This window comes from Vipera berus (genome assembly GCF_964194415.1).
Source record: "Vipera berus genome assembly, contig: HAP1_SCAFFOLD_227, whole genome shotgun sequence".
In the NCBI taxonomy this organism is placed as follows: domain Eukaryota; kingdom Metazoa; phylum Chordata; class Lepidosauria; order Squamata; family Viperidae; genus Vipera; species Vipera berus.
In genome coordinates, this window is record NW_027673512.1 from 1 (window position 1) to 51000 (window position 51000).

General features: G+C 42.8%; 1 protein-coding gene across 1 annotated transcript; it reads left to right on the plus strand.

Annotated features, from left to right (window-relative positions):
• Positions 1-231: 231 nt before the first annotated feature.
• Positions 232-40628, plus strand: LOC308679344 (tensin-1-like; the record flags this gene model as incomplete). Its single annotated transcript, XM_081346954.1, has 7 exons — positions 232-344; positions 1644-1704; positions 3082-3157; positions 3455-3584; positions 5538-5603; positions 6203-6319; positions 38880-40628. Coding segments are annotated over 7 exons (2312 nt in total), but the record flags the coding sequence as incomplete, so codon positions are not given.
• Between the last annotated feature and the right edge of the window lie 10372 nt (positions 40629-51000).

Here is a 51000-nt window from a genome sequence, read left to right on the forward strand (position 1 = left end):
ACCTACCTACCTACCTACCTATCTATCTATCTATCTATCTATCTATCTATCTATCTATCTATCTATCTATCTATCTATCTATCTATCTATCTATCTATCTGAAAAACTCCCACGCAGAAGTTTTAGACTTGATGGCATCAATGGCCCCTTCAACTCTAGTGACTCACTGAATATAAATATTCCAAGAGACTCCAGTTAAATGCCCTGATACTATTTTGGTTTCTACTCTAGATATGTTCATTACTTCAGCGGTCTGCTGTCTGGCACCATCAAAATGAACAACAAGCCCCTCTTCTTGCATCATGTCATCATGCATGGGATACCCAACTTTGAATCTAAAGGAGGTAACTGACCTTTCCATCACACATTATACATAACATTCAATTATAGGTCTCCACTGAGTGGAAAGATACCATACGGGTCCTTTCAACTTTTTTTCCTTTACTGACTACCTGAGTGATTCCAAAGGAACAAGGTTATAAGCAGGGCTTTTTTTGTCATAGAATGCTCAGAACGGAGTTCCGGCACCTTTTTTGGATGGAACCTTGTAGGGTAAGCAAGGCAGGTTGTATGACATGTGTGAGTTCCGGCACCTTTTTCTTTTACAAAAAAAGCACTGCTTATAAGCATGCTAAAGTGACAGAATGAACTACACCATTTTCAAGGGTCAATGGGAGAAAGCTGTTCTTGAATGCTACATTTTCTATAGAAATAGAAAGCTACATAGGGAATGAGATTGTTCCCATTGATATTCTAGGGTTGTGTTTAAAGGGATTTCTTTTTTTTTCTGGGAGCAGCACTCCATATTTGTAGCTGAAAATGGTGAAGCCTCTTCTACTATTTCTACATTCTGGTTCCCCTTCCTATTCCACAGACTGCCTTCAGTCTTAGTTGCTATAAAGATGGCTTAGCTGTGTAAGTAAATCCAAAATAAATCCAAAACGGGATGAGCAAATAGATGTAAAATCTGTTTTATTGTTTGTGTTAAAAGACACGGTGATTACAATTTACTCAGCCCAAATGCAGCTCTTATATTCCTAATCTGGATGTTTGAGAAGAGCAAAGAATAGAGCTACCTTGGGTAACATCTCCACATAATGCAGTTATAGAGTGATTCATATCCTAACGATAAGCTTTCAGTAGTCTAAAAGGTACATGGTTAGATTCATCAAGATATCTGTCTCTCCATAACTTGATCTTGCTAGTCTGGATGTTGGGCATATAATTCTCAAGCCAAAAGCTATCTTAGTTTATTTAATTTTCTGTTTCCTGAGCTTTGGCACTTAACAGAGTGCTAGATCAGACCTGAATAGAGAAAGCATTAGACCAGTGATAGTCAGCCTCAGCAACTTGAAGATGTGTGAACTTCAACTCCCAGAATTCTCCCAGCCAATTTGTGTCTAAACACTGTAGTTAAACCGTGCCTCGAAATAAAGTATAAACCTGCTGTTTGACCACACTTTACTGTTTCCTACAACTGCTACCACTGACACAAAATCGGTGTTGTTTGTCACAGGGAGGGTATTGTCACTGGAAGCTTCTCCTCCAGTGAGACTGTTTGCCTTGGCCCCTTCATGTTCCCTTCTCTGTAACTAATCTGTAACAAAGGTCTCTTTTTCTCTGTCTGTTTTATGTTTTCCTAGGCTGCCGGCCCTTCCTCAAGATATATCAGGCAATGCAACCGGTCTACACATCAGGAATCTAGTAAATGGAGTTGACATTATTATTTTGATTTCCAGCACTCAGATTTCTTCTTGATCCTGATGCAAAGCAGAGTAGAAATTTCCATGAGCTTTGCGGTAGAGGTGGTATCCTGCAGACCTAGTTCCATGTGTTATTCTAAGTTTTGCTCTAGTGTCTATGGCTGGCACAAAGACTCATGCTGTTCCTGGGGGCTGGAATTTTTTAAATTTGTTGTTATTATTATTACAACTACAACCAAGGATATAAAGGGCCTCAGGAGACTTAGCAGCTCTGTATCAGCCTTTCCCACTCTTCTCTTCACAGCTTTCAGCTTAATTTTATTTATGCAATTTTGCTTACACTTGTATATTGCCTTTCCCCTAAAGAGTTACAGATAGTTACACAGAATTAGCCTTCATTTTATCATTTAAATTTTGAGATAGGTTGGGTTGGAAATGCATTATTGGCTCACAGTTATCCAGGGAGAAATAACTTCACTGATTAAAGTTTATTTTCCTCTTCTATCTACTTCAATTTAAAACAACCATTTATTAATCAGTTTGATGTATACATGCAATCAATCAATCTCCATCAAACCTTTATTGAAGAAAAATGTGAATAGGGAATCATCTTTATTGCTTTCCTTTCCATTCAAATCAGCAAATGTACCATTAAATCATAATGCCATCAATCACAGTGTACTTTGGCTGATATTGACCAACTAAAATTGAATTTATTCAATGAATTTGCTCAGTGAAGCTCTGGTACAATGAAAGAGGCAAGATACTGAATGAAATGAAGATTATGACAAACTTTTCTCCACGTGCATGTAAAAAAATTCTTGCTTTTGAGGTACTCATGTGCATAACAGAAAACTTTAAAGTGGAAATGCTGACCAGTTCCAGATATACCAGCTGTTCACAGTATATTCTGGAGCATGAAGAGTAGATACAACAAAATTTGATAAGGTCATTTCTGGAAAGTCATATGTTTGTGGAACATTACCCCATTGCCACAGGTAACTACTGGATCCATTTCTAATGCTGACCACAGCAGATCTAAGCAGTGTTTCGGGATCAGTAAAAATGATTTAGCAAATGTAGTACAACAAAAATAGAAACACTAAAATAGCAGAGTGGCTCCTTCTTTTAAGAAAAAAAATTCTCAAGACGTTCAAGGAGTTATGTATAGCAGTTATTTCTCCAATATGTTCTCCCAAACAGCCCCGTGAGGTAAATTGGGCTGAGGGAGAGTGATGGACCGATAAATTGAAACCTGGGTTCTGACATTTTATGACATCACCTTGATTGTTGCCTGGACATGGCAGATGCAAGGAATCTTAGCCATTGAGTTGCTTTGATTGTCTTCCACATTTTGCTTCTTTCTACTTCTTTATAGCAATGTGCAGGGAGATAGCCAGACGAGCATCTGTATCACCATAGAACCAGGACTTCTCTTAAAAGGAGATATTTTGGTAAGAGTCAAAACATGTACGCTTTCATTTTTATCACTGTGGGTCTTTAGGTCATAAAAGTTGGCACCCCATTTAAAGACTCCAGAATTGGAGGCTTAAGAGTGTCATAACCTACAGTCTGCATTCCATTTACTTAAGAAGAGTTCACTGTCTTTGTGGGGAAATGCAGAAAAATGATTGTTTTGCAGCTCAAGTATAGAATTCCTGTAAGTGGCTAAAATGATTCCTATTCTCAGTTAGACTCCCAGGTGATGGCATGTTTCATTTTGTTTCCTTTATGCCTTCTTTCACTGGCAGCTGAAATGCTATCACAAGGAATTCCGGAGCCCGACTCGGGATGTCATCTTTCGTGTGCAGTTCCATACATGTGCCATTCATGATTTGGCTATTGTCTTCAATAAAGAGGACCTGGATGATGCCTTTAAAGGTAAAGACAATTTTGTTCAAGAAAAGAGAGTGAGTGGGTGAAACATAGTAATAAAATGCATGACGCTTTTTATGGGGACCATTGTAATCAAGTTGTCGCTTTTCTAGGATAGTTCACTCTATGGCACCAGGGTGTGCTTGGGAGGAAAAAATCAGTATTTTTAGCTTATCTTCAGTTTAGAAGGCATTTCACTTTATTTAGCGAGCACTTCTGAGAAGTTCAGATACAAATTTATATGTACTGCAGTTGTAACCATTACATGGCATTCCATTGTTTTATACTGTCATCCCCAGATACTCTGCGTAGTTTTTAATTATGTTTGTTTGTTTGTTTGTTTGTTTGTTTCTTTGTTTATTTATTTATTTATTTATTTATTTATTTATTTATTTATTTATTTATTTATTTATTTATTATATTTGTATACCGCCCTTCTCCCGAAGGACTCAGGGCGGTGAACAGGGCAATACATGTTAAAAAACAAGAATACAAAAATTAAAAGAGATTAAACAAGATGCCCAAAAACTATAACAATAAGTTAAAATACATAAAAACAATAAAACCCAAACCCATCACCCATCAGGCCAGGCCGGCTTGTTTGAACAGGTAGGTCTTTAGATCGCGCCGGAAGGAGCGCAGGTCGGGCGCCATCCGGAGCTCAACCGGAAGATGGTTCCATAAATCCGGCGCGCCCACAGAGAATGCCCTCCCCCTGGGGGCCACCAGTCGACATTCTTTGACCAGTGGCACCCTGAGGAGGCCCTCTCTGTGGGAGCGCACTGGGCGGAGGGAAGTTGATGCCGGCCGCAGATGCTCCCTGAGGTATTCCGGACCCATGCCATGAAGGGCTTTGTAGGTCATTACCAACACCTTGAATCTCACCCGGAAGACAACTGGAAGCCAGTGCAGCTCGCGGAGCAGAGGTGTAACATGGGAGTATCGGAAGACTCCCAACACAACTCTCGTGGCTGCATTCTGTACCAGTTGGTTAATTTTAATTTAGATCATACCTGAAACTTACCAAAGTTGGCATTTAGGCCTATAATTTTTCCCCCTTTATTTGGCCATCTGTATCTTCTTTTTGTCTGCTGAACAAGACTTCAGTTGGTCATTTTTATATTGTATGTATCTATCTAGAAGTCTGCAAAAACAGTCTAGGAGGCTTTTAATTTTTTCCCCTCAAGTTTTTTACGGAGCACTGAAATATCAGACAGCAGATCTTACTCTAATTGTTCTGCCAGTAGTGGACAAAAATCAGTGCTTGAGGAAATAATGTCTCTATGGCCGTCAGCCATTCCAGGAGCAATGCTATCCAAAAGAAAATTCTTGACTTCACTTGAAAGGGGGGGGAGAGCGGGAGAGGGCTTCTATGCCTTGTTGCAATCTGCATGCTTGAAGAGGATAAGAGCCCCAGGGGGTTGTCTTCTTTCAGAAACAGAGAAAGGACAGAGACCAGGTGCAAAAAAACCAACCTTTTAGAACTGGAATTGGGTTGTCTCCATCCATGCTGAGGATGAGCCATCTTGTAATGGAATATAGAGGCAAACAAAATACTGAAGTTCTGAAATCCTCCCTGAAAGAATAGCCAAAGAGAGGGCTATAATTCTTTTTGGTATGAGAACCCTAAAGTCAATTTTCCTGTCAGGAAATGGACAATCTTCTGTTCACATTCTGCAATATCTCTTATGAAATGCAACAAGTCCTGCAGGCAGGGCTATTACCATAATATTATTATCAGCCCAAGTATAGTTATAAATTGACATTTAGAAGTGTGAACTAGAACAGTTGTCTTGCTTCATGCATCAAAACAAATGTGTGGTGATTTGAAAGTTTGGACAGACTGGTTTGGGCAAGTCATGATCCAGCCCAATGGAAACTTGTAACATTTTGAACGTATCTACTGAATACCATTTTGTCTTTTCTTTCTTTTCTTTTTTTTTTTTAAATAAAAATCAGATGAGCGGTTTCCTGAGTATGGGAAGGTGGAATTTGTATTCTCCTATGGTCCCGAGAAGATTCAAGGTATTACTTTTTTGTAATAGTGATTTGCTTTCTTCCTTTTACCCCTCTCCATTTATAGGCCTCAGAGATTGTACATTTGTTTTGTTAAACTTGCTGCCAGGACAGGTGGCCTTATTTTTCTCCTCTATCAGTACTGAAAGATTAAAAAACCAGAATAGAGTCAATATTAGCAGATAATTGCTGAGTTACCAGGGGCTGCTAGTCCTCACAAACAGATGGCCATTTCCCTTTGCCTGGTGAACTAATACTCCATTCATTACATTCCTGAATAACCACTGTTCTTATAGTAAACAAAGAGGCCCTTTTGTGTGTAATTGTTCACTGGTCTATATACTTCCTTACTCCTTGGGCAAGTTCTTTGACTATTGTCTCAATTCTAGATATGGTTCCTCCTTTCTTCAATAACTTAACTGGGCAATCTGACTTCATGATCTTGACTTTCTTATTCTGAGATGTATCTATGATAGATTAGACCTGCTACCCTTTTATCTTATTTCTTCTGATTTTTCTTCTTTGCTTTATCACGTTACTACTTTTTTCCCTCACTGCCCCCACACCAAAAGCTCTCTTCCTAAAATTATTCTATCCTTGCTTCTCAGGCATGGAACATTTAGAGAATGGCCCGAGTGTCTCTGTGGACTACAACACTTCAGATCCACTCATCCGCAGAGATTCCTATGAAAACTTCAATATACGTCGTGAAGACAGCATGGATGGTAGGTGATGCAGACTGCCGTCCTACGTAACTCAGCTTTCAGGCACAAACACCTTTATGCACCATCTAAATAGATACCAACTCCATGCAAGCAAGCAAGCATTTTTCTTTTGCCTTTACTTAAAAGACGTTCTGTGTCTTCTCAATCGCAATTGCATACACCAATTTATGCTTGGGGTTTTGTTTTTTTTTGCCATCTGTACTTGATAAGAGAGCTGCTTCCTCTGGATTACACAGAAAAAACTGCAGCAAAACATGAAACACTTTTCCTAATCATAGCACAGTTCAGTCAGTTTTTTAAACATGGATTTATAACATATAGGGCAGAGTTACGAGGGCCCTGTTCTCTTTTTCCTAAATAATATTCAAAAAAGAGGCCCCAAAGGCATTTTTAGAACTCTTTGTAAAAATTCTCTTAGCAAACAAATCAATTGGACAGAAATATGGAGGCAAATGCTAATATCCACAGCTCATGAAAACATACTTTGTGGGAGAGCATATTGCTTTGAGCTCTGAATCTAGAACAGGGGTGTCAAACTGCTGGCCTACAGGCTGGATGCGTCATGTGGAAGCCGTGCCCACCCCATTGCCACCAATGGCAAAACCGTCCCGATATGTTGCGCGACATCACGTGACATAGCGAGTTTAACTTGTCTGATCTAGAAGAATCCTTTTTGTTTTATTTCATTTACTCTTGGCTTCTTCTGTAAAAGAGTCCAATGGACTACTGCCCCCAACATGGTTTGTATTGCTAAAGGTCAATATTAACAGAGCCCAGTAAACAAAGCTCAACAGCCGCATTTCATTTGCCTTGATTTTTTTTTTCACTTGCTAAGTCATGATTGCTCCTGCCACTGCCCTCATCTACACTGCCCTCATCTACACCAGGGCAGCAGGTCTGGGAGCCAGTGCAGGAAAAGGAATGGTGGGAACAGATGTATTTTCTGGACAGCATGAAGGTCATAGGCTTCTGCCTGAGAAACAGATGGCATGAGTCAAATGTTTGTAGAGTGCCAGAGTAATGAGTACTATAGAATAAGTCACAGAAATTAAAGCCGGGATGTCTCGTAAAGTCTGTCACCTGAGTTCTCTGAATGAGCAATGGATCCTGAAAAAAACAAGATTCCTCATGTTCCTATGAGGCAGAGAAACTGAATTTCTGATCCTCAAGCTGAATGGAATTTAATGGCATTGTTTCCCTCACACACAGACACCCCCCCCCCCCCGCCCAGTCTTCTTAAGCAGGGTTTAAGAAAACTGGCATGGGATAATTTCTGGATTCCAGTCAGATAGCAGAAAATGGGAATTGCAGGCTTGGCTGTATAATGGATATTCATTATGAGATGTTGCTGCTAATGTTGCTGCAAAAGCAGATTTCCATTCTATCTACTTTTTTCAAACAAGATTTCTGTGTTTTAACTTGGATAGGTGTGAATGCCTGCTAAAACCAAGGGAAGATTTCAGTGAAAGGTGTTTTTTTAATATATATGTCTGAGTAAGCATCAAAGTCACTGCAAAGTAAGAAAATTTACCCCATCCCCCCAGTGATCTTTGGCACTAAGAAGATTTAGCCTCCGCTCAGTTCACCCAGAGAAAATCTCATTAGTTGTTTCCTTCAGGAACAAGAAACTGTATTATTATTATTATTGTCGGTCACACAGTTAGCCAGATGTTTAGATTGGATTTGGCATTTTTATCCAAGTCGTTCCCAAGGACCTGGGATAGGCAGATGTCGTTGTTTTATGTTGTTAAAGGTGTCATCGCAGGATGATAATTTGTTCCAAGTAAAGCTGCTTTTTTTGGCAGTTTACTGATGGTGATTGTGTCAATGCCTATGGTATTGGCACTCCAAACTTTTTGGAATTGCATCCAAGGCACTTGTTACTACTGGTACTATCATTGCTCTCTTTTGCCAAAATCTACTCCTATTTCTAGGTGTTTGTATTTTGTGATTTTCTCCAGTTCTTTCTCTTCTGCTGTCTGCGATATTTTGCTGTCCATTATCCAGACCAGGGGTGTCAAACTGCCGGCCTGCAGGCTGGGTGCATCATCTGGAAGCCATGCCCACCCGGCAATGGCAAAACCATCCCGATACGTTGTGTGACGCCACAAGTTTGACATGTCTGATCCAGACTATTTTGTCTTTCTTATTTACAATTGTTATTTTGGGGTGCTTTGTGGCAGATGCTTGTCTGTTTGAATTCTACATACCAGAGCAACTTAGCTTCTTCATTACAGACAGTAGTGATGACAGTAAGTGTCCTTGAAAGATTCCTCTCTTGATGTTAACCTCTCCCAGTATATCACCACTGACCAGCAACTGTATCTTCCGTTCCATTGAGGTGTGCACAAAGCTTCTAATGTTTCTACTGGTGTTTTAGGTGTTTGATTATCCAGTCATACGGCAAGGAGTGGAATACTTTCTTGTAATCAATCCAAGCTACATTCAAGTTGTTGTTCCTTGTCTTACTGTTTTCCAAAATCATCATGTCAATTAGGAACGGATTTTTTGTTCCTCTGCTGTTAGGGTGATTTCCTTTCTGCTCAGGTGGAAAGAGCTTGTTGTCGGGCCGAGCACGCCCGACATTCGGACGGGCCGCGGGGTGACTCACCAGACTGCCAGGCTCCCGCAGAGCACCCCGTCAGGCCCCGAAGCCTCCCGCCGGCGCCCGACATCTCCCGGAGGGCCAGGACGGCATTCGGCCCTCCCCAGCACTCCGGTAACCGGAGCAACCCACCAGGCCCCAAAGCCTCCCGCCGTCGCCCGTCGTCTCCTGGAGGGCCGGGCCAGCACACGGCCCTCCCCAGCGACCCGGTAACCGCCCGGAGCAACTTACCAGGCCGCAGGGTCGTTAGCAGGCATCCTCGCCTCCTCGCCATGCTGCCGGGTTCCGGAAACGGCTGGCCACGCCCACGCTACTCCGACGGATCGGGGAATGGGTCAGCGAGAAGAACGGCGCAGCAGCGGGCCGCCTGTCAGCTGGGGAGGCCGCGGACCAGCCAGCCGGGTTCCAGAGGCTGCTTACAGGCCGGGAAGGGGCCGTACGAAGAACTAGGCGGTGGCTGCCCAGCGCCCGAGCCGCAGGGCAAGAATGGGTGCCTGGGTGGGTCAGGGGGTGACGGAGACAACCGGTGGGCCGGGAAGGGGTTGAGCGAGCAGCTCGCGGCGATCTGGGGTGGTGGGGGGAAAGAAGAGTCTAGGCAGAGCTCTGGGGGAAAAGAGGGAGGTTTAGGCTGGGGGGTAACTTACCGGCTGCATTGGTGGTGGGACGGGAGCCAAAAGGAGGGAACCATGGGAGGCGGGGTTTAAGTAGGGTGGGGGCGTGGTGGTGTAATTAAGGGTGTGGTGGTGGGAGTTAGCCTTGCCGGTTATTTAACAGCGTTGACTGTGCTGTAAAGTCAACGCTGACTTCATTTGTCTTTGAGCGAATGTTTATGCGGATAATAAACACGGCTTAGAAGAACCAGCTCCCGTTCCGGTGTCAATCTTTGGGTGGCTCGTCGGACGGGGCCTGAAAGTAAGTCAGCGTTCCTTTTTCTTACTTTGCGGGGAGCTCTTTCCTCAGAGGTTTGCTATGGCAGAAGGCACGGAGGATGCTGCACCACTGGCTGAGGGGCAGGAGGAAGCTGGAGCTGCGGCTGGGCTCTTGGAGTCGGTGGAGGTGGGGGAGGAGGCATTGCCCTCGGTGCGGCGGAAGGAAAAACCCCCTCCACTCGAAGGCTCTGGTCCGGGGCCTCAGGAGGCTGCAGTGCGGGGTCGCAGCAGCGATCGGTGGACGTATTCTGATGGGGATCATCGAGGACTCGGCCAAGGCTTGATGACCCGGCCTAAAGGTGCGTCTACTGAGTGGAGGGAGCGGTGTTTCGTGGAGGACAGCGGTGAAGAATGGAGTTACTCCACCGTTCCGGGCAACCGTACTATGGAGGTTCTCAGAGAGCGGTTCGGGGAAGTGAGGGGTCGGGAGCCTGGGCTTTGGTCTGTTCCAGATGAGTCTGACCAGGGGCAGTGGTCCCTCCCAGGTGGCCTTGCTCGGCGGTCTAGCCCACCCCACTTTCGTATGGACAGCCCAAGGTACCAGGGATCAGCTCGCCAGCCTGAGGTTCCCAGAGGTCCCGGGGTTTCGGCTCCCACTACGGCGGTACCAAGCGGCACGACTCCCTGGGACAGCGTAACCGGAAGACCAAGACAGCAGCCGTTACGACCAGATGGGGGGGTTCCAGCCCAGGGGATGCCGCTGGGTCCTTGGGGTCAAGGGCTGGCGTGGGGTCCTCCGCCCCTGACCGTGGTCTATGATGGTCATCCAGACCGCCTGGCAATGTTTTTGGGGCAGGTGATTAATCACATGGACCAATACGGCCCGGCCTATACGTCCCAGTGGGCGATGGTAGTGGCTGTCACAGCGTGTCTACAAGGAGAGGCTGCGGCCTGGGCGGCTGACCTATACGGCGATCATGCCCGTGAGCTCGGGGACCTTGGTCTTTTCCTGGAGGCTTTACGGGCCCGTTTTGAGGATATCTCACGGGTGCTCCGTGCCGAGGCCGAAGTGTTGGATCTGCGCCAACAAGGAAGACCGGCAGTACGTTACGTTGGGGAGTTCCGGAAGGTGGCCGGGAGGCTACGGTCATGGCCTGAACGCCTTCTTGTGCACCACTTTAAGGCTGGACTGGATAGTGCTTTGCGACGAGCTTGTGTGGTAAGAGGGGTTCCGGCCCGTCTGCAGGACTGGTTCCGGGTGGCTATTGAGCTGGACATTGGCTTGCAGGATACTCGAGGAAGGTCTGAGGGGATGACCGGGGCCCGGCGGCCGGCCGAAAGGGTGAAGGTGGAGGAGCGGCCCGGCCTGCCGGTGGCCAAGGCCAACCCTGTACCACCACCACGTCCTGGTATTAGGTGTTTCCGATGTGACCAGCCGGGTCACTGGGCGGCTGAATGCCCGCTCCCGCCAGCCCGGATGGTTCCTCCAGCAACTTCGACACGGGCTTTGCCTGCTAGGAAGACCTCGGAGCGGTCCCGAACTGCTTATCAAGCCGCTGACAACAGCCGTCGGGACACGACACCTCCTTTGGCAACCGGGCCCGTAACTACCCAGACCGCGCCGACGGAAGACCTTGAGGATCTGGAGCTGGAGGATGATCCGATGGTAAGCGCTCCGGTGTGCCCTTTTGTGTTCCCCGTGGTGTTGGTGAGCCCCGTGTCTGGGCAAAGGCGGGCGGTTAGGGCTTTGGTCGATTCGGGGAGCACCCGGTGTCTAATCAACCGGAAAACAGTGGCTGCAGTGGGTATCCGGTTGCAACGACTGGTAACCCCTCTGCGTTTCCAACAAGTGGATGGGTCGCTCCTTGGGGGGGCTCCTATCACCCACGTCACCGAACCTGTCCGGCTGGAATTGGGGGCCCACTGGGAAGTTTTGCGTTTTGTTGTGGTGCCCTCTATGACTGAAGCTCTTATTCTGGGCCTTACGTGGCTTGATAAATGGGGTCCCACGATTTGGTGGGAGGGGGGTAGTCGTCATCTTCGGGTAGGTCTGGGGCCCGAGCCCCCTCTCCACCATTCCTTCCTGGGGCCGGAGGACACGGGGACGCGGGAGAAGGTTTGCGGGGTCACGGATGATTCGAAGGTGCATGTACCCCGGGACTACTCGGATTTAATGGACGTCTTCGATGAGCGGGAGTGCGATTCGTTACCACCCCATCGGCCGACGGATTGTGCTATTGAGTTCGAACCTGGGGCCAGACTACCTAAGCCCCGTATGTACGCCATGTCTCCAAAAGAGATGCAGGAGTTACGGCGGTACATAGATAAGAACTTGGAAAGAGGATTTATTCAACCAGCACGATCCCGGGTGGCGGCGCCAGTTCTTTTTCGTGAAAAGAAGGATGGGGGCTTGCGCTTGTGTGTGGACTACCGGGGGGTTAATGCGGTGTGCGTGGAGCACCTCTATCCCCTTCCTTTGATGAAGGACATGCTGGCCCATTTGGCGACAGGCCGGGTATTCACCAAGTTGGACCTCAGAGAAGCCTATTACCGGGTGAGGATCAAAGCCGGGGACGAATGGAAGACCGCGTTTAATTGTCCTCTTGGCAGTTTTCAGTTCCGAGTGATGCCATTTGGCCTACAGGGAGCTCCCGCTGTGTTCATGCAATTGATCAATCAGGTCCTGCATGAGTTCCTGTATCGGGGTGTTTTGGTATACTTGGACGACATCCTGATTTACTCGGACACATTGGAGGAGCATGTGCTTCTTGTGCGGCAGGTGTTGTCAAGACTGCTGGAAGCGCAGCTCTATGTTAAACTGTCCAAGTGTGAGTTCCATAAGGCCCAGCTAGACTACCTTGGGTATCGTATATCGGCGGCGGGGGTGGAGATGGACCCTAAAAAGGTACAAGCCATTCAACAGTGGCAGGCTCCGCAGACTCGGCGACAGTTGCAAAGTTTCCTTGGCTTTGCCAACTTTTATAGACAATTCATCCCACGTTTCGCAGCTATCGCCCTGCCGTTAACAGATCTACTGCGCACACGACAGTTGAAGACACGCCCGCGTCCGGGGTTGAAATTGGAGTGGTCCACCACGTGTCAGCGGGCGTTCGAGGAACTGAAGTCCCTCTTTGCTAAAGAGCCCGTTTTGAGACATCCCGACCCCAAGCTGGCTTATGTCGTACAGGCGGATGCGAGCGATGTTGCTCTTGGAGCCGTCCTCCTTCAGCGGAACAGTGCCGGGGTCCTGCAGCCGTGTGCTTATGCCTCTAAGAAACTGACTCCCACTGAACGGGCCTGGGCGGTGTGGGAGAAGGAGGCTTATGCGGTCCGTTGGGCTTTGGAAACCTGGCGACATCTTCTGGAGGGGGCCTCCCGTCCGTTCGAACTGTGGACGGACCATAAAAACCTGGAAGCCCTACAAACTCCTCGTCGCTTGTCGCCTAAACATGTCCGATGGGCCTTATACTTCCGTCGCTTCCGTTTTGTGCTGAAGTATGTGCCGGGGGGTCGGAACTTTCTGGCAGATGCCTTGTCACGCATGCCTCAGTTTGACAGCAAGAGGGAGGAGGTGGTGCAGGCACTCATCCCGACACTGGCAACTGAGGGGATTGGTTCGGAGAGTGCTAGACAGGTATCGGAGGAGAATTTGAACCAGGCCATCCAAAGGACCTTGCAGGAGGATGCCTGGTTGCGGAGTAATCCGGGACTATTAACTATGCGGGACGGTTTAGCGTGGCATGGAACACGACTGTATGTACCCGAAACCGTGCGGCCACGCGTTCTGCATGGGTGTCACGACGCCAAACAGGCGGGACATTTCGGGTTTGTGAAAACCTTACATCTGGCACGTCGTCAATTCTGGTGGCCTCGCATGAAGAGTGACATCGAGCAGTACGTACGGCGTTGCCATATTTGTGCCACTACAAAGCCCCAAGTTGGGAAGCCTTTGGGGTTGTTGCAACAGGTAGCTGACCCAACCCGGCCTTGGCAGGACATCGCCATGGACTTCGTTGTGGACCTCCCAGAGAGTAAGGGTCACACCGTTATCTGGACGATAGTTGACCTGTTTTCTAAACAGGCACACTTTGTCCCGTGTAAGGGGTTACCATCAGCCCGTCGCTTAGCTTGGTTGTTCCTCACGCAAGTATACCGACTGCATGGAGTGCCGCGGCGTGTGATTTCGGATAGAGGGGTGCAATTCACAGCCCGGTTTTGGAGAGAGTTCCTGCGTCATATCGGCTCGTCCCAGGGATTGAGTACCGCCTATCATCCCAGCACCAACGGGGCCGCAGAACGAGCCAACGCTGCTGTTGAACGCTATTTACGGAGCTATGTTTCTTTCCGGCAGACGGATTGGGTAGACCTGTTAGCACTTGCTGAAGTCGCATACAATAACGCAGTTCACAGTAGTACTGGCTTCTCTCCATATCGGGTGGTCACTGGTCACGAGTTCGTTCCCTTCAGTGAATGCCCTCAGGAAGAGGCGTCTCCGTGCTCACCGCTTGACTGGATGCGTCAAATCACGGCTGCCTGGGGGGCGGCGAAGGAAGCGTTGGATCGGTCCGCCGTGGCGACCAAAGCACAGGCGGACAAAAAACGAAAACCCTTTGCTACACCGCGGGTGGGGGACCTGGTTTACCTGTCCACCAAGTATTTACGGTTACAGGTCCCGTGCCGTAAGCTAGGACCCGAATACCTCGGGCCGTTCCGGGTGGTGCAGGTGGTAAACCCGGTAACGGTGCGGCTGCGGTTGCCTAAGTTTTTGGGTAAGGTCCACCCGGTGTTCCATAGTAGCCTGCTGAAACCTGCTCCAGCGGCTACCGCGGCAGCAGGGGAGGGGGGTCCCGGACCGGTTCACGCCGACCAATATGAGGTGCAGGAGGTCTTGGACTCCAGAGAGCGGAGGGGCGCCCTACAATATCTCCTTCGGTGGAAGGGGTACCCGGTGGAGGAGGCAACATGGGTGTCGCGGGAAGATGTCCATGCTCCACGTTTGATCCGGGCGTTCCACCGAGCCCACCCTGGCAGGCCGGGGGGTGGGGGTCATGGGGGTGTGTGCACAGTGAATGATGCTATAACCCTGTTTTCTACATCTGCAGGAGGACCCTTGGTAGGGGGGGCGGCATGTCGGGCCGAGCACGCCCGACATTCGGACGGGCCGCGGGGTGACTCACCAGACTGCCAGGCTCCCGCAGAGCACCCCGTCAGGCCCCGAAGCCTCCCGCCGGCGCCCGACATCTCCCGGAGGGCCAGGACGGCATTCGGCCCTCCCCAGCACTCCGGTAACCGGAGCAACCCACCAGGCCCCAAAGCCTCCCGCCGTCGCCCGTCGTCTCCTGGAGGGCCGGGCCAGCACACGGCCCTCCCCAGCGACCCGGTAACCGCCCGGAGCAACTTACCAGGCCGCAGGGTCGTTAGCAGGCATCCTCGCCTCCTCGCCATGCTGCCGGGTTCCGGAAACGGCTGGCCACGCCCACGCTACTCCGACGGATCGGGGAATGGGTCAGCGAGAAGAACGGCGCAGCAGCGGGCCGCCTGTCAGCTGGGGAGGCCGCGGACCAGCCAGCCGGGTTCCAGAGGCTGCTTACAGGCCGGGAAGGGGCCGTACGAAGAACTAGGCGGTGGCTGCCCAGCGCCCGAGCCGCAGGGCAAGAATGGGTGCCTGGGTGGGTCAGGGGGTGACGGAGACAACCGGTGGGCCGGGAAGGGGTTGAGCGAGCAGCTCGCGGCGATCTGGGGTGGTGGGGGGAAAGAAGAGTCTAGGCAGAGCTCTGGGGGAAAAGAGGGAGGTTTAGGCTGGGGGGTAACTTACCGGCTGCATTGGTGGTGGGACGGGAGCCAAAAGGAGGGAACCATGGGAGGCGGGGTTTAAGTAGGGTGGGGGCGTGGTGGTGTAATTAAGGGTGTGGTGGTGGGAGTTAGCCTTGCCGGTTATTTAACAGCGTTGACTGTGCTGTAAAGTCAACGCTGACTTCATTTGTCTTTGAGCGAATGTTTATGCGGATAATAAACACGGCTTAGAAGAACCAGCTCCCGTTCCGGTGTCAATCTTTGGGTGGCTCGTCGGACGGGGCCTGAAACTTGTTTTCAATGAATAGTTGTTGTAATGTATCAACTGTCACACCAGTTAGCAGTTTGTAAGTTATTGGTAAGAGGTAATTGGTCTGTAGTTGTCTGGTGCTGCCTTTTTTGTTGAACCTTTCATTATCAGATAGGTTTTCCCAGATGTTAACTAATATTCAATTTCACCTCCTTGCAGAATGTTGTTAAACTGTTTGGGAATGAATGGGCGTAGAAGAGTCAGATTTTTCAACCCAAAACTATCTTTATCTGGTGCTGACTAATTTTTAATCCTCCTTGCCCTTTTTTCCCAACCTTTCTCCTGTTATTACAAGTTTTTCCCATTTCAATTTCCCCTCTTTCTCCTCCTCCTTTATCCAAGCTGCATTCTTTGTATTTCTTTGGATTGACCCGTGGCTGTGCTCAGAATTGCACTGTTTCTTGTTTGCCAGGTGTTTGCTGGCTTCCTACAGTCTCTCCATTGCTGGGTTGGTAGAAACTTTATTGATTCAGCTGAAATTGGAAGATTCTATCTTTGGTGTGCAATTTGTATCTGCTGATTTTCTTTGCTACAGCAGTTATTTGCTGCTTTATTGTTTTCAATTCTTCCTCAAACTTCCTTGTTTCTAGGTTATATTTCTTCATCAAATATTTTTTTGTCTTTTTGTTCTTCAGTTTCTTTCATCTGTTCTAGCTTACTTACATCTGATCTTAAAATGCTGATCTTATTTTCCAGCCTGATTTTCCATTTTGGTGGGACACTGTTTGGCTTTTGTTGTTTGTTTATTTCACTGTTGATTTTGCATCCAAGATCTTCAGTTATAATTGCAGATGACTGTACATCAGCTAGTTTATATTTTGCAATGATCTGTTGCTTATCTTTGATAGTACAGTATTGGCATCTTTTAATACTTGTGCTAGCTGGGTATTTTAATGAGCTTTAGTGAGCTTATTCTGTTGTTTTTGTACTGTTCTGGATGCTCAGTTATTCTTAATTTCAATAGAAAAACCTTTCTAAGGAGAAAGCAGAGGAGAGGGTTCCTTGTTTGGGAATGCAAATAGCTCAATAGCAATGTTGAATTAATGTTGATTTCTATTCCTTTGCCCTGGATAGATCTTTGCAATTCTTCCAATTCTACTTCTGTGAATACTTTATTTTGTATAACAGACCAATGCTGAACTGCTAGCCTTGTTATGTTACTTTTGATTCTGAATTTTTTTCTAGAATTGGTGCATTCATTTCAGGTATTATCTTTACATTGAACTTGATTGGTAATTGCAAATCATTATTTCTTTGTTTTCAGTCTATGAGTGAGCAACTTTTCTTCTAGTAGTCTTGGAGCTGCTGTCGTTGTTGCTCAGCCAACAGTCCTGAGTTTTGTAGCACGTTTGTCACCAGATGTCTAGGAACTCAAGTACCTAGCATGATCCTTCTTTACTCAAGTGATGACTGATCTGGGATAGGTTTCTGTAAGTTATGTCTCACCATAGTATTTATGGGAGAGACACTTTTCATCTAGCTCCTCTGATTAGACATGTCAATTGAACTTCTGCCATAGCTCTCATCTTCGGAGCATGCAAGCCCCCAGTCATGTCAAGTAGGGCCTCACTGGGGGATGATGGTGTTGTTGATGATGATTTTAATAGCTAAGGCATCCAGTACCAGTTGGATACTGGTCTAGAGAAACAGGAGTGGCACTAAATCTCTGTAGCTATATGAAGGCATGCCATTACCTAAAATGACTAGAAGAGAAATCAGTTTCAGCATCTCTGTTGGCAAACAACAATCCACTCAAATACCATAAGAAAAAACAGAATATTTGAAAAGCAATCGAGATAAAGCACTTTGAATAAAAAGCACTTTGATTGTTATAATAAATGAGTATTAATAAACACGATAATGAAAGATTTAATGGTGGTATGAGTACTGCGAATGACACCATAATAACTAATTAACTGACCTGAAGAAATGAAAAACTAAGTGGCTAATATTGCCCTATTTAATTCAGGATGCATATTATCTCAGTTTTTATATTTTCTGTGTACCTTGAAATGGGAGTTGATTGCCCTTCCATTTGAATCTCAGAGATGATTTTCCTGGCAACTTGAGATACATATTATTTACACACAGATGTACATATACGCACCTGTTCTTTCAATGAAGATAATTAATCCTTTGCTTACCTTTCACTTCTACATACATATACATTCCTATTATCCTGTCCCTTTCATTCTCATGTAAAGTTGCAATTGCCTATAAATTAAAAGAAAAAGAGGAAATTAACATTTTTCATATGGGACTTCTTCCTTCCTTCCTTCCTTCTTTCCTTCCTTCTTTCCTTCCTTCTTTCCTTCCTTCTTCCTTCCTTCCTTCCTTCCTTCCTTTCCTTCCTTCCTTCCTTCCTTCCTTCCTTCCTTCCTTCCTTCCTTCCTTCCTTCCTTCCTTCCCTCCCTCCCTCCCTCCCTCCCTCCCTCCCTCCCTCAAACTGCTTTTGACCTTATTCATTCTGGGGTCCCTAAATCATTTTTCCTGTATTTTCTAATCTCATTGTGATATCATCTTATTCATGATGCCTAGCAGAAAATCAGAGAATTTTCCTAGAACATATTTCTGGTTCTTATAATATCAGCATTTATGGGAGTGTAACATGCCACTGTTTCCATCCTATTGATTCCTATTGTCATATGCCCCCACAATAAAGTTGATAACATTACTTCATAATTTATGTCATACAGTTTAGCTTTTTCATTGAGAATTGGAACTATACCTTCATTCCCCTGCATGAATTCATCACCTCTACTCCACAGAATCAGCCCAAAATAACATTCCTTCTTCTTAAATTTTCAGGAATGACTTATTATCCTTCTGTCTTCATACTGTGGAAAAAGAGTACTGTTACATTCATTTTTTCTTTATCCTTGTTTTTTCATCAAATTAAGAACAGTATTTAAGAGGATTGACAGTGCTTGTTTCTAAATGGCTATTTAAAAACAGTATATCCAAACAGTGTATTTGGACCCAGTTAAGCTTTGGAAAGAACAAAAGGGAATTCTTTAGGGACAATATTTAGCTGAAGATTTCCACAGATTTTTTTAAAAGGCCTTCAGCCCTTTGGAAAATCACATTCCATTTTCAAAAAGCATTGCCTTCAATTTATTACATACTTTATGTAGAAATATTCAGACATAGGGAAGAAGCAAACCTTGTTTTATTTGTTAGTGCTGAATAGCCCCCATAACTTTGCCCCATACAGAAATTATTCTATTCCTTGTAAGGTCACAAAGTTTCTTATACAAAGCATTTGATCCTATATGCAAAGAAGCATTAATAATAATGGATGGGTTGTGAAAATTCCTATGAGTCTGGGTTTAACCTTAGATATTTATGACTTCTCATAAGTTTCAGGATACAGAGACAGTATGGAGGCAATAACTGGATTTTCATTCATTATTTCGGAACTTTTCATTAATGATTGTTATCTTTATGTGACAGTTAAATAAAAAGCATTTCGGATGATCTGAGCCAAAAGTCTGTTCAAAGGACTGTGATTCATTTTCCTTTTTTGTTTGGTAGTAACACTGGAAACTTTCTACTTATTTTTTTAAAAAAAAGATATGAGCAAAAGTAGTAAGGATTTTGATTTGTTTTTAGTTTCTCTGGGTAGTGGTTAACTCCATTTCCTTCATTGGATGCTATTGTATGTATCTTTTGTAAAAAAACAAAGAATTGCATCATAATATTTGAAAATGTTCCAAATTGGAAATGATATTTATGTGCTTTTATTAGTTTGGAATAGGTGAATTTCTATGGAAATGCAAGCCACACCAGTCTCTATCCAAAGCAATTAACCTGAAGCTTCTTGTGATTCAGATATTATGTAATGTCTGAAATGTCTGCAACATTTCTCAGTGTGGCAAGGAGCCCTGGCTTTTAGTGAATCTCTCTCTCTCTGTATATTCTGTTTTGCAGAAGCTATTTGAAAATGAAGAAACACGGTCAGGCCAGGGGACTAAAACTAAAGGTTGATTATTTATTTATGGTTTTCTTGCCTTATTAGATCAGATAATTAAATATGATCCATCTGGTCCCTCAGGAATCAGAATGAGTGTGGCTGTTGGTTGTGAAGTACCTCTGAAGAAGTCAGAGTAAAAATGAATAAGTGGGAGCTTCTTTCACAAAATATGTTCATATGAAAGACACAAAGAGTGTGGCTTTCATAAAAGGAATGGCAAGGCTTTGGGCCATGGTGGTTTAATTCTCAAAGTACAGTATTCATCCAGACCTTGTACTTTAAGGAAAGCTGAAATGGGATAGATGTAAAAGTATATGTTTAATTTCCTGCTGCACACTGGAAGGTCAGAAACCCATACAGCTAATTTGTCTGTGGAATGTGAATCGGTAGGGTTTTCCTTAATGAAGCAAGAAGATTTGGAAAAAGAACAAAGGGATGAGCTTTGATGGAGGTTGATTATCAGAGACTGAATTACCTATTTCTGTTGCAGTGCAAATAATGACATTATCTATAACCAAAAATTGCTGTCTGGCTGTAAGCTACTTTCTTTCAGACTGGAAAATGTCAGCTTGCAGGTGGTATATTAGAAATGCTAGCAAAACCAACCCCCCTTTTTCTGGACTCAGAATGGATTTGCAGGGTCTTAAATGAACTTTTCCCAGCCTGGGACCCACCAGATGTGTTAGTTTATAACTACTGTCATTTCAGTGAATGAGATGATTGGGGATAATGGATTGTTATGCAACAGGTGGAGGTGCCAGATTTGAAAATACTGCCTTAAAGATAATATATCCAAGTTTTCCTGTGATGACTGTACCTGAGCCATTTTTTCATGCAAGATGTGGTCATGCGGTTAGAATGGGTTTTCACTCTCCTGGTATACTTCAAAACTTCTCAGGAGAATTCCCCAAAACAGATTTGGGTTTGCCCGAGAGATACATAAAGAGGAAAAGAAGCAAAATTATTGCATGAAAGACTGTTGCGACCACAGTGGATGTTTGTACTGCATTATCCTTTATTCTAGCTGCACACTGCAAAACAGCAATACTATTATCTTTAAAAACAGGCTGGAAAATAATAATTGACAATGAATGAAGAGATTTCTTAGTTAAAAGGTGTCCTTAAAACTATAAAAATGCACCTGTTCTGTAGCTTCACATTCCAAAACTTTGAATTTTACATATATATATATATATGTATATATAAAGGTAAAGGTAAAGGTTCCCCTGCACATGCGTGCTAGTCGTTTCCGACTCTAGGGGCCGGTGCTCTAGGGGCCGGTGCTCATCTCCGTTTCAAAGCCGAAGAGCCAGCGCTTGTCCGAGGACGTCTCCGTGGTCATGTGGCCGGCATGACTGGATGCCAAAGGCGCACGGAACGCTGTTACCTTCCCACCGGAGTGGTCCCTATTTTTCTACTTGCATTTTTACATGCTTTCGAACTGCTAGGTTGGCAGAAGCTGGGACGAGTAACAGGCGCTCACTCTGTTACGCGGCAGTCGGGATTTGACCCGCCAAACTGCCGACCTTCTGATCGACAAGCTCAGCGTCCTAACCCACTGAGCCACCGCGTCCCTATATATATGGATGTTTGGTCATTCGGGTTTTTTCCCAGAAGAAGGAAGCTGAAGCCACTAGCCTGATGATGACGGATGGGATTCCGTCGAAACGTTGCTCCTACACCTTTAGTTCTACGCGGGAAAAAACCCGAATGACCAAACATCCACATACAAACACCCGCGAAAACCTCAGAAAGTCTGGGGAAAAACTCCAGGATTGTTTCCTAGAGCTTGTCCCATTCCATCTGAGTCTGGGGAGGAAGGCTGAATCTGGTCCCGTATTTGTTTTAAGTGTTCCTTTTAACTTGATGCAATATCAGTTGTGAAACTGACAGACAGCACTGAATGAGGGAGGACTAAATGCTGTCAATAGAAACCATACTAGCCTATCAGACTACTAATACAGACTACTAATATAGAGGCTGGCAGCGATCCAGAAAATTGCCCCTTTCTCCTCTTCTTTCTTGGGGAGACCATTGCCAGTTAATGCCAAACAATTTGGGACTTCATAATTTCAACAAGTGATTAGCATTGAGCTTAGATATCACAAAGACTATAACATGTGACTATTAATATCATGAAGCTTATGGTGTATTCTTTAATCACAAATTCTAGAAAGCTACAGCCTGGCCTAGTGAATTAGCAGTGCTGTGGTATGCAAGATAAGAAGAGGAATGCACTAGAATTCGTTGTGTCAGAAGCTCTGAAACGTAGTTAGAGCCCAAGTTCTGTCCTTTATTATAAATGACAATGGAATTCTTCCTCCCCCATCAAAACATATTACCACAAACTAAGACTTGGTGCTAATTAAAATTACCATGGCTTTAATATATAGGGTCTACTCGCCATGGCCATTTAGCCATGGCCAACTCACCACTGCCAACTTGCCACGGTCAATTCACCCTTTGACAACTCACCACGGTCAACTTGCCATGGGACGGACAACTTTGGTGGAGCAGTGGGCTAATGCCTCCTTAAGTAACACCAGCTGCCTGCAATTATTGCAGGTTCACATCCCACCAGGCTCAAGGTTGACTCAGCCTTCCATCCTTCCGAGGTAGGTAAAATGAGGACCCAAATTGTTGGGGGCAATAAGCTGACTTTGTAATAATGCCGCTTGGGGGTGTGTGTATGAAAGCCCTAATAAGCAGGCATATACATAGAATGAAGGCTACTGCTAAGCTTGTAAGCCGCCCTGAGTCTTTGGAGAAGGGCGGGATAGAAATGGAATTAAAATAAAATAAATAAAAAATAAACTTTCTGTAGGACAAAAGTTATACTAATATTAAAGAAAGAGAGCATAAAATCATCAAGGAGAGGATGCAAAAGGAGGTATAGAATGAAATGTGAATGACAAAAATTGAAATATTTTTTAAACTATTTTAAATAATTAAATTGAATAGTTGAATTGCTCTGTGGCAAGTTGTCCCATGGGCAAGTTGGCCACTGCGAGTTGGCCCAGTCCGTTTAATAGAAAGGGCTGTTGTTCACAAAAGCTTAGGATCTGGGTAGTTTTCCACAGGACTTTTTAATTTTCCAATTGTAACCAAAAAAAGAAAAAAAGAAAAAGCAATTGAGCCAGTTAATATGAGGAACAGGTCCAGTAGTAGGTTGAGGCTATCTACAAAAAGGGAGCAAATTTATAACTGTTAGCCTGATTTATCAAGCAGCATTTGGGTCCCCCCCCCCAATTTATTATAACCTGACTTTAAATCTGGCCCTCGGGTGAGTAAATTGAGAAAGAAGCAGTGGGGGTGAGGGTGGAGGGACAGTGAGTCAAAACCTCCCCTCCACATTTCAAGAAGAATGCAAAGCCTTTTTGCAGATATAACTCCTTGGTCGGATCCTTGGACAAGTTGCAAGCTTGCTCCTCTGAAACACTGGATTAGCAGCTTGAAGAATGTATCTTTGCCTCAGTCGTGACAGGCTGCCAGAAGCAATCACTCCTGTTGCACTCTCATTATCAAGTAGTGTCATGCCAACAGGCATGCTTTCCAGGAGAGCTTGCTGCGAGGCAGACAACAGCATAATTTCTTGTGTCTGTAATGCCTTGAATGGGGTTTTGTTGGGGGGGGGGAAGGGGGTTTCACTAGGATCATGGACTAAAATGAGGTGGGAAGACGACTGTAAATCCATTTGTTCATGCTAACAAAAGAAAAACCCCAGCGCTTGTCATCTTTTATTTATCCTCAGCTGCCAGTTATGTGCAAATGGCTGCTGATATTTGTATCACTGAACAATCGCATGAAACATTATCCTGAATTTTAGTATTTTCTTGTTCTAGGTAGGTACTGTAGTTCAATTAAAGATGCCTCCTTTTTCGCTGATTTAATTCCCATGAACAATGAGGTATAGAACTGCTTATAGAGTGATGGAGAAAGATTGAGGAGTTGCTGGTTCAGATCTTCAGTCAGCTATGAAATTTACCAGGTGCCCTTGGAAGAGTCATTATTTCTCAATTTAACTGGCTTCCTTGGATTAAAAACAATGAAGGAGGAGGGGGTTATTCATGCCAGCTTGAGCTGCCCTTGAAAAAAAAAAGAAAGGAATGCATTGACTTATGTACTTGCATCCATTGTATATCCAATGTGATAGGCACTAAGCAACATGTTTACGTGTAGTCCTTGACTTAGAACCACAAAATTGGGGCTGGAACTTCCATTGCTGAATGAAGTGGCTGTTAAGTGAGTCATGCCCAATTTTATGACCTCTTTTTGCCGCGGTTATTAAATGAATCATCCTGATTGTTAAGCAAATCACATTGTTGTTAAACAAATCTGGTTTCTTCCATTGACTTTACTTGTTGGAAGCCAGCTGGGAAGGTCTCAAGTGTGACCCCAGGACGTTGCGGCGGTCATAAATGCATGCCTATTAGCAAAGGGCCCGAATTTTGATCATGGGAGCACAGGGTTGCTGTGACAGTTGTAAGCACAAGGACCAGTTTTTCAGTGCTGTCATAACTTTGAACGGTCACTAAACAAATGGCTGTAAGTCAAGGACTATCTCTGTTTAGTTTTTCCTTAAACTGTAAACTGAATGCACAGATCCATCCTCTGGTTTCTTGTTTGGCATTTATGCAAACAGCTTTAGCTCTTTTTTGCTCACGAGGTAGATCTTATGGTTTGTTTCAAGTACTTTTTTTGGAGATGGGTCTCAGCAATCTGCATAATGTGAGCATAATCCATATTGTTATTATGTCTTATTCTATGTGAGCTGTACCAGGTAGTTTCTTTTACAGTGCATGATGGATTCCTCACCATTATGTACATAAAGGGGTCAAGGTAGAGCAGACATGTCAAACTTGCGACATCACATAACGTCGTGCGATGTATCGGAGCTTTTTCCCCAATGCTAGCAATGGGGTGGGCGTGGCTTCATCATGACGCGTCTGGCCTGCAGGCCGACAGTTTGACACCCCTGAGGTAGTGTAACCAAGACCGCTTCCTTTGGGACTGTGCATGCTAATTACCCACAGTATAGTTGGTTTCTAGTGGTTTTGAGACGTTCTGCCCCTTTTGATAGCTATAGATGATGTTCGTTCTTGCCTGTTGTTCATATCTTTCTTCCTCTTGCTTTTGCCTGTTAAATGTTTTTGATGTTTAGCAAATAAATGTGCTGATGTTTAGCAAATAAGCATCAAGCTGTATGTTTACTAGCTGTGCTAAGTGGCATATATGCTTGATCTGAATGTGATAACAAGGATTGACTGGGAATGTGCTGGAAGCTAAACTGAAAATTATCTACAGTAATTTTCCAATATTTTCAAGGCCCCAGAGAGACACAGTAAAGCTTGGTAATTTTATCTGTAACGTAACCAGCCAAAAATTTAGAATTGCCCGAGGCACATAAAATTCAATGTAAAAAGCTGTTAACCCAGGAATACCTTATGTTCTATTGTCATGTGAAGATTGTGCTGTGCATTCTCAGATAATCTCTCACACATATTAAGAAACAATGGTGTATACCAGGTTTCTTGTACACTTATTGATTATTTATTAAACACATTTACATGATTTCCCAACTCACACATGGTGACTCTGAGCATCTTATAGCATTATAATTCTACAGTATAAAATTACCTGTAACCTGCTCCCCCCCCCTCGTGGCAACATCAAGCACAATCATACAATTTGATTGGCTCCATGTCAGTCTGCGGTCCCTACGCCTGCTGACAGAACCATGTCTTCAGGACCTTCCAGAAAAGTATCAAGATGTGGGTGAAACTTATATATGGGGGAATGATATTGCAGAGGGTGGGAGCCACTGTAGAAAAGGCCCTTCTGGTTCTCTCTAGATGCATTTCTCTGATTGATGGGACTCATAATGGAATTTCCCCGCTCTGGTACCTCCACACATTCATACTGATATTGCAATAGGCTGATATGTTATAGCATTGTTTTCCACCAGAATTGATGTCATCTTATCTTCTCTCATTAAGAAATAAATGAATGGAGAATTATTCCTTGGATGGCATACCTGTAACTCTCACAATTTTAAATGCTGTGAAACATGTTACTTGGCCCCAAGTGCCAATTCTGCAATCCCCACCCAAAATATATTACACATTAAATCTGTGTCTCAAAACACTCGTGAAGATTGTCTAAGATTATACAAGCAGAGATTGCACATTTTCCAGAATAAATTTGATTTCTAGAAATGCATATATAATAAAGAGTTCAAAAGATATTTCTAGAGGAGATTATTAATCCTTCTGGCCTTTCAGAATAAACAGAAATATCTCTTCTGTGTCCGTTGGAAACATCCTTGATGCATGAAAGTGTATGTATTGTAAGCATGTCCTTACTAATCAACATATTTGTGCTATGAACTCATACAATAATTGTTCCTGTCTATCCATCCATATTTTTTCAGGCAGGCCCTTTGCCCTCAGATATCTTCCATGCCTTCCTTGCTGAGTTCACACTGTTATTTACAGTCCAGTATGTTGATCTCTCCTCATTGTTGGTATCAGTTTTAATTCACTAAGTTAAAGTACTCACCTCCCTGTAAATGATGCCCCTTCACACCAGGGGAAGGAAGAGTGGTAAGCGGAGATATAACTGGTTTGTGAGTGAGGTCATGGCAGGTTGTGGCATGGAAAATACACACAACAGCTGCTTAAGACATATAAGTATCCTGCTGCTCTGGCTTACTCGTACACATTGGGATATAAATATTGGCTTTAGATAGGATTTCAAATGTTTTTGAGTATCACTGTGCTGTGCAGACATGCTTCATTCAAGTTCCCCCTTCCTTGGTTTAAATGTCCTTGTCTGTTAAATGGAAACCATGGTTATACTCTATGGTAAATGCCAGGATAAATCCCATAGGCCTATTGCTTTTCACATTTAGAAAATTGTTGTTAAGCATGTATATTGGAATGAGGATTAATCAAAATTCAGAAAAAGCCTCATCCAAGTGCAACTGTAGTCATGAGCTAGGACAATAGTTAGGGAAGGAAGAACCATGAAATAATATTGGTTCAGATTCCTTAATCTGAAATTGAACCGAACAGTCAAGCTCTGCAGAATTTATCCCAGGATCTCAATAGGAACCTTTTGACCAGCTTCACCCTTATAGCTTTTATGAGAACAAACTGTTGACTTGGAGCATTCCGTGTGCTGCAGTGATTACTCTTTTCTGCTTCATATGTGTGTAAATTGCTTACTGTAACAAGTATCACCAAGAGATCCCCTTAGTTTGCATTAGACAATAAATACAATAATGTTGCAACAATTGATCAAAGTTCTCAACCTTGGCAAAGAGCTCATCTGCTTGCTCTGGTTTTGAAATGTTCCACTTGCTATTCTCACCACAGAACCTCCCTCAGGGTCCATTTTATTGATCTGGATTCAAGGTGATCCAGCACACACACAAAAAGCGTTTTTCATGAAAAAGCAAATATTCCTATGCAGATCATCTAGATTCTAGGCTGCAGTGAAGAGGATACCTCAAGAAAGTCACCAAGGACAGCAACTCTGCTGCTCTTGTATTAGTGGCATAGGAAGTTGACTACTGGGGGGCAGGGGAGAGAAAGGGTGGGGGGGGGAGGAAAGCCCAACAGCTGGAATACTCCCAGAAGAGATTATCTTGACTGATCAAGAGAAAGAACCTAAGATGTAGATCATGATTTTTGGAAGTTTTAGAAGATTATAAGGATTACAGAATCTACAAAGGAGTATCACAAGAAAATAAGTTATCAGCCTTTGCGGTGACCTTTTGTGATCTTGGTTTTGCATACTGTAATTTATTAGGAATAAATCAGTATTATTGGCTGAGATACATGTAGAATTTCACATATACTAATTGCTGGCTGCCTCCTTATGGTTTACAATCTTTCTATGTTTACTATTTACTTCTTATTTTTACTTGTTTCATTATTAAATACATATTTCTGTCAAACACGATGCTCTGGAACCTCAGGAATAAGAGCACCATAATTGACTCATTAAGAAGCATACATTTTTATTTGTATATACCAAATTTTTTCTACGTGAATTCAAGAGAACAACTCGAATTTTGCTCTAGTTATAGCAGCTAGTGCAAAATCACTAAGTGATTTCCATGGTTGAGTGGAATTTAAACTTCCACGCTTCCCAACCTCAGCAAATCAAACGTTTAAAGAAACAGTAAAAAAAGGTTAAAAACAGATTTAGACAATATATGAAAGCTTAGACAAGTAATAAGATTTCTAATATCCAGTCTGTTGAAATAGAGAAGCTTGTAATATTATTCTAAATAATAAATTTGGAGAGCCTCTCTGGGGAGAGAATTTCAGCACAAGAAAGAAAATTGTAGCTACTATCATCAGTGAGTAGGAGGAGATGTTCTTTAATGTTAAACTGGATCAAGGCCCATTAAAGCTGTAAATGTTTTCAGCACTACTTTGAATTATACTTGAAAACAAATTGGAATTATTACAGTTCTCTTGACATAAATGCTCTCTATCTGCATTGCTAAGAATGAAGGAATTGTAGTGAAAGCAACTACTAAGCCATTTTAAAGAATCAGAGATTCAGCTTCTGTCTGTCTTCTGGCATCAATAATTTAGCAAAATTACCAAATTGGCCCAGAATTCAGACTGACACAGACAAAAATAATGTATGATTTAACCTATTTCCATTATTTAGTTCCATACAAATGCACTTCAAAGGAGTTTACCATCATTATTTTTTTTAAAAAATAATGATTTTAAATTATTTAAAATGCATACACAACAGAGGTCCTCTGATGCCATGGAACGGCTAAGAACTAATTTGGTCTGTTATAGTGAGGATAATCCTGTCCCATATTAAATGTCAAAAAGCAAAATAGTTAATTTTAAATTATGCGAGATCGAATTTTAAATTAGTATTATCCTCAAGGCTGACCATCCACTTGACCATCTGAATCAACTCAGAAATATATCTCTAATAGAAATACAAAGGAAGTTAACTGTATATAGATAATATATACTGCTCAAAAAAATAAAGGGAACACAAGATAAGACATCCTATTATTAAATACAGTACATTGTGTTGTTTAAGTGTTCCCTTTATTTTTTTGAGCAGTATATTTATTGATTGGTAAGTCCTAAACAGAAGCTTCTGTCATTTAAAAGCTATAGTATTCTGAATTTAATTCAGGACATCATGGACTTAAAACTTCAGTCTGATCTCTTCTGCCATAGAGGGAGAAAATAAATCTGGCCTCAGTTATTTAGGTCTAGTTAAAATAGACCTTCCTTGGCATGTATTTAAGGGACTTTATCTGTAAGACCTCATATTTATCCTGTTTGTTCAAGGTTTTATAGCTCTCTCATAAATAGCCTGCAGGACAGACAAGAGTGGGAGCTCCTATAAGTATCCTATTGATGCTGGAATACTGAAGAAATGGAAATGATTAAGGGACATTCATGGGGGAAGCATGTAAGATTGAATATCAACAGACCATTCCTAGCAGCAACTTCAGTCACTGTATATTTGTGACCATCTTGTGTTGCTAGGCTGGGCTGGTTATCCTGGGAAATTTATAAAATCTCATATGCATCATATTTAAGGAACAGTGGAGTTGGGGTGGGGGCAAAGAATAATGCTCATGGCTTATTTGTATATGCCACCTTGCTGAAATAATTTTAAGTAATGTATTACAGCGGGTGCTGTTCATATTTAGCCATTGATTTATGCCAAATACTTGATGGATAATTATATACAGCACCACTATGTAGACTCGATTACATCTCTCAGAGCGAATGGCCACACAGTATTTATTTTTAAAACTTACAAGTTTAACAAAAACTATAGGTCAGTTTTGCTAGTAAAGCAACCTATGATTTAGATCTGCTGAAAAGGCTCAATATGTTTTTTTGTGTTTTTTTTCCTTGAGATTCACTATCACTCCAGTGGTATTATAATTCTCTAAATGTTCAGTGAAGGATTTTGGAATGGCTGGAATTGTTGTTTTAATTCATCACAGGGCATGTACCTGCAGTTCTCCATTATCTACAGTAATTCTAATTTTAATGCACTTTGCAAAGTGACTTCATTCACTACAGCTCTACTCATTTTGATTTGAAGAAAGCTTGTCCATTCCAGGCATTATTAATTAATTAATTAATTAATTCTCCTCTTCTCCTTTTTTACCCTCTTTTGAATCTTTTATGCACACTACCCTCATTTTATTCCCCAAATATTCCCAACCATTCTAGAAAAGTTGCAGGGAGATGGGCATGATTATAATATATTATATTTAGTATCATGTATGTATGATGTCCTCTGAATTCCATTCCATAATTTGGACTTTCTCAACCTGGCAGCCCTTTGATGTGTTGGACTTCAGTTCCCATAATTCCCCAGATCTTTATGTGCAACCTCACATATCTTTCTTGATCTCTCTCTCACACACAAAATTCAGCTGCAAGATTCTGTAAACAGCTATACTTGCTTTTTATAATCTGTAATCTGTGTTTTATGATATCTTCATAAAGTGACAATGTATTGGCTCAATATTATTATGTATGAACTCTAGTGAACCCACTAGTTTAGAGGTAAATGTACTGCAAGAATAGTTTGTGAGCCTTAATAAAAATAATGGATGGGTGTGCTTTCTGAGTCCAATTCTATTGGCTGTATGACTGCCTTTCTGAATAATGAAATGGCTTTTAATTTAACCTTTACCAGTAAGAACACATGTAGTGGTGATAGTCTGATATTATTCTAAATTATTGAACAACTCTGCATATGGACTGGCAAATACTGAAGCACTGGTGTGAATAGTGCAAAGTTCACTGAGGCAGAAGATTATAACATTCCTTGATAGAATTTAGAGAATAGAAAATTACACAGTGTTGCATGTAAATGTAAACACTTAAATGAAATTTTGTACACTCCCGAATAGTAGTTTGCAAGGAGAATGGTAAGCTCTACCATTCAGAAAAGTTTTAATCAATGTGATATTTACTTCTTGGGGACAATAGAGCCCCTCTTTGAGGGAGATGGGCAGTTTAAAAATAACAAATATAAATATAGATAACTAATAGGCTTGGGACAATTTTTATCCTTCAACACAAAGAAGTTGAATGTAGATTGAAGTTAAAGATAAACTATCTTTCTTGTGCAGCCATTACCTCTTTGCACATTACCTGCATTCTTTATTGTTATTATTAGTATTGTTCGTGTCGTCATAATAAGTAGGACGTTTTTTGTTCACTTAAGAATTTTATGACAGACTATCTGATGTTCCCACAATAGTCCTTGATTGCTATCATATAGACGAAGTGGGAGGATCTCTGTTCATCTTCCAGCGTCTTCCAGAAAGAGAAGGGGAGACGAAAGAGAAATCTGTCTCACACAGGGACACGAGAGCCAATAATCTCATAGTGAAAAGACCACAAGAGTCAATACACTTTCAGACCACAAAAAAGCAGAAGGCGCAGAAGAGAGAGTGGTTGGCTGCTAATCTTTCTGCGTACTGTAGTGGCTTTGGTCTGCCTCGCCTGCTAAAGCTATCAACAATCCATATGAAACTCCCATTAGCAAGGGCTTTGTTTCCATCCTTATATTTGACTCCTTTACTCTTTCTGCCTCTTTCCCCCTTGTTCTTGCCTATAGGGAGATGGGAGCTGTCTCCTTGCCTTTCAGCAGATGACTAAACGAAGAGGAATCTACCTTCTTGGTTTACATCTCCTTTTGTTGGCATGGACACCCTCCTCTGTGGTTTAAGATGTCAAGGTGCAGGATCAGAGGTTGGCAGGGAAAATTCTAGATTGCCGCAATGCAGAAGCCTGAGGAAAAATACACAGCTCAGTCCCCGAAGTAATGTGTTATGAGAAAAAACTGCAAATATGATGTCTTCTCTGAAAATGGCATCCAATCTGGCTCAGGAATTCTGGGAGTTGAAGTCCACAGGTCATAAAGGGGCCATAGCTGCCCACCCCTGCTCTAGTTAGAATTTTGGTTTTATAGTTTCAATATATCTGTAGGACACCATACTGGGCAAGACTGGCACAACAACATCCCTTTGGTCATGTTTTGATTGCCATTAATGTGTATTCAAATTGACAATGCAGTAGAATGCAAATGAATACAAAATCTAGGAATGAGCTGATTCACAACTTAATGGGAAGGCTTTAAACGAAACAATCTCAATGTTCTTGCCCTCTCAAGAGATTTCTGATCTTTTGGGATGATCTGTGAAAAATTAATAGTTGAATGAATAGTTGAAGTAGAATTGAGCAAAGTGGCTCATGCTGTGGATTGGCCCCATGTTTCTGGATAATTTTTGGCACTGCTGAATTTTAGGTCCAAAAGAAAAGTGAGACGGTTTCTTTTCCTTGTTATACTGCAGAAATGTTGTCTTTCACTTCAAGAATACCTTCAAATGCAACCTAATATTGAGTTTGCTAGATTTTTTTTAACCCAAATCCTAAAGACTTCCTTGTTTTACAGCTGGCTGTTAACAGAAGCATCCAATAGCTCTGTCAGTCAGTAGGGTCCAAGGTTCAAGTTTTTGAAAAGCAGGTTTTAAACTCCACAGAAGTACTGCTCTCCTGTAGGCACTTCATAAAGAATTACACTCTGGACTTGTAAGTTACATATACTGTATGAGTTAAAGCATTCACATTGTTAGAGGAAGCTGGCATCCCCCTTACCTAGTGCATGGGAATGCACTAGAAGCTTGATAAGGAGGAGGCAAATATCACAAAGAATACCAGTGCCAGGAAATTAGAAGTGTTGTATTTTGCTTTGAACTTTTTTTTCCCCCCTGGGTGATCTAAATCCCTCAGATTAGCTAGAGGAGTCAGCTGTCCTTAATGTCATGTTTTAAACTGGATGTGACTTATTATTTTTATTCATTTTAAAGAAATAAATCCCTTCCTAAGTCTTTTTTGTTTAGCAGCTGGAAAATGCTGCTGTGGTTGTGGGAGGTCCCTCTGGAAGAAAGAGAAATGTTTTGGCGAGTAGGGAATGGAAAGGAATGATTTGGCCGGGCCTCTGATCTCCTCCCCTTAGGTTAAAGCTCTCTTTTCACCCTCCCTCTTGCTCCACTGTCATTCTGCCTCTTTTCTCCGCCTCTTTTCAACCACCGCCACACACACACACACACACCCCTGTTTTCTCTCGGTGACTAGAGGACTGTATGTGAGTGGCTGGGAGCTGAAGAAACTCCTTCTGCACTTCAGTCACTCAGCCTTTTCTGTGATGTCATCCTGAAATCACATAACTACGGGATGATAAGTGAACCCCTCGGGATCTGACTGGCTGAAATTACAGACAGGGTTTTATCCCACTCGTTTCCTACAAGCCAAGGGAAAAACAAGCCTCATTCCCATGCCTGAGAAAAGATGGAGTGACAGTCTGCTCCGGCCGAGCTCTTTTAGGAGCACCCTTGCACTTCAACTCTGAAGAATTAAACAAACAAGCCCAGTTTCTCTCCAGCTGCAGAGACTTCCCTAAGTGGTAAGTTTGTCTTGCCTGTGATGGGGTTTAGTTCTGGTCTTGGGGTGATCCATGCTCAAAAATAAAATAAAAAATAAAAAAATAGAAATGGGACCAATTTAGGCTTTTCCTGCTTGGAAAAGTGCTCCCCCTGGTCCTGTGACTGAGGTAAGGGAGGGGGGCTTGTTGAGGCGACCCACCTCCCAAACCAGAAGGCAATACGATTTTTAGGCGGGTACCGGAGGTCTCTAATACAGAGTACGAAGAACTGTCTCTACATGTCTGCTACATGTCTGGGTCCTTTATCCCAGTTTGCCATCAGAGTCTCTGAGGCAGGGAGGATGAGTACCCAGAGATGCTACTCTTCTTGCTATCTAAGAGAAGCTGTTTTGTGAAAAACCCCTGTTCTTTTTATAAATTTGCATGCGCACCCTCTCACGATGGGACTTGTAGACGTTAACCTTCACAAACTCAACCAAATTGTTTTTTATCATCTTTGTGTTGTGACTGGTGACTGAATTTCCGAGGAGAGCACAAGGGGAGAAGGGATGTAAAACTTTACCTAGATCGAGAGATTAGGAGAAATAACTCCTGCCAATGAATACTGTAGCCAATGGTGTGTGATTGATTTGATCAGGTGATTCAGTTGCTCTTTACTAAGGAAAAACCTGAAAGTTAAACTCAATGTGACTTGGGAATTCTAACTGGTAGAACCTGGAGAATAAAATTTACCTACCCAAGACTTTTCTCCAGAGCTGCTGTTTGTCATGTAACTGATTCCTTTTTATTAATATTTTTCTGCAGAGTAAACTGACTGACTGACGCCATCTAGGCTGGCAGAATTATAATTGGACTTGACTCCCACCATTTCCAGAAAGCTGGAAGTGGTCCCAGCCGGCAGTACCTTTTCATTATAGATTCTTTTAATAACTTTTCCGTATCAAAACACGAACCTTCCATTTAGGAAGATTGGGATGTGTGAGGTAGATATATAGAAGAAAAAAAATGTGAGGAATAACCCCAAATAATCCAGCTATATTTCTACATCACACAGCTCAGAGTATTATTCATTTGGGTGAAAGGTGAGACATTGAAGAGCAAAATGAGGAATCTATCCTTACCTGACTAGGCTGTTAATTTCCCTCAGCAGAGCTAGAAGGGCTGGGTAGCAGACAGAACAATTATCTTTTTTTTGCTATTGGCATTGAAATCCTTGTTCTTGCTCTCTGAATCGATACAGACAACTTAGCCGCTTCCCTCTTTCATGCCCTTGCAGTATCTACTATCTTTGACAACTCTGGCAGCTGCATCAATAAACAAACGGGTGTTCTTCCTCCTCTCTTTCCTGCGTGTCACTTGACTGAATGGGTCTGTCTGCTGGCCTTCATTATTGGAACAGAGGAGATCAACAAGGGAGGCACCTGTTGCTACTAGCTAGACTGGGCACCAGAACAGTGTTTTGGGTTTTTTGTTTTTTTTTTATAACAAATGGCTGAGGGAAAATCTGCCTCACCTCAGCTGGATTTTTTTCATTCAATTTGAAAAAGAGAGAAATAACGTTTAAAGTCACAACAAAGATGTTCACAGGTTGGGATGGTTTGTAATCGTTTAGGTACTGTTCATAGCACTATTGTAATTCTTTATCACAGCAAAGGACCAGTGTCTGTGTGTGTGTGTGTGTTTGTGTGTGTGTGTGTGTGTGTACTCTTTTTTGCAAGCACAGTGTTGTTGTGTTGATGTCCCCTGGAAGAACTCCCAGTACCTAATTCCTCATGAAATTAGTTCCATTCACATTTTGTTGCAAAGTGAGTAACAAAGTACAATTATCTCATCATGCTCACAGTTTTCAGTGTTTAAGCTTTGGAGATAAACCTACATTATCATTATATCGATAATGTGTATAGGCTTGGTGGGAGTGGAATTCTCTTGTTTCACAATTCTGTGTAACATAGAGCAGACAGTGCAGAAGGACAGAATGCCACATCAACTATGTTGCATGCTACTCCTTATAGAAGACAAAAGACCCTCCATTCTGCCTTAATGCTTGTGGGCACTTGCACTGTTAACAACCTCACCCCTCTGACTTTCTGGTTGTTTGTGTGAGTACCATCATGGCTCCTGTCTGGGACTTTGGTGGATAAGGAAGGGAAGAAAGGGCTATTTTGTTTTCGGTGAGAAAATGGGAAAAATCTATACCTCTTTCAATACTTACTTTAATTTCCTTGGTGCATTTTCCTCCATAGGAAGGGAACAAGGAAATCAAAAAGGAAATAGCAAAGCCACCTTCTGGATACTCTCTTGAAAAGCAGAGCGGGGTAGAGTGGGGGGGGAGCTAGGCACTATGGGACCTTGATTTCATGATGGAATTGGGCAATCTCAGGAGACAAAAAGAAATTTGTACAAGTGAAAAGCCTTCTGATAAAGCCAGTGTTTCTGCTAGATCTGAGATAAAGGTTTATTGGCTCAAGTAGGGGATGGGGAGGGGGGGTTGCCTCTCTCAGATGCCCATCCCTAAAATGGAACAGAAAATTATCACCTCTTTGAGGGCTAACTGTTATCTTGGGAACATATTGAAGACTGCTAGCAGTAATGGGAGCAGAATAGTCTATTATTCTATACCATAACCACATCTTCTCTCTGATAAGCTGAATGATTCCCTGAACCCAACCTGCTATTTATAGGGGCAGCTTTGGTAGAAATACAGCAAGGACAGAACAAGGTCAGTTAGGTATCCAGAACATCCTACCCACCTACCATCCATTCCTTTAGTGAGCATCCCAAATTGGTGGGTGATCCTCTTGACAAGGTATTTGGGGACAAGATTAGTCTCTCTCCTCTTTGCCCCTCTCAGCTTCCCATGAACCCTTGAAATAGAACGATATGCAAGATGCATTCTGGTATGTCTTCTGGCTGCATTTTCAAATTAAAAATAATTGTTTGGCAGCAAGATGGCTTTGGGAGAGTTCTACTGGCACCAGAGAGCAGCTTTTGGACCTGTTAACTAAATACAGATGTGTTTTGTTGTAGGCTCAACAATTCACTTCTTAAGCTGAAATTTGTACCACCAGCCCATTGTGGCCGCATCAGTTCTTCTGGTTATGCAATCTCACTAAGGACACTTAATGGCTCCAGGAGATTGAAGGGATGGTATGACTCCCAAGAGGAGAAGCAGACTACAGTGTAGGTTTTACTTCAATCATTCTTGTGGCTTCCACACAAAATTCATCAGTTGTTCGGGGCTTGTATGTGCAGCTGCCCAACCCTTGGGAAGAATGTGAGAGGTTCATTCCATCTTTGTAATGCAATGATTGCAGTTGGGCAACCTGGACTCCATATAGCCTTCTGAGAAAGGTCAGTTCCGGAAAATTATGTTGAAAGTTCTTTAACTGAGTTTAGAAAAGATTTGGTAGGTTTAAGTGTTGATCACTAGAAAACCCTGGAAAGTATTTTATGACTGCCTCTTTATAAGGATGTGTGATTTGCTCCCCTCCCCTAATAGTTAGTGTAAACAAATTTTAGACGAGTAATTGTGCATGCACACTACCACTATGCAGTTGGCCATGAAATGAACAAGTGTGTGGTATTTTAGATGCTGAGCACTACTGTGTATTTCTTGAACATTTTGTCTCTGTGTTAATGTGTTCTTGGTGCTCTGGTGATGGTTTTTCGTATATGTATATTACTTTAGCCTCCTTTTGGGGGGGAGCAAAGGAAAGTAGATGCTGGATTTATGCTTTTGCTTACATAAATTCTATAGTTACTGCTGTATAATGGTTGTTAATAGTATTTGGATGTGTATCTGTGCGTGCCTGTATGTGTGTGAATGCATATGCATACATGTATGCATGCATCTTTGTGCTTCGTGAGAAAGAATTGTGGTAAGTTAGAATTGTGAGTCCATTTCGGAAGTGCTTGATCTTTGCAGATAAGCGCTTTGTGATCTACACTCTTCCATTAGTTCATCTTTTGTTCCTGAATCAATCTTTGGCTTTTTGCCAAAGAGAAGTCATTCCCCCCCCCCCCCCAAACAAGTGCATTCCATGTTGTATTCAAGCAGTTCCAGGAAAATTCACAGAGGCTCCAAAACAAGAAAAAGAACATATTTTCTGATTTTCTCTATGAATAAATATAAAGGTTTTTTAAATATATATTACAGCCCTTTTCGAACTTTCCTAAAACCCACATAGAAAGCAGTTTTGATGCATCAAATATGTGATCTAATGCAACTATGAATTTTATCAGGGTTCTTTCATACAAGAAAGTAAATAGACGTTTAATCTTACTTATCTGACAAGAACTCTGGCTGAATTGTTCTATTTATTCAACGTTAAAACAAAACAATATGACCTTTATGACCAAAGTCCTATTTAGGGCACTGGCAAACAACTCACCAGTCTTTGAGTTGCCAAAAAAACTTGCCCTGTTGATCACCAAGTCCTATTCTATCGCTATAAATGGGATTAACAACTGGTGCTGCCCATATAGTTTTAATAAGAGACACATTAAGGCATATGATTAGTGGAATCCTTTATTTCCTCCCCTATTAAATTTCAGCTGTTTTCCAGTGGAAAAACAACCACCAATTACTGCCATTAACAGGTTGGGCAAGTATAGGTAAGTGTGGAGCAGTGTGTTTAACCATCTGTCAGATTTCCTGACTAACACATCATAGATACATATCCTTAATCTAACATTGGTTCCCACGGTGGTGGATTAAATACATACTCACAAACAGATTATTGGAGATAACAGTGCCCTCCCATTTATGTTCCCCAGCAACCAGTAGAGAGAAGCATGCATATTCAGCCAACTTTTTCATTATATTCTCCATTGCAGTTGCCAGGATTTATTTTCTGGCCAAGTAAAACCAAACAGACCTGTAGAGGGGCCCAAAAAAACCCCCCCTCCTGTATTTTGTAGTTCCTGGCTTACAGCAAAAGGCAGAGGTTCAGCTCCTCCTAGAATGCCATTTATGGGAAACTGTTTATATTTTTGTAGTTTTACATCCCCCTCTCTCCTTTGCCAGGGTTTCCTATATCATTGGATCAATGTGAAACACAACTGCTATGAAAAAACATTCTGTGTTCAGATAACGGGGGGGAAAAAGAAAGCGGGAAGCGTCCCGTGCAATTGTTTTGGCTCTGATTCATCAGTGCTTCTTCAGCTGCAATGAGTTCCTGTGTATGGGGCAGACCTCAGGGACACAGATTGATGCCTCTTCGGTGCAGAGGACATGTGACATGAATTTCCGAGTGTTCAATTGGTAGAGTAGCTATGTTTATTCTCTTGGTAACCAAAAGTGGACACCAGCCCAGAAATCATTTTAAGTTTCAACTAGGACAGGGGTCTCCATACCTGGCAACTTTAAGACTTGTGGACTTCAACTCCCAGAATTCTTCAGCCAGCCATGCTGGCTGAAAAATTCTGAGAGTTAAAATCCGTAAGTCTTAAAAGTTGCCAGGTTTGGAAACCCATGAACTAGGAGATCTGGCTTAACTGACAATTTCCTTGTCTTCTTTCTCTGATCTTCCATGCAGAAGTTGGGCACACCCAAGGACCCCTGGATGGAAGCCTCTATGCCAAGGTGAAAAAGAAAGACTCGCTTCACGGCAGCACTGGCACTGTCAACCCCAACCGGCTTGCCCTCTCTGCCGCCCCCAACCACATTGAGCACACGCTCTCGGTAAGCAGTGATTCAGGGAACTCAACTGCTTCCACTAAGACGGACAAGACTGATGAGCAGGCAGCATCTTCGGTTCCCAGCAGCAGTGGAGGAAACAACCCTATTTTGACCCCTGAAGAAAAGCGGGAGCTTGAGAGTTTGCTTAGTGGATTTGGTTTGGAAAACGAAGCCACCATGCACAACCACAGCCCCAGTGAGGTAACAGCAGCTCTTTCTGCTTCACCAGGCCGCCATATTATACCAGCTCAGGTTCATGTCAATGGGGAAGCTGCTGGCTTAGTGGCTGAGAGGGAAACTGACATTTTGGATGATGAGTTGCCCAACCAGGATGGACACAGTGTGGGTAGCTTAGGTACCCTTTCCTCTTTCGATGGCGCTACCAACACCAGTGACATTGGCTATCATGAGGCTCCCCGGATGGAGAGCCTCAATTCCTTACCCAATGGTTCATCCAACTTCAATGGCTTAGACAAGCTGCACGATTCGGAGATGGTTATCAATGGTGGTTATCCCTACAACAATCAGAATGCCTTGCGGAACATCATGGGACGTCACCCTCATGATCCTTATGCGCACATCAGGCCCTCAGTGTCTGCCCAAGAAAATTTGGCTGATTATCACCAGCATGGCTTCCCCACTCCTGGCTGGTTACAACCCCAGCCACCAGCCTCCAGCCAGCAGTATCCCTATGGCTATGACTCAAATAGCATATATCGCTCCCAGTCCTTCCCCACAGCTACTGCTGAAATCTCCCAGCTTCCTCAAGCACCAACCCGGAGCACAAGTAGTCGAGAAGCTGTCCAGAGGGGGCTTAATTCTTGGCAGCAACAAAGTGGAGGTAGCAGACCTCCATCACGTCAACAGGATGGTGCTCGAGACAGCCACAGTTCCAGCATTGCTAGTGCAAGTCCCCAATCCAGCCCTTCACAAGCAGCACCCTCTCAAAGCATAAGCATCCCTGAATTCCCTACAGTTGCCTCCCAGAAGGAAATAGAACAATCCATTGAAGCTCTCAATATGCTCATGCATGACCTGGATCCCTCGGTCTCCATGATGCCTAAATCCCAGAGTGTTCCATTGGCTACCAGAGAAGACAGGCCACATCCCGTAGCTCTTTCAATGTCTGCCCAACCTGTGATAGGACCTCAAGTGGTACAACCAAAGGCTACCAATGCTTTTGGCTTGATTCCAGGAGGCCCTTCACAAACCTCCCTTGGCTCCAGTGTGCCCCAGATGGCCGAACCAATACCTAAAGCGCATCCTATGAAACTATTGCTCAACAGTGTTGGAGAACCGGAGTGTCCAGCACAAGATCTCAGAGAGGCCTATTCTCCATATGGCTATCAGAATCAACAGTCAGCTGTAATACAAGGAAAGAGCCTTGGGCAGATGGCAGGAAGCCCACCCACCTCTCTCAGGCCTCATGCAGCAGCATGCAAAGTCATGGAAGGGCAGCATCCTCTGCTGATATCACCTCCCTCATCCACAACAGCAGTCCAAACTCAGATGCCCTTAAATGAGGCTGAGCATCACGGGGAAACCTCTCAGGCCCCAGGGGAAGAGCCTTTGCATCTTGAAGGCCTGGTGGCCCACAGAATAGCAGGTAAGAAAGTCTTGCTGTAGGTTTTAATTTGAATAAGCTGCCTCTGTTTTAAGGCCCTAAATGTGGATTTTGTAAGTCATCGGATGTGTGCTTTTTTCAGGAACTCGCTTTTGTTCAGATGGCTTCATTCAAATTAGAGTGATAAACTCAACTCTTCCTATAAAATGCAGAATGAAAAGACTGCGGTGCTGAAAATGCAGAAAATGTTTCGTTTTCACTCACAGTGGCCTTTTTCTAAAGGCCGGATTTTTCAATAGTTGCTATTGACTATTTATTCAGTTCTAAACAGTGGCCTGGGCACTGTACCTCATACTGTAACTGCATGTCATTGCCCAAGGAGGTTTGAGTTCTTGGAGTTAAGGATTGAGAGGTTGGAAGGGGCCAATTGGTGGTGCAGTAAATGAAATTCAAGCATTGATGTAGCTAGAGGAAGGCCCTGGCAATTCATGAAGAAAAATGCATAGCTTAAAAATTCCCTTAATTATGCATAGCAATGCATGAGTCAGTATGGAGGAAGGGTGACATGATCTTAAATATTTCATAGGTTATTGTCTTGGGCCAGTAATGGCTAGCATTTTTAGCAAGTGTGTCATATGCAAATGCCAAGCTTTTGATAGGATCAGCGTAGTTTGTATCATATCTCAGATAATCTGCCTCTGTTTGCCTGCTAAGCTGGAGGAACAGACATTATTACCACTTTATAAAGCCTTAGTAAGACCACACCTGGAATACTGCATCCAGTTTTGGTTACCACATTTCAAAGAAGGTGTTGAGACTTTGGAAAAAGTGCAGGGAAGAGCAACTAAGATGATTAAAGGCCTGGAGATTAAAACATATGAACAGTTGCAGGACTTGGGTTTGGCTAGTCTAGAGAAAAGGACTGGGGGCGGCGGGGGGGAGAGGGGACATAATAGCAGTATTCCAGTATTTGAGAGGCTGCCACAAAGAAGAGGAGGTCAACCTATTCTCCAAAGCGCGGGAGGGCAGGAGAGGAAACAATGGATGGAAACTAATCAAGGAGAGAAGCAACCTGGAATTATGGAGAAACTGCCTAGCAGTGAGGACAATTAACCAGTGGAACAGCTTGCCTTCAGAAATGGGGTGGTGGTGGTTCATCCTGGGAGGTCTTTAAGAAGAGACTAGACCACCACTTGTCTGAAATGGTATAGGGTCTCCTGTTTGAGCAGGGAGTTGGTCTAGAAGACCTTCAAGGTCCCTTCCAGCTGTATTCTGATTGATTGATGGACTGCAGCTAGAATTGTCCCATTTGAAGACTAGAGGATCCCCAACCGCCACTTCAACCTAGGAAGAGTGTGAATCCCTGCTGCCTAAATAGCATTACTATATGTTGGCGATCTGTAATCTGTATTTAGCATCTTCATTAACATGAGATAATGATGAGCACCACAAACCTTTCCCCAAAGCTTTTTTTTTGTAGAAGAATTCTTTTCCTTCCTTCTCCCAAAAGGAGAAAAAATGATTTTGGGAGCCACGGCACTTGCTTCCCTGAATTTGGGTGCTCTCCCTGTGTTCTGATAGCCATAGCTAATTCATGGGTATCTATGCCTCACTTGCCCTAAATTGACATCTTTATAAACTCAAGAAATCCTGACTTTCTAATGTATAATTGTTAGCAGTTGACATTAAAACATACAATACAACATTGTTGGATAGATTGGATCCTAGGGAGAGATTACCCAGCAACTGCTAGGGTGATTGTGGCAAACAACACTAGGCTTTGATTTGATTTGATAGTCAGTGAATGAAGGAACTGGCAAAAAGCTTTTAGTGTCTTTGCTGCAAGCTGCTGATTTAGGAAGGAAATGTCCACCACACCCACAGAAGCTCAATATTCCATAGCCTCGGGTGCTTCTTTTGTGTCTTCTTCTGATGCTCAGAGGACGGGAAGACTTGGGCAGAGCTCTGCATCCTCTGAACTGAGAAAGTGTGGTATTCAGTAAGAACAAGTAATGTGCATGAGTTTAAATACATGATGTGTTCATAACTGTTTCCCTTTTGGTGAAAAAGGCTTTGCTGAAGACCTTTGTCTTTGCAAAGCTAGATATCTGAAAAAGCAGCGGAATCCCACTTTTTTCTAGAGGGCCTATGGCATAGACAGGACAAGGTACTTTGGCTTATGAACCTAGTTGAAAACTCTTTGTTATAATCAGTGGAAGGAAATTATAACAATCTGAAAAACTTTATAGACTGTAAGATCTTCACTCCTGCCCCATCACTAAGGGCAGGCTCAACAGCCTGTTCTTCTACTACTCCAGTGATGATTTTAACAGACTAAGATAGGGATAGGCAACGTTGGCTCTTTTATGACTCGTGAACTTCAACTCCCAGAATTCCTGAGCCAGCATGGCTCAGCATGGAAACCTCTCCCTTTCCCCTCAGCATGGCTGGCTCAGGAATTCTGGGAGTTGAAGTTCACGAGTCATAAAAGAGCCAAGGTTGCCTATCCATGGACTCAGCGAACAACAGAGTTGCAAGGGACCTTGGAAGTCTTCTAGTCCAAGCCCCTTGCTCAAGCAGGGAACTCTATACCATTTCAGACAAATCATTGTCCAATCTCTTCCGAAAAACCTCCATACCAGTTCTTCACGTGTTTTTTAAACATCTCTCTTCAAGCATAGATGTGACCCCCTTGAAAAACACGTTTATCCAAATCCTGAGGATGAAAAGCTTCCCATCTTAAGATAGGCTTGAGTTTTTATTTACATAACAGGTCCTCGATTTCATTCCATGCAGCACATTGCAAGAACTAAGTATGTTATGTCTTAGATGCCATGAAGCTTTTAAAAATGTATTCAGGCAGGCCTTCCTTTGAATTGAGATGGATAGGTTATTTTGAAACAATAAGCAAGTGCCTTCATCATATTGAACAAAGTTGCATATCGGACACACTGTGCCCAAGCAGAAATTACAGAGGATACACTTTCCAAAACTGTCTTTGGGATTAAAGCTCTGGAATTCTCTTTAAACCACAATACATAGCGGTGGGGAAATATTGTGATGATTGTACTTGGTATGCAGTGTCAGCCTCAGCCGGCTCAGAGATGGTAATTAGATGAAAAAGTATTTAATTGTAGAACCACTCAGAAATGTCTTGCATCTAATCCAGCCCTCAGTACTAGCCAAAGCTGCTGTTCAGCTTCTGGGCCATGGGCATTAAAGGTATTTAACAGAGAGTAAATGGTTTAGTTGAGAATAAAGAAAACAGTAAGGTTGGGGGAAAAACAGTTTCAAGGCTGATTCACTGTGCTATCTTGGAATGTGTATAGATGCACATAATTTAAGTAGTGAACTTGTGATAGAAATATGTTCCCTGTGTTTACTGTGAGTGTTCAGTGTTCTTACACAGGCTGAACTCAGATAAAAGGAATTGTTTTTGTTCACACAAAACGTAGCAGTAGGTAGTGCTTCTTTGCCTGCAGTTAGCAGTAATGCCCATAATCCTCTGATTCCTCATTGTCTCCAGAACAGTGCTTCAGTGTTTTGCAAAAGAAAGTACTTTTTAGAACATGTTCAAAATCTACATTTTAATAAAGTTACAAGAGAAATGAGTTCAGTTCTGAATTGTGTGAACATGTCCAATGTAAGTGAACAGATGCACGAGCATGCCAAATACAGGTTTCTGGATCTGGAGATGTAGTTTGACGATTAAAAAAAACACAAAAACGAAAATGCATTTATTATAGAAAAGAGAACACTAAAATATACCGTACCCATTAGGAAAAGTATGCACAAAGTCACTTACTTTGTCAGTCTGCTGGGGAGATGGAAAGTACGTGGCAGATGGAAAAGCATGTCTATTTAGAAAAATGCACACAAAGTGCATATGAAATGTCATGTTGACTTTTTATTTTGAATTCCAAATCGTGTGTGTGCAAGAGCACAAATATAAGATTGGAAAAATGAAAAATCAGAATATATATATATATATATATATATATATATATATATATATATATATATATATATATATATATATATATATATATATATATATATATATATATATATATATATATATATATATATATAAACTTTGAAAGCAAATGACTGACATGCTAGAGAACGATGAGAAGGAAATGTCCAGAACACACTGAAAGAGCAAGGGCCAACATGTTATTTACAATGACTTGCTATAAATTGCCTGTTTGTTCCAAGGCAAGTATGTGTGGAATTTCACAGATCATCCTCCTGCCTGGTTCTCGCTGTCATGAGAACTCCAGTTTCCTAATCAGGGGCAGAAGAGACAACACACACACACACCCCCGCGCGCCTCTTGCAGTGATTACAGCAAAATGTCTCCAGGAGGGTTTGCTCTCAGGAAAAGCTGTGAGAATCCCTTTCAGCACCAGTGAAAATCCTGCACACCCCAAGGGAATTCATGATCTAAATGGAAGCCCTGGAACAATGAGCGCAATCTGCTTGAGTCGTGCTTCACAATCCATTTTACTACTGTTGGATTGGGTTTGCCAGATTTTAACAACTCTGTCGTCTCCTCTGGATCCTTAGTTAGTCCAATGTTTTGTTGTTGTTGTTTTTTAAAAAAAACTTGGTAACTTTATGAAGTGTGGGCTTCAATGCCCAGAAATCCCCAGCCAACCCTTCTTGAAGTTGCTGTGTTTGAAAAACAACTGCTTTAGCCATTCCAACCATTTCAGAAGATGCTGGGAAGCTCTTTCTTCCCTGCCATCTTTCTTAATTTTCAGAAGCAGGAACAATTTGTGGTGTGTCAGTGCAGAGAAGCATAAGGGGGAAAGACTTACTTATCTCATATCACTTTCCACCCCTTTTTCTGCAACTCCCAATTGCTTCAGGCAGATGAAAACTATAGAGGAGTTCCTACTGAGGATGGGTGGTTTTTTTTTTACTGTCTTAAGTCAGAGTTAGGCAACCTTGGCTCTTTTATGACTCTGTCTCAGGAATTCTGGGAGTTGAAGTCCACATCATCTCAGTTTCTACAACAAGAATGAACTAATTCCCCCACTAACCCGTTCACACAACACAGGAGGGAAGCAAAATAATTTAGCCCCTCCCCAAAAGGACTGGGATGGTTGGAGCTAAATTTAACCTCCTCTGAATCAATGGAGTCATTTATAGAATTTAATTTGTATTATACACTTGCCTGTCCTATAAGAGCCTTTTGCAATGGGGTGGAGGGGTGGAACTGCACATTGAAGAAACCTTCAAATTCCCTGATACTTAGAACTGATTAAAATCTATCCCAAGTCCAGGTTTGCTACCTGAGTGTAGGAGATTGCATATATTTTGAAGTGTTATTATTAAAATAAATGTTTGCATATCATATTAATAGCAAAACATTATTTTATCTTTATTTATTTATTTATTTATTTATTTATTTATTTATTTATTTATTTATTTTATTTTATTACATTTATATACCGCCCTTTCCCGAGGAACTCAGGGCGGTTTACAGGGTAATTAAAACCAAAAATACAAAAGTTAAAAACCAAATTTAAAAAAGATTAAATTTATCCCTGTATAAATAAAACCCCAATTAAAATAAATTAGTCCTCAGCCTGGGCCAGAGGACTGACAGATGTAGCCTTATGTGTCTGTCTGTCCTGCAGTAGGTCCCACCAAAAGGAAACTTCTAGGTATAGGATTGCAGCCTGTATGGAAATGTTGAATCAGAGGTAGAGAGAAATGCTTTTAATATTACGGTAACTTTTTTTATACTTGATATATGAGTACAGGTAGACCTTGACTTAGGCCAGTTGCTTGAAAACTATTTGAAGTTACAGCAGACTTAACAAAAATACTATTTATAACTTCTCCTTGAAGTTATCAGTGCTGCATATACATCCCTGCAGTGTTGTGATATTATCTGGCTTGCATTTATGTCCCATGGTGACACGGCCACAATCTGTGACTTTTTTTTTTTTGCCAATTTCCAGCAAAACAAAAAGAGCACCTATTGGAATATGCTGGATTTGTCTAATGAGGACATGATTTGCTTAACAACCATGTGATTTGATTAGTGACCATGGCGATTCACTTTACAACCATCGTAAAATGGTTATAAAATTGAGTCCCGTCACACGGTGCCTTGTCTTACAATTGCAATGATTTACAATCAAAATTCTGAGCTCCCCTGTGATTGTAGTCAAGAACTACCTGTATGAAGACAGTCTCAATTATCCCTACTGATTTTTTTTGTGTACTTCCCAAATAGGAGTCTAGGCTTTTCTTCAAAAGTATGGAATTATAATAGAATTATAATTAAGCTGCCACCTGAACTTTTTCCATATTCACTGTTAGCTAAATAACGTACACTGACAGAACTGACAGTCACGCAAAATACTTGAGATAGATGTATTTTCGGCTTAAACTAGTCAGTAAGAAGTGGATACGTAAAAATGAGCATGTTGCTGCAATGGCAAAATATCTTAAGGAAACCATTGAAATGTAAGTGCTAGTGATAGAGAGAGAGAAATTCAGAACAGGAAGGAGAGATAGGCTGGTCTTTTGGTCAGGAGGAAATGCAGCTAGATTTGCTGAATGAGGTACAGATATCTCTGTATTACACATACTCCATTTATAATAATAATAATAATAATAATAATAATAATAATAATAATAATAATAATAATAATAATAATAATAATAATAATAATAATTTTATTTAGATACCGCCCTTCTCCCGAAGGACTCAGGGTGGTGAACAGGGCAAATGTATAAAATACAAAAGTACAAAAGTTAAAAGGAATTAAACATAATGCCCAAGGTAAAAAACAGTAAATACAAATATTAAGAACAATAAAAAACCCAACCCACCCCCCATCAGGCCAAGCCAGCTTGTTCAAATAAATGCGTTTTCAGATCGCGTCGGAAGGAGCGGAGGTCGGGCACCATCCGGAGCTCAACCGGCAGCCGATTCCATAGCTCCGAGGCGCCCACAGAGAAGGACCTCCCCCTGGGGGCCACCAATCAACATTCTCTGATCGGTGGCACCCTGAGGAGGCCCTCTCTGTGGGAGCGCACAGGGCGGAGGGAAGTTGATGCCGGCAGCAGGTGCTCCCTAAGGTACTCCGGACCCATGCCATGTAGGGCCTTGAACACCATTACCAGTATGAGTAGGTATAGAGTCACATTTACATCATGACTGCATTTGCATTTTGTTCCTATGCTGTCATACTGCCAGCTCCTTAGATGAGACAGCCACAAGGCCTTTCACTCCTGATATTATTCTTTATCTTTATCTTTATCTTTATTAGACTTATATACCGCCCTTCTCCCATAGGACTCAGGGCGGTTCACAAGGTTTTAAAATAACAATACAACAATTACAAAAATTAAGAACAGTTAAAATTATTACATTTAAACCTTGAATAAATATAAAAAATATAAAACCCCAATTAAAATCCAATTAAAACCCCAATTAATATTCTCAGTCCAGGCCAAAAAGCTCAAAGAGCCAAGTCTTCAGGTCCCAGCGGAATGAGCGAAGGTCAGGGGCAGTCCTAAGCTCTACGGGCAGCTGGTTCCAAAGGGCAGGTGCACCCACAGAGAAGGCCCTCCCCCTGGGTGTTATCCGCCGGCAATCTTTATTGCTGCTCTCTTTTTCATTTCATTTATTTCTTCCTCTGGGCTCAATCTGTACCATTGCTCAGTGGAGTTCTTCTTTTCCCACTTGTTTATATGTGAGAGGAATACAGATAAAGAAGCCAACAGATGACACCCTGCGCAGCAGCTAAAGATGTTGAGCTTGTCAGCTGGAAAAGCTGACAGCCCGGGTTCAAAACCCAAGTGCTGCACGACGGGTTGACTTCCCGTCACTTGCCCCAGGTTCTTCCAACCTAGCAGTTCAGAAGCATCCAAGTGCGAGCGGATAAATAGGTGCTACTCCAGTGGGAAGGTAACAGGGTTCCATGTGCCTCAGCGTATAGTCATGCTGGCCACACGACCATGGAAATGTCTTTCGACCATGCTGGCTCCCTTGGCTAAGAAACAGAGATGAGCACCACGCCTTACAGGTGGACATGACTGGACAAGGGAAACCTTTTATCTTTAGAACACCCTCTGTCTTCCTTAATTTTCTGATTGAAAATGAGGTCCACATACCAGGTGGATAAAGATTGTGTCCTGAGTATGGTTTGAGTCCAAAGAAAGTTAGCAGTCTGAATGGTGTTTGTGATTACCTCCAAATTTTCATTCCCAAAGTTTACCCTCTATATCCAAGGTACAGTGAAAGAATTAATAATTGAACAGCTCTCTTCAGGTCATGTGTTATGACCTACTCTCAAGCCATATCACAGTGTCTTAAAATCTTGGGGTAAGATTTCAACTAACGTTTTCTCTTATGTTCTTACCCCCCCCCTTTTTTTCTTCTCCTTTGTTGTAATTTTGTTCTCTTTGTGTGTCCTCTTTGTCCCGCACACTCTCCATGATGGATTTTGTTTCTTCCTTGGTTGACCTTCTGCTTCTCTACTCCTATCCGCCCTACCTTCATCTCACCTTCTCAGAATACAACGCCAAACTCCGGGACCTCCGGAACAGCATGAAAAGCCCCCATCCTCCTCTTCACCGACAGCGATCCTTCTCCTTTTCTGGTTTGTTCTGTTGCTGCTTTTCCGTCTTTCTCCCTAGTCTTTCCTGCCATAGATCCTCCTAGCATGGCCCTGGGCTCCCTTGTTCTGGCATGAAACTTGAGACTGGGGAGGTGCAGCTTTTTTCCATACTGTGGTGGTGGTGGTGGTGGAAGGATATGGCTAAATTTAGAGTCCTTTCCAACATGGCACCCTTTGTTTATTTACCAGCTCATTTGTCAGAGAGTAAGCTCTGAGAAATTTATCTTCTGCTTTTTCAGTGTTAGGGATGACTTCACACCACAAATAGTCATAGCTCCCCCCCATGTAATTACGTTTGGAAAACATATAATAGGTGCTGTGCTGGGAGTCAAAATAGGTGCATTCACAAAATGGCAGTTTTGCCTATTCACAAACAATCTTCCATAACTTGTTAAAAAAAATATCTCCATGAATTAGAAGGCAAGCCTCCTCAGAATAATCCAACTATTCTGTTCTATTATTGTGGGACCAAAGGCATTCCTGCTCCTTGATCCAGCTGACCATCCTCATCCTCATCCAAAGACTTAAACAAATAATAATAAAGGGAGTAGGAAATCTGGTAAGCAGACTCTGTAGACTACCACAAATAAAAGAATTCCCATATTTATCTGTCTCGAATCAATGTGCTGACCTGGTCCGGACTCTAAAACAGCCTTATGAATTCCAACGTTTTTGTTTCTATCATTGTATTTTCTCCTCCTCCTCTCCCTCCCTTTCCTTTCCTCTACGACAAGTGTTGTCTCATTGACAAGAGTCCATTTGCTCCATGTGACGCTCATCCGTGGTGTGTAGCTAGAAATCACCCCCACAAGGTCTGGCTGGGGAAAGCTTATCTTCTTCAGGGCAACCACTTTCACTACTGCTTTGTGATTGGCACTGGGTCAATATTTCCATACATGTTGAAGTGTGCATGTATGGATGAAGCGGCGGTGGCGGGGGGGGGGAGAGTTTGCATGGGACAGTTGTGGAAAGAGGCAAAGGTTCAGGAATGCAATATTCACTTTCAATACAGCTTGGCCAGATGCCAAAGTTATTTAAGGGCCTCTGTGTGTGTTCGACAGCACTGCTGTGGCATTTTACTGCAGATCTTTCCACGTAGCCTGGCAGCACTGAATGGAATCAGGACGGAGGCTTCCAGTTCTGCATGGCAAACAGAGGGGAGGGGTGAGCACGTGGGTGTGTAAATTCTAGACGTTCTGATTCACGAGGAGCACTCTGGAGAAAGGAGGGTGTCAATGGATTTCAAAAGTGCAGTTGCTTCCTAGTGTCCTGTTACATTTTGGGGGATTTTATGGGACAGCAAGCCTGAAGTTCTCCAGAGAAGAACTGCTTTAGCTCCTTTTCAGCGGCAGGGAGTACTGAATATTTAGTTGTTATGCTTCAACTATTTTTATTTTAACTGATGCAAGCCTCTCGGTATATAAACGTTTGTGGTTAGTTTTGCATCCTCGTTGTGTAGGACTGGTTCAAAAATCCGCATTGATTTGTGTCACTCTTTGTCTTACAGTAAGAAGGACTACCATTCGAACAGAAGATGCTATTGTTTAATCTGTTTAATTTGTACCAATTACAGGATACTTGGCCCTTCTGAATCCACCCAGCTCTGTCCCTACAGGTTTGGAATTTGAACTCCTGCAAAATTTCACAATGCTTTAGTTGATTTGGAAAGTGGCTTTTCTCTGTTCCACACTTGGCTTTCTGAGGGCCTGAGGACAGCGATGCCAAGTAGGCTCTGCTTGTCTGACAGACAGCTCCGGAATTAATGC